Below are 72,089 nucleotides of genomic sequence, written 5' to 3' on the forward strand. Positions count from 1 at the left end.
CTGTGTAAAGTTAGGGCACCAAAAACGACGACTAACTTTGCGACGGGAAACTAGACTAGCGGCGACGTAGCGAACGCGAAAAACCGTTGTGGATCGCCGTAACTCCTAATTTGCATGCCCGACGCTGGTTTGCGACGCAAACTCCCCCCAGCGGCGGCCGCGGTATTGCATCCTAAGATCCGACAGTGTAAAACAGTTACGCCTGTCGGATCTTAGGGCTATCTATGCGTAACTCATTCTATGAATCAATCGCATAGATACTCTGAGAGATACGACGGCGTATCAGAGATACTCCGTCGTATATCTCGACTGTGAATCTGGGCAAAGATTCCTCTACCAAACAAAGTTTTGTCTTATCTTACCTGCTCACTGCATTACTATGTCCGTACCTTATTGTGCACTTATACTGCAATGGCCCCGGAACATAAAACTTGTATTACGCTTTATAAACTTTGTATTCTTAAAAAACTGCCAATAAAAATATATTAAACGCTACATTTAAATCATTATCAGTTTCTGTGAAACGTGGGATGTGGCAAAGCTGTAATTTCCTAAGTGACCATTTTGTTTCCCTCTTAATATCCCGCAGCTTGAACTTTGAAGATTACAAAAACATCTTGGTGATGATCTTAGCTATCGATAGGATTAACAAGGACCCCGATCTTCTACCCAATATTACCCTGGGCTATCATATATTTGATGCTTGTTCTGATCCAATTATTATTTTGGGATATGCCAATAAGATATTGTCTAGAGAAAAGGAAGCTCCCAACTATTACTTTAAGGGACATGGAGAAGTGGCCGGTTTTATTGGGGACAGTGAATTCTTTTCAAATTATGCGCTGGCTCAGTTACTTAGTATGTATTGGTATACACAGGTAAGTGATCACTTCACTATATTATGTACCGTATTTGCCGGTGTATAAGACGACTGGGCGTATAAGACGACCCCCTAATTTTCCAGCCAAAATGTTGGTTTTGGGATATACTCGCCGTATAAGACTACCCCCTTCCTACTAGTCATGCCTCGCCTCACGGTGCCACCATTACATGCCAGACTGTGCCCCATTACATGCCAGAATAAAAATAAAAAAGCTGGGGGTCCCCCCAAATTCCATTAACAGGCCCTTCAGGTCTGATATGGATATTAAGGGGAACCCCGCCGTCAATTTAAAAAAAAATGACATGGGGTTCCCCCCAAATATCCATACCAGACCCTTCAGGTCTGGTGTGGATTTTAACCACTTAAGCCCCGGACCATATTGCTGCCTAAAGACCCAAGGGGTTTTTACAGTTCGGGACTGCGTCGCTTTAACAGACAATTGCGCGGTCGTGCGACGTGGCTCCCAAACAAAATTGGCGTCCTTTTTTCCCCACAAATAGAGCTTTCTTTTGGTGGTATTTGATCACCTCTGCGGTTTTTATTTTTTGCGCTATAAACAAAAATAGAGCGACAATTTTGAAAAAAATGCAATATTTTTTAATTTTTGCTGTAATAAATATCCCCCAAAAACATATATAAAATTTTTTTTTTCCTCAGTTTAGGCCGATACGTATTCTTCTACCTATTTTTGGTAAAAAAAAATCGCAATAATCGTTTATCGGTTGGTTTGCGCAAAATTTATAGCGTTTACAAAATAGGGGATAGTTTTTTTGCATTTTTTTTTTTTACTACTAATGGCGGCGATCAGCGATTTTTTTCGTGACTGCGACATTATGGCGGACACTTCAGACAATTTTGACACATTTTTGGGACAATTGTCATTTTCACAGCAAAAAATGCATTTAAATTGCATTCTTTATTGTGAAAATGACAGTTGCAGTTTGGGAGTTAACCACAGGGGGGCGCTGTAGGAGTTAGGGTTTACTTTGTGTGTGTTTACTAGTGTAGGGGGGTGTGGCTGTAGGAATGACATCATCGATCGTGTCTTCCCTATAAAAGGAATGACGCGATCGATGCGCCGACACAGTGAAGCACGCGGAAGCCGCGTGTACACGCGGCTCTCCCCGTTCTTCAGCTCCGGGGAGCGATCGCGACGGCGCGGCTAAAAACAAATAGCCGCGCCGTCATCCCGGATCGCTCCCCGAGTGGACCCGACCTCCGCATGTACCGGGGGGGGTCCCGATCGGACCCCCCACCCACGTCTAGCAGAGGACGTACAGGTACGTGGATGTGCCTGTCCGTGCCATTCTGCTGACGTATATGTACATGAGGAGGTCGGGAAGTGGTTAAGGGGAACTCCACCCCAAATTTAAAAAAAAATGGCGTGGAGTTCCCTCAAAAATCCACACCAGACCCTTATCCGAGCACGTTAACCTGGCCGGCCGCAGAAAAGAGGGGGGGACAGAGTGCGCCCTCTCCTGAACCGCACCAGGCTACATGCCCTCAACATAGGGAGGATGTCCCCATGTTGATGGGGACAAGGGCCTCATCCCCACAACCCTTGCCCGGTGGTTGTGGGGGTCTGCGGGCGGGGGGCTTATCAGAATCTGGAAGACCCCTTTAACAAAGGGGACCCCCAGATCCTGGCCCACGAAGGAAGTGTAAATAGTTAAAAAAAAACACACACAGACACCGTAGAAAAAAATCCTTTATTAATAATAAAAAAAAAATCCAGCGATGTGAATCCACTCTCGGCCCGGCCCCCGCTCCAACGTTGTCTTCTGGTTGGTCACATGCTCAGCGTCATATCCCGAGGTTGTCTTTGGGAAATAGACGTATGAGTGCTGCCAGCATTGCTGCAGAGGGTGAATGGTTGGGGGAGGGGGTCAGCCTGTCAGTGCTCAGACCATACGCAGCACACTGCATCAAATTGGTCTGCATAGCTGTCGTCCCAGAAGGAAGCCTCTTCTAAAGATGATGCACAAGAAAGAGCCGCAAACAGTTTGCTGAAGACAAGCAGACTGAGGACATGGATTACTGTAACCGTCTCCTGTGGTCTGATGAGACCAAGATAAAGGTATTTGGAGTCAGATGGTGTCAGGCGTGTGCGGCGGCAACCAGGTGAGGAGGACAAAGACAAGTGTGTCTTCCCTACAGTCAGGCATGGTGGGGGGAGGGTCATGGTCTGGGGCTGCATGAGGACAAAAAAAACCTGTTGAATCCATAAAAATTTACCATTTCTAAACAAAGTGTAATTGTCATATTTCCTATCATGATGTCACATTGTATACCTCTTTCCTTTACGAAGCAAGGGGATCTTCCCAAAGGCCTTGAGTTTTATATTTAGCATAAAATGTACAATAATAGAACATTTGTGGCATTTCTTCACATGCTGGGTTTTGGGCAGCTTTGTTTTGCTTAAAATCAGAACGAAGGTAAATGGCTTTCATGTCTGGGGACTTGTTTAGGCCAATTCCTGGCTTGGCTCATAAGGATGCAGTTATCCAAGTGTTAAATGAATGGGGAAAAAAATCTGATGTCTGCCTTTTTTTAATCTGTCTGGCCTATGTGAACAGATCCAGCAATTACTCAAGTTACCCCTTATGCCCGCCAGCATGTGCAATTTGTACAGGTGAGTTTCCTCTATAGCCTTGACTGCTAAGATCAAGCAAAGGCATAACAGTAGTTTACTCATCTTTTGGAATGATCTGCACTTTCTTGCAATGGCCGGCATGTCTCCACGTCACTTTATGGCTGTAGCAATTGTCAGGAGCACTTGGAAGTAGGGTTGCCAACCGTTCCGTAAAATACGGAATAGTCCCGTATTTTAAACAGACAAGTGCTGTTCCGTATCAAACTGATACGGAACGCACTTTGTTCCATATTCCGCGGTACCTTATTGGTGTTCGTCATTTTCATCATGTGACTGTCTGTGCGTCGGCGTCCCCTCCCCTCCGCCTTCTGACCAATTCCGCAATGCCGTGCCGATGACGTTGTGACGTCACGACGTAACCCCTCCCTGCATTCCCCGCCCGGCGCCCGCGGTACCAAGAAGAAGAAGAGAAGAAGAAGAAAGAAAACGAAGAAGAAAGAAAACTAGCTGCTGCTGCAAGAAAGCGAGCAGAGCACAAGAGAAAAAAAGGTAAGCAGAAGAGAGAAAAGGGGAGAAGAGCAGAGGAAAGGGGAAGGTTGAGTAAAGAAAAGGGATATTAGGCAAAGCAGCAGATAAGAGGAAGGAGAGCATCAGGAGAGCAAATAAAATGGGAAGAAGAGACAACAAAATGGGACGGAGAGCAGAAAAAAGGGAAAGAGGGGCAGAGGGAGGAGAGCAAAGGGAAGGAGAGCAGAGAAAAGGGAAGGAGATTTAAAAAAGGGGAAGAGGAGCAGAGAAAAGTGTAAGGTACCTGTAAAAGGTAGTGTCCGAAGTGGAAGTAGTGTGCTTGAGATCCAGGCAAAGCGTCGTCAGGCAAATAGTTCACAATCAAAATCCGGAGAAGAGTCAGGCAGGCTAAGGTCATTCACGATCTGGCCGCAAGGTACAAAATCAGCAGGCTGTAGAATAGTCGGGATATCAGGCAGGAGTTCAATACAAGGAAGATCACTGAAGTCAAAACACCCAGGGAAGAAATCCAAATAAACGGGCACTGAGTGATGACCTCACTTCCTATTTAAAGGCTGTCCAGATTAAGAATTGTCCACAGCTGGCAGCAGGTGGAGCTAGAGAGTATGATGTAGTGTTGAACACAGTAAGGACATTCCCAAAGTCTAGATCTCTTCTGTAGCACAACAGGTAAGGCTATGGTTTAAGAGACCAGGAAGATCCCGGTTCGAATACAACCCGGGTCATGACAGGGCCCCCTCCCCAATGGACCCCTCCGGGGGCCTAGCGGGGCTTAGTGGGAAACGAGGTATGGAAGTCTCGTATAAGAGAAGGGGCATGCAGATCTTTGGCTGGAACCCAGGAGCGGTCTGTGACAGGATACCCCTTCCAATGAACCAGATACCGAAGGCCACGGCCCTGTCTTCTGGAATCAAGAATCTTGGAGACTTCAAACTCATTTTGTCCATCAACAAGAACAGGAGGAGGTAGCTGTTGTGATCTGGAGTAGCGGTTGAAAATAGCTTTTTTGAGGAGTGAAACGTGGAACACGGGATGTATCCGGAGAGAAGAAGGTAATCTTATGCGATAGGAAACTGGTCCAACTCGAGCAATGATTCTGTAAGGACCAATGAATCGAGGGCCCAATTTGGTAGAAGGTTGTTTCAGTCTCACATACTTGGTTGATAGCCAAACTCTGTCCCCCACCACATATGGAGGTATATGGCGTCTTCGTCTGTTAGAAAAAAGCCTGTACTTGCCTGCTGACTTCCGTAGTAATAAACGAATCTTCTTCCAATGTAGTAGAATATTTTTCACCCGCTGATCTGCTGCTGGTACACCAGAAGAAGGCTGAAGTAGGGGAAAAGTCTGAGGGTGATAGCCTAGGGCTGCGTAGAATGGTGTGGTATGAAGAGCACTGTGCCAACGGGAATTTAGGGCAAACTCAGCTAAAGGCAAATACTCAGACCAGTTGGAGTGTAAGGCATTGACATAATGTCGAAGGTAGGTTTCTAGGGTCTGGTTCATGCGTTCGGTTTGACCATCAGTTTGAGGGTGATGTGAGGTAGAGAGTGAGAGCGTTACTCCCAGTTTCTTGCAGAACGCTCTCCAGAATCGGGAAACAAACTGGGATCCGCGGTCTGAGATGACATTGGTAGGTATGCCATGATGTCTTACAATATGGGAAAGGAAAAGAGTGGACAGTGCTTTCACTGTAGGTAATCCCGGAATCGGCACAAAATGAGACATTTTGGAAAAGCGATCCACTGTGACCCATATAGCAGTCATGCCCTCGGACTTGGGTAAGTCTACAATGAAGTCCATGGTCAAATGGGTCCAAGGCTGGCGAGGTGCCGGAAGTGGATGTAACAGTCCAGCAGGTAATGTGCGGGGTACTTTATTAGCAGCACAAGTTGGGCAGGCAGCCACATAGTCAGTAACATCCTTTTTCATACGAGGCCACCAGACATGACGCTGCAAGGTCTTAAGAGTGATGGTGACACCAGGATGACCGGATAACACGCCATCATGTGCCCAGAGGAGTATAGGTTTTCTGAGACTAGGGGCTACGTACAGGCGACCTGGTGGTATCTTCAAGCCCTGGGGAACACGATTCTGGGTTTCTTGTAGCTGTTGGGAAAGGGCCGTAGAGATCTGTGCGACAATTTTGTGAGGTGGGATTATATACTGCTCGGCTGGTTGATCTTCTTCAGAGGAAGCGAAAGAGCATCGGCTTTTTTGTTTCTATGCCCTGGAACGTAAGAAAGGACAAAATTCAAATGGGAGAAAAACAGAGCCCACCGAGCCTGACGTGAGTTCAGACGTCTAGCAGTCTGAAGATACAGTAGGTTTTTATGGTCAGTGAGGATAGTAAAAGGTTTGGGAGCCCCTTCCAGAAGATGTCGCCATTCAGACAATGCCAATTTGATGGCCAGTAGTTCTCGATTTCCAACATCATAATTCATCTCTGCCGGAGAAAACTTTCTAGAGAAAAAAGCTACTGGATGGATTCTACCAGACTTTGGCTGTCTCTGGGAGAGTACGGCACCTGCTCCAACCTCAGAGGCATCAACCTCAACAATGTACTGGAGGTCAGGATTTGGATGCTGAAGAATTGGAGCTTTACTGAACATGTCCTTTAATCGCTGGAAAGCTGATTTTGCTTCTGAAGACCAGGCCTTGCAATTTGTACCCTTCTTAGTCATGGCAGTAAGGGGTGCCGCAATGGAGGCAAAACTCTTAATGAAGCGTCTGTAGTAATTTGAAAACCCTAAAAAGCTTTGGAGTCCTCTTAAAGTGGTCGGTTGGGGCCATTGCAAGACAGCGGAAAGTTTTTGAGGGTCCATTTGGAAACCGTCAGCACTTATGATGTACCCAAGGAAAGGAATACAGCTTTGATGGAAACTGCATTTCTCGATTTTTGCATAAAGATGGTTTTCTCTAAGCCGTTGTAATACCTGTTTCACATGCGAGATGTGCTCTGGAAGAGTCTTGGAAAAGATTAAAATGTCGTCCAAGTAGATGATCACAAAACGGTTGCTGAAATCATGAAAAATTTCATTCATGAAACGTTGAAAGACAGCAGGTGCGTTACACAAGCCAAATGGCCTGACCAAATATTCAAAGTGTCCATTACGAGTGTTGAATGCTGTCTTCCACTCGTCCCCCTCATTAATTCGAATCAGGTTATAAGCCCCTCGTAAGTCTAGCTTGGAGAATATAACAGCCCCCTTAAGTAGATCAAATAGTTCAAGAATGAGTGGCAAAGGGTAGGAGTCCTTTACAGTGATTTGATTTAACCCCCGATAGTCTATGCATGGTCGAAGGCCCCCATCTTTCTTTTCAACGAAGAAGAAACCTGCTCCTACTGGAGAAGAAGAGGGTCGGATAAAACCTCTTTCCAAGTTGTCTCTTACGTATTCCTCCATAGAGTTTTGTTCGGGCAGAGACAGGGGGTAGGTCTTTCCTTTGGGAAGAGGTGCTCCGGGAATCAATTTAATTGTACAGTCAAAAGGACGATGTGGAGGTAACACCTCTGCCTTTTGTTTGCAAAATACGTCTGCAAAGTCATGGTATTCACGAGGCAAGGTAGGTGGGATAGTCACAGGAGCCAACATGCAAGCAGAAAGTCTTTTGGGTTGAGACAAACAGCGAAGGCGACAGGACGATCCCCAGGAGGTTAGTTCTCCATTTTCCCAATCAAAAGAAGGGTTGTGAAGTTGTAACCATGGGTAACCAAGGATGATAGGCAGAAGCGGAGAATCAATAAGAGACAAGACAACTTCCTCTTTGTGGAGGAGGCCTACCTGCAGGGTGATTGTCGTAGTCTCGAATTTCACAATGCCATCTCCCAAGGGCTGTCCATTCAGGGTGGTAATGTTCAGGGGTCTAGACTTAGGAACAAACGGGATGTTGTTCTTTCTTGCAAAAGTGTAGTCCAAGAATATACCCGCAGCTCCGGAATCCACAAAAGCCTCACAGAAAACAAGCTTAGAAGATAAATGGATAGTAGCCGGAACAGTAATCTTGGTCTTGGAGGATCTACCTGTAAGGTCTAAGCCAGCTCCTCCAACACTGGTTAGACCCTGCCTTTTACTGGATGGGAGGGGCAGACAGATACTAAATGTCCTTTAAGTCCGCAGTACAGGCATAGGCCCAATGAACGCCTCCTTTGTTTCTCTGACTCAGTTAGGTGGAGACGGCTCACCTCCATGGGTTCCACAGGTGTCTGGGGTTCAACAGAGGTTTCAGGTTCTGGCTGAGGTGGTGCTTGGAAATTAGGGGCCAAACGGTAAACTGGCCTAGGAAACTTGCGGGTTCTAAGTCTCTCTTGGCACCTTTCATGGTACCGGACATCCAGACGAACACACAGCTCTATGAATTTCTCAAGGTCTTCTGGGAGATCCTTATAGACTAATTCGTCCTTGATGCGATCCGTAAGACCTTTTCGGAAGGCTGCACGTAATGCCCTTGAGTCCCAATTAGTTTCAGCAGCAAGGGTACGGAACTCAATAGCATACTGTGCCACAGATCTGGTGTCTTGTTGTATGTCCAAGAGGGAGTACTCAGCTGCAGAAGCTCTACCTGGCTTGTCAAATACAATCTGGAGAGAGGCCAGAAATTTTTCAGCATCTTGGAGTACAGGATCGTTGCGTTCCAAATAAGGAGAGACCCAGGCCAGGGCCTTCCCCTTTAACAAGGAAATTACAAAAGTCACTTTGGCAGACGAACTGCTAAAAATCGCAGGGTTGTTTGCGGAAATGCAAACGGCAAACATTTAAAAAGCCTCTGCAGTCCTCAGTATCACCACCAAACTTGTCAGGCAAGGGAAGTTTTGGTGGTACAGAAGAGGCGGGTTGGACCGTAGCAGGAGTAGGATCCGGAGTCTGAACCGTTGCAGAGGAACCAGGCAAACAAGATTTGAGCATGGTGCAAAGTTCATCTAACTTGGCGTCCAGGGAAGAAAGATGCTGTTCATGAGCTCCGATCAATTGTCCCTGACGTGTAATCGCCTTAACAATCTCAGCAGGGTCCACTGCCATTGTGGCCCGTTTATTATGTAAGGTACCTGTAAAAGGTAGTGTCCGAAGTGGAAGTAGTGTGCTTGAGATCCAGGCAAAGCGTCGTCAGGCAAATAGTTCACAATCAAAATCCGGAGAAGAGTCAGGCAGGCTAAGGTCATTCACGATCTGGCGGCAAGGTACAAAATCAGCAGGCTGTAGAATAGTCGGGATATCAGGCAGGAGTTCAATACAAGGAAGATCACTGAAGTCAAAACACCCAGGGAAGAAATCCAAATAAACGGGCACTGAGTGATGACCTCACTTCCTATTTAAAGGCTGTCCAGATTGAGAATTGTCCACAGCTGGCAGCAGGTGGAGCTAGAGAGTATGATGTAGTGTTGAACACAGTAAGGACATTCCCAAAGTCTAGCTCTCTTCTGTAGCACAACAGGTAAGGCTATGGTTTAAGAGACCAGGAAGATCCCGGTTCGAATACAGCCCGGGTCATGACAAAAAGGGATAAGATAGCAAAGAAAATGGAAGGACAGCAGGAAGGACAGCAGAAGGAGCAAAGAAAAGGGGAAGGAGAGCAAAGAAAAGAAAAGGGGAAGGAGAGCAAAGAAAAGGGGAATGAGAGCAAAGAAAATGGAAGGACAGCAGAAGGAGAGCACAGAAAAGGGGAAGGAGAGCAAAGAAAATGGAAGGACAGCAGAAGGAGCAAAGAAAAGGGGAAGGAGAGCAAAGAAAAGGGGAAGGAGAGCAAAAAAAGGGGAAGGAGAGCAAAGAGAAAAGGGGAAGGAGAGCAAAGAAAAGGGGAAGGAGAGCAAAAAAAAGGGAAATGAGAGCAGAGAAAAGAGAAGGAGAGCAAAAAATGGGGAAGAGGAGCAGAGAAAGGGGATAGGAGAGCAAATAAAAGGGGAATAAGAGCAGAGAAAAGGGAAAGATAGCAATAAAAAGGGGAAGGAGAGCAAAGAAAATGGATGGACAGCAGAAGGAGAGCAAAGAAAAGGGGAAGGAGAGCAAAGATAGGGGAAGGAGAGCAAAGATAGGGGAAGGAGAGCAAAGAAAACAGAAGGAGAGCAAAGAAAAGGGAAAGTGCAAAAAAAAGGGAAGGATAGCAGAGAAAAGGGGAAGGAGAGCAAAAAAAGGGGGGGGGAGAGTAGCAGATAAAATGGTAAAGAAAGCAAAGAAAAAGTTATGGAAGTATAATTATATAAAGATATTTGCACTACACTTCCTTAAAATGTTGTCTTATTTTTTTGCACAGGAAAAAACATCCCCGCCCACGCCCACGCAGAAGCGGTCAAAAGTCTTTTTACATCTGCCGCTCTTTAGAGGTGAATTGAGGATCTGATTGGGTCGGGCTGATCGTGTGAAAGGGGCCTAAGACTGCTTTCACACTGATGTGCTTCAGTTTGCCCGACACCGCCGGTGCAGCGTACTGCACCTGTGTCTATCCTGCGGGTTAGCTGAACTTTGCCATAGACTCCGCCTGTGGCAAAAGCCGGTGCTGTAGAGGAAGCATTGGCTTATGGGGCTCTGCAGACGCTTTCTTCCTCTACCACCAGCTTCATTCACAACACTAATGCTGTGTTATGGATGGTTGGCAACCTGTGATCTGGGCTTGCCAACCCCCATTCTAGAGCTGGAGGTCGCGGGCCACATCAGAGTGCTCCGCGGGCCACATGTGGCCCCCGGCCACTGGTCGGCCACCTCTGCCTTAGGGCCTACATAACCTGTGCCATGGGCTAGTTGCACGATCATCTTCCCTGTTTGAGGGGGGATACATATTCCATTTTCCTTGCACAAGAGTTCATCTTGGTCCTTCTTTGCTCCATCCCTTGCCATGATTTCATTCCAATTATCAGGTGCAGATTCTTGAATTTATTAATCAGTTCCTTAACTTTCTTTATTTGTTCTCTTCTTTTTCTTCTGCAAAATCAGTGATTAGATTCATGATTACTTCCATGTGTGTTTTAGCTGTCTTTCTGGCAGTATGATCAGCCAGCTGGTTTCCTTTTTCTTCCATGTTTTGTCCTCCAGTATGTGCCTTGACTTTCAGGATAGTTACTTCCTTTGGGAGGAAGACTGCTTTAAACATATTTCCAGTTTTGAATTGTTTCTTCTGCAGCAGTTGTGAATCCTCTGTTCTTCCATATGGGTCCATAATCAAGGACTACTCCGAGAGTATACTATCAGTGTAGATGTTGGCTGTTTGATCCTTTGCGGCCTCACAGACTCTTGTGGCTACCACTTTGGCAACCTGAGCTGAAAGTGATGAAGGGAGCAGTTGGGTCTCATTCACTACCTCCAATGTTGTCACTGTATATGCCATTCTTGGGCCTTCATCTTTGTACAGACGTGAGCCGTCTACAAACAAGATCAGATCACCGGTGAGATTTGCTGCATCTCTTCTTCCATGAGTCACTTTGATAAAGACTGGAAGTAGGAAGGGAGCGAGAATGTCTTTGAAAGTTTTAAGGTATTCGTTGGTGAGGCCGTCTAGAATCAATATTTTTCTTTAATTCTGGTTCTCAGAGGCCTCGTACAGATGGATGGACTGTTTTCAGCGGACATGTCCGCCCGGAGATTTCTGTCTGATGGTTGTACACACCATCAGACAGAAATCCGCGCGTACACGATACGCGGTGACGTGGCCGTGCCGTCGCCACGACGATGACGCGGCGACGTGCGCGGCCCTGGAAGTTCAATGCTTCCACGCATGTGTCGAATCACTTCGATGCATGCGAGGGATGGCGGCCGATCGGACATGTACGGTGAGTCTGTACAGACGACCGAACATGTCCGACGGACAGGCTTCCAACGGACATGTTTCTTAGCATGCTAAGAAACATTTGTCTGCCGGAAAACGGTCGGCTGGACAAATGTCCGCTGGAAACCTGTCCGGTCGGCCGTACACACGACCGAACATGTCTGCTGAAACTGGTCCGCGGACCAGTTTCAGCAGACATGTTCGGTCGTGTGTACGGGGCCTGATGCTGCGTACACACGATCGGAAATTCTGACAAGAAAACCGAACGGCAAGAACGCGGTGACGTACAACATGTACGACGAGCCAAGAAAAATGAAGTTTAATAGGCAGCGCGGCTCTTCTGTTTTATTCGGAGCGTCGGAATTGCATACAAACGATCGGAATTTCTGACAAGAACTTTCCTTGTCGAAACAATTGAGAGCCAGCTCTCAAATTTTTGTTATCGGAAATTCCAACAGAAAATTGTCTGATAAAGCCTACACACAGTCGAAATTTCCGACCAAAAGCTCACATCAAACTTTTCTTGTCGGAATTTCCGATCATGTGTACACGGCATTGGAGAGCCATTTATGGACTGTAGTTGAGTCATTCAGGGTCAGAAGGTTAAGACGTGCTAGAAATTGTTGGACATCTACTTCTGATGGTTGAGGTGTAAAAGATTCACGTATCGAGGTATAAAGGGATTTGTAATAGTCAGAAAAGTCATCTGCTATTGCCCAGAGGTTGAAGAGCTTTTCTTTGGAGTGTGGATGAAAGATAAATGGGATCCATGGCTTGGTTCTCTGGGCTTTCAGTCCGTTTTCTAGGAACTTACCCGCCCTATTAAGTGCATAATAGTTCAGTTGCAGATGACGCAGATATTTGTCATGGTGTTCACACAATAGCCGTCTTAGATTAAGCCTCAGTTGGGATATTGAGGTTGCCATAGTAATGGCCGGGGTGTGCGTGCTACGCAGTGTTCCTGGTTCCTGTGAGTTAGGGACCTTAGATTGTGGGTTCCTTGAGGGTTAGCGACTGATGTGAATGTACAATATACAGGTATATACTGTATTTTCCGGCGTATAAGATGACTTTCTGGATGCAAAAACATGCATCCAAAGTCGGGGGTCGTCTTATACGCCGGGTACGGTCTCCGTGCTTACTTTTTTTGCCGGCGGTGACAGTCCCCGTACTACGAGCGCGAGCATCAATGATTTAAAAGACGCTCCTTCTCCTCAGAGTGTCCTGTGATAGGAGGAACACAAATCTTCCCAGCAGCGCCTCTGTTCTGTGTTCCTCCTATCATCGATGCCTTCTCATCCTCGGACGAGATGAGAAGACGTCCGTGATAGGCGGAACACAGAACAGAGGCGCTGCTGGGAAGATTTGTGTTCCGCCTATCACAGAACACTCTGAAGAGAAGGCGCGGCTTTCAAATCGTTGACGCTCGCGCTCGCAGTATGGGGAGTGTCACCGCCGGCAAAAAAAGTGAGTGTTTGCGGTGATTGCACAGTGGGGGCAACAAGTTCAGGCACAGTGGGGGCAACAAGTTCAGGCACAGTGGGGGCAACAAGTTTAGGCACAGTGGGGGCAAGTGGTGACACAGTGAGGGGCAAGTGATGGTACAGTGAGGGACAAGTGATGGTACAGTGAGGGGCAAGTGATGGCACAGTGGGGGCAAGTGATGGTACAGTGAGGGGCAAGTAATGGTACAGTGAGGGACAACATTTTTCCTGGAAAATTAGGGGGTCGTTACGCCCAGTCGTCTTATACACCAGAAAATACGGTATACCATATTTATCGGCGTATACCGTGCACTTTTTTGCCCTGAAAATCAGGGCAAAATCGTGGGTGTGCGGTATACGCCGATACTCGCTTTCCCGCGCCGAGTTTGAATACTGCGCCGACATATACCGAGCGCAGTACACTCGTGTATTGTCGGGCAGTCTCGGCTCCTCCCGCGCTGGCGTCCTGGACGTACAGGACGTCAGCGCGAGAGTAGCCGAGCATTGCCGACAATACACGAGTGTACTGCGCTCTGTATATGTCGGCGCAGTATTCAAACTCGGCGCGGGAAACGAGCGGGGAGGACGCCGGACCCGATGAAGAGGACACCCGAAGCCGCAGACGGACGCCGGACCCGACGAAGAGGACACCCGAAGCCGCAGACGGACGCCGGACCCCGACGAGGCCGCCGATGGACGCCGCACAAGACACCAAAACTGTAAGTACAAAAAAAACTTTTTTTCCACAGGATTCGGGGCAACTTTAGGGGTGCGCAGTATACGCGGGAGCGCGTTATACCACAATAAATACGGTATATATATGAAGCACTGCATAAATGTATTATTATTATTATTATTATTATTATTATACAGGATTTATATAGCGCCAACAGTTTACGCAGCACTTTACAATATAAAGGGAGACAAAACAGTTACAATACAATAAAATACAAGAGGATTAAGAGGGCCCTGCTCAGAAGAGCTTACAATCTAATAGGATGGGGCAGGTGGTACAAAAGGTTGTAATTGTGGGGAATGAGCTGATGGAAGTGGTAAAAGATTAGTTGGAGACGTGATAGGCTTCCCTGAAGAGGTGAGTTTTCAGGGATCGCCTGAAGGTAGCAAGAGTAGGGGATAGCCGGACAGGTTGAGGTAGTGAGTTCCAGAGGATGGAAGAGGCTCTGGAGAAATCCTGGAGACGAGCATTGGAGGAAGAGACAAGAGAGCTTGACAGTAGGAGGTCTTGAGAAAAGCGGAGAGGACAGTTTGGGATATGTTTAGAGACAAGATTGGTGATGTAGCTTGGGGCAGAGTTGTGGATGGCTTTGTAGGTTGTGGTTAGTATTTTGAATTTAATTCGCTGGGTGATAGGAAGCCAGTGTAGGGATTGGAGGAGAGGTTTGGCAGATACTGAGCGGTTTGTAAGGTGGATAAGTCTGGCAGCAGCATTCATGATAGACTGAAGAGGGGATAGCCTATAGAGAGGCAGGCCAATAAGAAGGGAGTTGCAATAGTCAAGGCGAGAGATAACAAGGGAGTGAATGAGGAGTTTGGTGGTTTCATTTGTTAGAAAGGGGCGAATTTTAGAGATGTTACGAAGGTGAATTCTACAAACTTTTGACAACGATTGGACTTGAGGCTGAAATGACAAGTCAGAGTCTAGGATTACACCGAGTACCCTGGCCTGAGGGGAGGGACTGATGGTTGCATTGTGGATTTTGATGGAAAAGTCATGGAGGGGGGCACGGGCAGGGGGGAATATTAGTAACTCAGTTTTAGAAAGATTTAGTTTAAGGAAGTGGTGCGACATCCATGCTGAGATGTCAGTTAGTAAGTTAGTAATGCGAGAGGAGACTGAAGGAGTGAGGTGAGGAGTAGACAGATAGATTTGGGTGTCATCGGCGTATAGGTGGAATTGAAAGCCGTGGGCAGTTATCAAGTGACCAAGGGAGGAGGTGTAGATAGAGAAGAGAAGGGGTCCAAGAACAGAGCCTTGAGGGACCCCCACAGAAAGGTGCAATGGAGAGGAGGAGACAGAGTTGTAGGTAACACTGAAGGATCGCTGTGATAGATAGGCAGAGAACCAGGATAGAGCAGAATCTTGGAGGCCAAGGGAATGGAGTTTATTGTATGGCACTATATAAGTTCCAATAATAAAAAGAAAAACATCCCATTAAAATATTTCCCAACATATCATCCAGATCACTTATCGAGTCACTGACCCTCGTCTGAAAGATGGAGAAATGTATCCGGCTTTATTCCGTATGACGCCAGACGATCGGGTCAGTTTTTCAGCCATTATTAAATTATTACAGCATTTCGGGTGGAACTGGGTTGTAATAATGACAGAGGATAAAAGCGGAGAGGAGGAGGCCCAAGAAATAATGAAGATGATGAGAGAACATGGGATCTGCACAGAAAAAATCATTCCACTCAGTTCAATGGTCGCTAATTTTATTAACAAATCCAAATTTCCGAGGGGTTTAACCGCAAAGGTTTTCATAGCGTGCGGAACTTCCGTCAAGTACTTGCAATATTTTGTTTACACTTCACGCTCTGCTGCAGAAAATATCACCTTTATTTTCCCACCTTCATGGGTTAAGTTAGCTGATTTATATTTATTGAAGTACACGTCACTTAACTGCAGCTTCATATTTGTGTGGCCACAAGAAAAAAACATGGACGTTTATCCCGATGGCGTCAACTTCTCCAGCTGCTTACATGACCCCATCCTGGAATATATTTGGGTTTATAAGTTTCACTGCCTTTCCCCAAACCGAGACAGAAATCTCTATTTTCAAGGGTCCCGCGATGCTCCTCTAAACCAGTGTACAGATGTGAAAGACGTTTCATCCTTATTTTCTTCTTATACAGCTCAGCCCTCCTATGTATACAGGGCTGTATATATTCTGGCCCACGCCCTACATGGGATGTACATGAAGAAATCCGGACAACATGGATTCCAACACACAGTAAGTTGGATAATAAATGTCTATTTATGGCTCAAAATTTCAAGTCCTGAGCTATAAGCCAGGCCCCCGAGGTCTACTCGTTTCCAGTTGCCATGCCTGCCCTGCCCTGCCCCGCCCCTAATCCTGCCCCGAAACCCACCCTCATAAATTATCTCATGAAATGACACTTAAAAATGTTATGCAGAATTAAGTTATAAAAATATTACAGTTGTGTCCACCAATGCAGCCTGTGCCTGCCAATGCTGCCTGTGCCCATCAATGCAGCCTATTCCCATCAATGCAGCCTATGCCCAGCAACTCAACCAGTGCCCAACATGCAGCCTGTGTCCACCATGCAGCCTGTGCCAAGCAATGCAACCTGTGCCCACCATGCAGCCTGTGTCCCATGCAGCCTGTGTACCATGCAGCCTGTGTCCACCATGCAGCCTGTTCACATCAATGCAGCCTGTGCACACCAATGCAGCCTGTGTCCACCAATGCAGCCTGTGCCCATTAATGCAGCCTATGCCCATCAATGCAGTATGTGCCCAGCAATGCAACCTGTGCCCAGCAATGCAACATGTGCCCACTGTGCAGCCTGTGTCCAATGCAGCCTGTGTCCACCATGCAGCCTGTGTCCCATGCAGCCTGTTCCCACCATGCAGCCTGTACCCACCATGCAGCCTCTGTGCAATGTAGCCTGTGCACACCATGCAGCCTGTGTCCCATGCATCCTGAGTCCACCATGCAGCCTGTGTGCAATGCAGCCTGTGCCCACCATGCAGCCTGTGTCCCATGCAGCCTGTGTCCCATGCAGCCTGTGCCCACCATGCAGCCTGTGTCCGAAGCAGCCTGTGCCCACCATGCAGCTTACCTGTGGAGGGAAAGAGAGGGGAGTCGTCGCCTGGATGATCACAGCGGGGTACATTGCAGCTTTCATTTTAATAGCTGTGTGTAACCCCGCCGTGCACCGTCACATAAGCCACTCCCCTTGTCCGGAGAACATTGATACAGGTCACCCATCCTAGAATTGGATGGGTGATCTGTCTACCAAAGTTCCCAGAAAAAGAGGAGGGGCTTATGTGATGGCGCACAGTGGAGGAACACACAGCTATGTTCCCTGCTCTGATCATTCAGCCAACGGCTCCCCTTTCTTCCCCGCTGCTGCCACAATCGAGATATCCATCTTTTCTTTGAGCGGTCCTGTAAACGTTAACGGTGGTCTCCGCAGCGGATTCGCCACGAGATCACCGTTATCGGCGGCGGGAGAGGACCCCCCTCTTGCCGCTCTCCCGCGCCATCCGCCGATTACTAGAGCCATTGGCAGCAGCGGAGGCGATCGGGTCCTTTCCTCTCTTTGGCTGGGATACGAGTGAGGGGCAAGATGGCCCCCACCAGTCCCCATAGCATAGCAGGGTGGAAGTGATGTCAAAACGTCACATCCGCCCATGCTTCTTAAAGCAATATTTTCTAGTTGTCATTTTTTCAAATGACAAAATGTTTTTATTTTTTTTGCATGTTAGTCTAAATTAGGGATGAGCTTTGTGTTCGAGTCGAACCCATGTTCGACTCGAACATCGTATGTTCGATCGTTCGTCGAAATACGAACGTTACGGGCCGTTCGCGACAAATTCGAGTGGCGCGTCACGGTCCATAATTCACTGCGGCATTGCTAGCTGATGATTGGCCAAGCATGCACTATGACTCGCATGCTTGGCCAATCACAGCTCGCACAAAATTATTTAAAATGTATTGGGTAGATTCAGGTAGGGGCGCGTAAAATTAGGTCGGCGTAGCCTAGCGTGTTTACACTACGCCGCCTTAAGTAAGAGAGGAAAGTACATATTCTCAAAGCACTTACCTCCTTACTTAGGGCGGCGTAGTGTAAACACGGCGGGCGTAAGGTCGCCTAATTCAAATCGGTTGGAGGGGGGCGTGTTGTATGGAAATGAGGCTTGACCTCACGTTTTTTTACCTTTTTTGCTACTGCGCATGCACCGGGCGCCTACATTTCCCAGTGCGCATTGCGGCTAAGTACGCCGTACGGGCCTATTGATTTCGATGTGGACGTAAACGTGGACGTAAATGACGTACCTCGCGGCGGGAATGGCGGCCATACTTTAACATTGTTATTCCACCTCATAGGTGGAATAACTTTAGGCCGCCTAAGGCCTTACGGAAACGACGTAATTCGACTGCGGCGGCCGGGCGTACGTTCGTGAATCGGCGTACAAGCTCATTTACATAATCTACGCCAGCCGCAATGGAAGTGCCACCTAGCGGCCATCCAAAAAATTGCAATCTAAGATAGGATGGCGCAAGCCGTCGTATCTTAGATATGTTTAAGTGTATCTGTGTTTGAGCATACGCTTAAACATACGGCGGCGTAGATTCGGAGTTAGGTCGGCTTATCTACTGATAAGTCGGCCTAACTCTACCTGAATCTACCTACTTGTTTTTTTCCTGAAACGTCCCTCCTAAAATGAAGGTGCGTGTTATACGCCAAATAAATCCGGTAATTCCAGGACTCTTCTATCTGTATGTAGTAATGTGTGTTCTTCTGTCTTCTATGAAAAGCTGCACAAATATGTGAGAAATGTTCATTACACCGACCCTGATGAAGGCGAGATCTACTTCAATGAGAGACGAGAAGTTCCCACCGATCTTATTTTACAAAGCTGGCTTTACTTTAACCATACGTATTCTTCATACAGAACAATTATCACTATTCAAGGCCCAGATTATGTGCCGGGACCTTTTCCCGATATGAGGAATCCGTCTTACTGGAGAGAAGGCAAAGTAAGAGACGACTTTATTTTCTGTTTATATTGTTTGCTGAGGAGATTCATAATTCAGATTTATAGAGATTTTTGATTTGAGTTCTGCCAGCCAATGTGCTTCTGCATGAATGGGGTCATTTGTTGAGCCGTTGAAGATTTCTGATTGTAAAAATCGGTGTATTTATTTTCTATGTGTGTATGTATGTGTTATGGAATAATGTTGTTAGAGGAGGTAACGGGGGGCTGTAAATCTCTGACACAAATGACATGGACATATGTGTGCACCCTAAAGCTCTAACACATACAGAGGGCCAGATTCTTGTATAATCTGCGGCGGCGTAGCGTAAGCCATTTACACCACGCCGCCGCAAATTACTGGAGCAAGTGCCGTATTCTCCAAGCACTTGCTCCGTAATTTGCGGCGGCGTAGTGTAAATGGCCCGGCGTAAGGCCGCGTAATTCAAAGGGGGCGGCTTGTATTTAAATTAAGCGCGCCCCCGCGTCGATCGAACTGCGCGAATGCGCCGGGCTGAAAAATAGCCCAGTGCGCATGCTCCAGCTCACGACGGAAAACGTCAATGACGTCGACGTGAGCGTCATTGACGTAAAGTCGTATTTGCGGACGAGTTAGGAAAACGACGTAAACAACGGAAAAAGCCAACGCGGACCCGACGCCATACTTAACATGGCATACGACGGACCTTCGTAAACTTGCCCCTCATATAGCAGGGGCAAGTTTACGCTTACGTAAACATCGTAAATTCACTGCGTCGTCCGCGCGTACGTTCGGGAATCTCGCGTAAATAGCTAATTTGCATAGACGACGGGGAAAACGACGAGGCGACACCTAGCGGCGGGAAAAAACATTGCATTTAAGATCTGACAGCGTAAGAGCCTTACGCCTGTCAGATCTAAGGGATATCTATGCGTAACTGATTCTAAGAATCAATCGAATAGGTTGGCCGGGCCAGATTAGGACGTGGCGCTGCGTTAATGGCGTTGCGCCGTCGTAAGTCTTTTAAGAATCTGGCCCTTAGTGTGTGTATATATATATATATATATATATATATACTGACAGTGTCCAGTAGGGTAGAGATTGGTGTCAGTAAGGAATTGGACAGTGTCAGTAGTTTTTATTTTTATTATTTAAATTTTTATTATTTTTTGCAATTGTTTTGGACCCCTGTAAGGGGGATTTGTTGAAATAACAGGGGGGATCTGCACCACATGGGGTGATTAGAGTGTTCCCAGGCACACCTGGCACAGCCTGTGCACACGCCTATAGACATGAAATATAATTATTACCGGAAATAGCAGCACTGAAATCACCACAATAATAATAATAAAACATCAAATTGAGAAGTTCAGGATGTCCTTATGCACAACACAAAGAAAAACATTTTGCTCGCAGGACTTTTAAAGAGTCACACCGCAAACAATATCTAGAAAAATATGAAACATTGATTGACATACATTTAAAAACATATATTGCACAATGACTTGTTAACGAACATGAATAGTGTTACATAGAAATGACAGGGCTCAAAATTTCAAGTCCTGAGCTACTAGCCAGGCCTCAAGGGTTACTCGCCACCAGTTGCCCCGCCCAACCCCTACCATGTCCCGCCCCTAATCACACCCTCAAATTATCTCATGAAATGACACTTAAATATTAACTTCATCCATGCCCAAAAATGCAGCCTGCCCGTGTCTAACAATGCAGCCATGTGCCGCCAATGCAGCCTACCTGTGTTTCGGGAAGAGAGAGGAGAGCCGCCGCCTGGTTAATTAGAGTGCGGGACACATAGCAGCTTTAATTTCAATAGCTGTGTGTTCCCTGTCGCGTGCCATCATATACAGCCCCTCCCTCTTGCCCAGGCACTTTGATAGACAGATCACCCGTCCAATCCTGCCCGGGCAAGGGGAACACACAGCTATTGAAATGAAAGCCGCTTTGTCCCCCGTGCTCTGATCAACCAGGAGACAGCCCTCCTCTCCTCTCTCTTCCCCTACGATTTCTCCCATACAACCCAGGCTGTCGGCAGTGCTCCCCCCACGCTTCCAGGCAGCCCACACTTGTCAGCCCTCAAAATCCACGCGCAAAATGCGAGTAGGCGAGTGGCATTTTTGAGGGCTGGAAATGACATAAGAAAAACTTAGTATGTGGGACCATATAGATGCGACCATTGATCTGGAGCAACGGACCGTGACGTGTTTCGCAAGGTGGATCTCGTTTCTTCAGGAGAAGCATAGAAAAGTATAATTAATGCTGAATGCTTGCCAACTCACACCCAATTGGTGATCAAGCTGCAAAGTGAATGGTAGAATCCTATATATAGCAGTATACATGGTAGCATACAAAATGGACAGCCGTGTTAGTCCTTCCTCCCCTCAAGGGTGAGTGGCGTTCTTTATTTTCCTTTTTGGACTCCACACTGACCACTTATACTTTCCTGTGCTTCTCCTGAAGAATCCAGATCCACCTCACAAACCGCGCCGAGTTGCTCCAGATCAGTGGTGTGTTTCGCCGTTAGGCTTCTTCAAGACACAGTGAAGGTTTAAAAGAGATGACAAGAAAAGAGAACGATTTTCACTCTTAGGATGGACTGAACCTCGATTACTGAAATCCCTTATTATTGGCTTACCTCGGCATACTCTATCCCCCCTTCAGTCCATCATGAATGCTGGTGTCAGACTTATCCACCTTACCAACCGCTCTGTCTCTGCTGCTCCTCTCTGTCAATCCCTCCGCTGGCATCCGCTCACCCAACACATTGAATTCAAAATACTAACAACTACCTACAAAGCCATCCACAACTCTGCCCCCAGCTACATCACTGACCTAGTCTCTAAATACCAACCTAATCATTCTCTTTGTTCTTCTCAAGACCTCCTGCTCTCTAGCTCTCTCATCACCTGTTCCCATGACTTCTCCAGAGCCTCTCCAAGCCTATGGAACTCCTTACCCCAATCTGTCCATCTATCTCCTTCTCTATTAGCTTTTAGAGGATCCCTGAAAACCCTCCTTCTCAGAGAAGCCTACCCTTCCCACACCTAGCTATATTTTCATTTTGTCCATCTGATCATTCCCCACAGCTACTACCCTTTGTTCCACTTGACCCACCCTTCTAGATTGTAAGCTCTAACGAGCCGGGCCCTCTGATCATTCCTGTATTGAATTGTATTATAACTGTACTGTCTTCCCTGATGTTGCAAAGTGCTGTGCAAATTGTTGGTGCCATATAAATCCTGTATAATAATAATAATAATAATAATAATAATAATAATAATAATACAAAATCTGGTAAACGGAAAAATTTCCACAATATGGACGATTTCCAAAAGATTGAAGAAAAGGGGATTCTATTCATGAATCCAATAGAGTGGCACTAAGCAGATATCCTGTGGTATACAATTTGTCAAAGTGTGAACAAAATCTTTCAACAGTTTCGCAAGGTGGATCTCGCTTCTTCAGGAGAAGCATAGGAAAGTATAATTAATGCTGAATGCTTGCCAACTCACACCCAATTGGTGATCAAGCTGCAAAGTGAATGGTAGAATCCTATATATAGCAGTATACATGGTAGCATACAAAATGGACAGCCGTGTTGGTCCTTCCTCCCCTCAAGGTCTTTATTTTCCTTTTTGGACTCCACACTGACCACTAGGGAATCTGTTCTGTGAGCATATCATTTGGCATTAATTATACTTATACTTATACTGTGCTTCTCCTGAAAAATCAATTTTTCATGTTCGTGTCCCATAGACTTTAACAGTGTTCGCATGTTCAAACAATTTTTTGCCTTTTCGGCAAGTTCTGGTGCGAACTGAACACCGGGGGGGGGGGGGGGTGTTCGGCTCATCCTTAGTCAATAGTAGTTGTACTCTGTAGGTTTGACTCTTCCATGTTAGAGACTAGACTGTTTCTGATCCATCATTCAGAGTGATCGGAAATTGGATATTAGGGATGGGAGGTTCTGCTTTTATGGGAAACATATGTTCAGAGACATCAACTTTGTTTCCAGCCTTCCCAGGATTTTCTAGGCATTAAAGGCCCCCAAATGTGTTAATTGGTCTAAACTAGATGCTTAGTAAGTATGAGAAAGGTACACTTATGTTTATGATTTTTCCACATACACGGTGCGATGTGTTTCTGGTGTAATATAAAAAATATCTAGGAGATAGAATGGGCAGGTATGGAATATATAAAGGACTTTAGGGAATATTATCATTTTATAAGCCTCTCTTCTGCCTGATGTAGGGAGGTCATGGGAGGAAAGCTGTTTAAACTCTTTTGGTATAGAGCCAAGGATGGAATTAAGTCATAAATCCTTCATCTGATTTATATTAAATGGATATCCCTAAATATTTAATGCCGACCATTTCCCAGACATACAGGTAATGGGTTCAGAGAGACTCTTGCTGCTGTGGGGAAATGTTTAAGACTAGGGATGAGCTTCGAGTTCGAGTCGAACTCATGTTCGACTCGAACATTGCCTGTTCGCCTGTTCGGCGAACAACGAACAATTAGGGGTAAAAGGAAAGAATTTTTTCAACCACTAGTGGTAGAGAAAAAAAACACTGCGCTAACATATAAATTATTGTGAAACACGTGAATGTAAATAGCTGCCAGTACTTAATACCTAAAACCAAAGTAAAAAACACTAAAAATACAAAAAAAGTACAGCGCTAAAAATAAGTGTGATCACCAAAAGAGTATTGAAAAATTTGTGAAAAATAAGTGAATGGTGAAAAGAGAACAATAGTTCAATAAAAGTCCAAAAACACAAACTCAAATGAGTCATATAAAGAATAGTGATGTTGAAAGTAGAAATCCTCCACCATAAAGGACACCCGGTAAATAATGATGCAGTCTCCTTACCAGATGATAAAACCGGTATTGCAGCGGTCTTATAGGGCCCAGGGATATTTAAAAGTCCTCCCAAAAGACTGACTCAGATGCTGGAATGAATCTCATAGGCTAAGTGCATGCCACCAAGCATAGTCCCTTCAAGCTTTTGCAGCACAACTCAGAATAATTAACAATTAGACAATTAGACATGTGTATTTGTTTTCGTCCGGATGCATTTTCGTCCGAATTTCAGGTATTTTCGTTATGGTTTCAACAAATGAAAAGAACGTGTAGAATCCAAAACCTCCAACCTAAGGGTCTTGAGCATAAAGTAGCTGCAGACAAGCTTGCTAGACAGATGGTATCTTTGGAACTGTATCTTCTCAATGTTCCTGGTCGCAGTGCTGGTCTCCAGCAAAATGGAGGAAAGTGACTTGTGCCTGGATAAACAATATCTATTGATGAAAAATTGGGTGAATTCCACACGTGCGCCGCTCTCTGTTCCACACTCACCAGAAAGAGTGTGGAACAGAGAGCGGCGCACGTGTGGAATTCACCCAATTTTTCATCAAGAGATATTGTTTATCCAGGCACAAGTCACTTTCCTCCATTTTGCCTATGAGATTCATTCCAGCATCTGAGTCAGTCTTTTGGGAGGACTTTTAAATATCCCTGGGCCCTATAAGACCGCTGCAATACTGGTCTTATCATCTGGTAAGGAGACTACATCATTATTTACCGGGTGTCCTTTATGGTGGAGGATTTCTACTTTCAACATCACTATTCTTTATATGACTCATTTGAGTTTGAGTTTTTGGACTTTTATTGAACTATTGTTCTCTTTTCACCATTCACTTATTTTTCACAAATTTTTCAATACTTTTTTGGTGATCACACTTATTTTTAGCGCTGTACTTTTTTTGTATTTTGAACAATTAGGGGTGTTTGCGGCAAATTTGAAAAGCTGCGGAACACCCTGTTAAAGTCTATGGGAGAAATCTAAAGTGTTAATTTTAAAGGCTAATATGCAATTTATTGTCCTAAAAAGTGTTTGGGGACCCGGGTCCTGTCCCAGGAAACATGTATCAATGCAAAAAAAAGTTTTAAAAGAGCAGTGAATTTAATAATGCTAAAAGTGAAACAATAAAAGTGTAATATTACTTTAAATTTCGTACCTGGGGGGGGGGGTGTAAAGTCAGCATGTGAAAAAGCATGTGAAAAAGCGCATGTTTCCCGTACATAGAACTGTCCCTGCACAAAGTGTCATTTCTGAAAGGAAAAAAGGCATTTAAAACCGGCTTTGCGGCTCTAATGAATTGTCGGCTCTGGCAGAGATGATTCATTCAAATACAAATAAAAAAGCTGGGGGTCCCCCCAAATTCCATTAACAGGCCCTTCAGGTCTGATATGGATATTAAGGGGAACCCCGCCGTCAATTAAAAAAAAAATTACGTGGGGTTCCCCCCAAATATCCATACCAGACCCTTCAGCTCTGGTGTGGATTTTAAGGGGAACTCCGCCCCAAATAAAAAAAAAATTGCGTGGAGTTCCCCCAAAAATCCACACCAGACCCTTATCCGAGCACGTTAACCTGGCCGGCAGCAGAAAAGAGGGGGGGACAGAGTGCGGCCCCCCTCTCCTGAACCGCACCAGGCCACATGCCCTAAACATGGGGAGGATGTCCCCATGTTGATGGGGACAAGGGCCTCATCCCCACAACCCTTGCCCGGTGGTTGTGGGGGTCTGCGGGCGGGGGGCTTATCAGAATCTGGAAGACCCCTTTAACAAAGGGAACCCCCAGATCCTGCCCCCCTATGTGAATTGGTAATGGGGTACACTGTACCTCTACCATTTCACGAAGGAAGTGTAAATAGTTAAAAAAAAACACACACAGACACCGTAGAAAAAAATCCTTTATTAATAAAAAAAAATCCAGCGATGTGAATCCACTCTCGGCCCAGGCCCCGCTCCAACGTTGTCTTCTATCCTGCGACGGATGATCTCTCCAGCGACGGACGGGTGATCAGCGGTCCGGTCCAGCGATGAGAAGATCCATCCGTCCAGAGTGCAGCAGGCGAGCTCCACTCTCCGCTGGACACAGCCCAGCGGAATGACGCGCTGGAGCTGTGACATTTCTTATATAGGGGAAGCGGCCACCCGTCACGTGACCCCGCCCCCTCTGACGCACCCTCGTACGTCACTGGGAAAGCCCGGTCTTTCCCGGTCTTTCCCAGTGACGTACGAGGGTGTGTCAGAGGGGGCGGGGTCACGTGACGGGTGGCCTCTCCTCTTTCTACTCTCCCTCCTTCCCCTTTTTTTTTTCCGTCACATAATATGAAGTGATTTGGAGGACAGACGGTCCACCATTTAATTTCCTTAAAAAATAAGGACACATATATGGACACGGGGATAGGTATGGGTTACACTATAAAAGGTGTAATTTCCTTGTGGTTTAAAGAAGAGAGGAGGAGAGGGGGAGGAAGGGACAGGGAAACTTCCCCCCCCTTTTTTTTTTCTTCTTTCTTTTTTCTTTTTCTCTTGGTCTGATGACAAGAGACACGTGGGTATATATATATATAAAGGGATGGGTTGGGCGCAGGGGGGGGGGCAGGTACGGACTATATGGCAGTACTTGGATAAAACCCCCTCGCTCCTGCTCCCTCTTTTTCACTAAAGGAGAAGGAAAGAGCGGAAGGATCTTAAATTTAGAGGGGACGTCTTATTCCCCCCCTTTTTTTTCTTATTAATGGAAGGGGGAGAGAGATGGGAGAGAGGGGAATGCGCCATAGTATAAAGAATATCATCATAGATGTAGTATTATAAGGATGGATCTAACTCTGTACCCACACAAATTTAATTGTATTTTTGTAGTATGTAATATGTATATGTTAATGTTATATGTAAGAAGAACTTATGGATTTTATAACGGTTGTTGATTTTTTTTTTTTAAGAAAGCCTGTAAAGTTCTTTTTTCTATGTGAAAACAATAAAAATAATTTAAACAAAAGATGTGCAATTTTATGTAATGAGGTATTAACTTGTTTAAACTCTAACAAAAGTCCCATGGGCATTGTGTCCTTCAGTTAAACAATGCAGCCGTGTCCTGAGAAAAGAAGCCCCCCGAGAAACAGATCAGGCCAAAAATAGATCAGGTTAGAAATAAGTGAACTTGTGCTTTGAGCGCCCTAAACCTAAAACCATCTAATTTTAAGAGAAGTGCCCAAAAAGTAGTTTAAACTAAAATAGTGGCCCTATCAGCATGCAATAGAAATCAATAAATACCCCAAATGAATGAAAACCCTGAATACTGTCCCCTGAATGGATCTTAAACCTGAATAATTCACTGTGATCTCATGGTAGAGGCAAACATGAACCTTATTTGTATTTGTAGAATGTAGTGTGTATAGCTTCATAATGCCTAGTACACACGACCGGGATTCCCGACGGGAAATGTTCGTCGGTAATCCAGAGGGGAAAACTGAGAACCCGCTCTCGACTTTTCCTCCGTACAGACGTTCGGTTTTCCCCACGGGTAAACTCTGATGAGAGCTTTTCCTCGGGAATCCCGACCGTGTGTATGCTTCATCTGAGTTTTGAAACGGCCAAATCCTGGCTGGAGGTTCTCTTTTTTTGTCCGGTGGTTTTTGGGTAGTTTTCCTATCGGAAAAACTGTGAGGAGCATACACACGGCCGGGATTCCCGGCCAAAAGCTCTCCTCGCAGTTTCCCTATCAGGAAACCTGGTCGTGTGTACGGGGCATAAGATACGGTGGACCTTTAAAAACAAATCCTAATAATAATATGTGATTTCAGATTCCGGTATCTCGATGCTCAGGTCCCTGTTTACCCGGCAACAGAAAAAAGTTTGGATATTCAATACATAAATGCTGCTATGAGTGCGTCTCGTGTCCAGAAGGAGAGATCGCCAACATCTCCGGTAGAGTTTGTATTTGTTAGTAAATTATTGTTGGACTGGACAGAAGGTACCACTGTGGGTAACGTGTGTGTCAGGGAATAAGATATATGAAGTTCATCTCTGCAATGTGTACACATTTCTCCATGTTTTATCCTTTTAAAAGATCCTGCAAGTTCCAAACTATACCTGTTGATCCTACCAGAAATGTACTCATTTCATAATTCCTGTTGTGAGCTGACACACACATGAGTTTTTTGTATTAAAGAAATGGTGACAGCTCTGCCCAGCTCTATTTTGCTATTACTATATACACATTATATTTAAAGTTGACCTCGTATAGCCCTACATGTCTGCATGAATCAGTTCCTAAAATGTACAGCAACGGAATCATTTTGTTTCCCCTAAAGTTCAATGTTTATCATAAACAAGCCATCCTTAAGCTCCAGTCAGTGACTTTGCTTAGGTTAAGATGTGGTCATTGGTCTGGCTGAGTCTCCACTCCCCAAATGATCAAACTGCAACATTGTAACTTTGAAACTTTGTAACTTGAGTTCCTAATTCCATCCATTATAACATTTATAAAGTTAATGAAACTTTCAATTTAAAGTGATGTGGAAATTCTGCTACAAGCTACGCGTAATCCATGTCTCCTGCACTAATAAAGCGCCCTTTTCAGCCTGTTACGTACCTGGGTGTGAGCCTGACGCGTGGAGGGAGACCTCCCGTACAACCCCGGCTCGGAGACCACTGGAATGGGGACAGTGGTGGTAGGATCGCAGTGGGGTACAGGTGCCTGTTCTGGTTGTTGCTGCTGGTGAGATGGGAACCGAGAGACAGGAAGCAGATGATGCAGGTTTGCAGACTTAGTAGATGCAGGGTTAGCAGAGGCGTGGATGCATATTAGCAGCGCAACAGGTGCAGGTGAGCGGAGTCAGGCAGGCCGGGTCATACACTTGGAGTCATAGCAGAAGCAATAGGCAGAAGAGTAGTCAGTCCAGGCCGGGTCTTGGCAACGGGTATTCAAGCAGGGAACAGAGCAAGGTCAACAAGCCGGAGTCAGGATTAGAGCAGGAAGCAGAGTCAGGAAGCCGGGTCATACACTTGGAACAGAATGCTTTCAAACAGCAACAGGAGCTCATGGAACAGATGCAGATCAAGCCGCGAGGTGCAGCATCACCACAGTGTCTTTTATAGGCTTGCTGGGCGCCAAAAGATGCGTCTAATGGGTGCGCATGCGCGCACGCACGAGCGACGGCTGGTTAGGTACGTTTTGGCGCGGGCGCGGAGGAGCGCACAACGGCTGCATAGCTGTGTGCAAGGTCTGTGGTTGGCGCATGCGCATAGGCGCGTGCCGAGGGGAGCGAACAGTACGTCCCTGACACAGACTCTTGGTATAATGCATCTTGGTAAACCCCTGTTTCCTGTATCTTCCCATGTAAACAGACATGACCATCATCCTTGCATCCTTAGCTACACAGGCAGACTTGTTTCTGGAGAGCCTGTGTTCTGTTTATTCATAGTACTTAACAATAGAGGTTGTTAGCTTCACAATCGGCCAATCAAGCACAGGCATTGCTTCAAACAGGAGGCGTTACACAAATATAAACCAATGACTAATGACTAGGGGAGTCTATGGGCGAATCTGGGCAGGGGCAGTGTGTATGATTCCCCACCCCCTGTCTCTGTAAGCCATGCTCTCCAGTAAGACAGAGGAAGCCCCATGGCTGGCCTTGAAATCACGAATGCTGTCCCCGACCATAACGTACTCAAAGACTGCCGTTTTCACCGTTGGCATGAATCCTTACTCTGCAAGTATCTTTATCAGAAAGCAATCGTTTGGCCTCTAACATATAGTCAATCTTGTCTTGTAGCACTATCCCTCCTCCCTGATTTCAAAGCTTGATGTTCCAAGGGGTTGAGATTATTACGAAATCGAGTAGTTTTGGGGTAGTCCGACTTACATAAGTCAGTGAGCTCCTTGAAAACTACCTGATAAAAAGTGGAAAGATACGGGCCTTTGGACTGGGTAGGGTAAAAAATAGACTTGGGTCTAAACAAAGTATGGACTGTAGGAAGAGGAGATTGAGAGTATTGGGACCATACTATCAAATCATCCTCTTCCTCATCAACATTCCAAAGGTCACAACGATCTTGGATAGCCTGAAGATTTGCAGAAGTATCTAAAATGGGCATGACATCACATGACAAAATGGGAGCAGCTGAGGTTTTCATGTTGAAATGTCTTTTCAACGTAAGATTACGGATGAATTTGTTGAGGTCCTTAAACATGGTGAATGAATTGGGATAAGTGGTGGGTGAAAAATTAAGGCCTTTAGCTAATAATGAAGATTCCTGCGTATTTAAGATGAGAGAGGATAAATTATATATTTTCACAGTTTCCGCAATTTGTCTGGACGCGGAGAGTGAAGATCTATGTTTCCCCCTTCCTCCTCTCATACCTCTTCTATGTGTTTTCTTTTTATTTTGGAAGGTAGAGACTTTGGTAGGGGGGCCTGCACTAAAAAAGAAGCAGGAATGGTATCAGAGGGACCTCCAAAGGTGACTGTTGTGGTATCAGTAGGGTGAGATTTTAGATGAAAAATATTGTTGGAGAAAGAAGCAATCCCACCATTGTTGATTGGCTGAAATGGTAAGATCTTCTATGCGTCTCATTCTAGTACATGTGTCTTTATATTTGGTGTCAGACCATGTCCGGGAATGTACGCGGGGGCTGAAAAAGTTATTAGGAAATAGTGTATAAAGTTCATCCAAAAGGTCAAATTTATGTTTCTCTATCAACTCTATAATATCCATAGTAGAGAAAGGGGAAACAAAATTCATTGATTAATTTAAGAAGGGGGAAAAAAGAGGAGGGGGGCAAGGTTGTTAGGCTGGAAATGAGAGAGAGAGAGTAGTGTGCACTATATCTTAGGCCCCGTACACAGCCGAGAAACTCGACGAGCAAAACACATCGTTTTGCTCGTAGAGTTCCTTGCAAAGCCGCCGAGGATCTCGGCTAGCCAAGTTTCCCCGTTGACTAACGAGGAAATAGAGAACATGTTCTATTTGGCCCGACGAGATCCTCGTCGGTTTCCTCGGCCGAAAGTGTACACACGGCCGGGTTTCTCGGCAGAATACAGCTCCGATCGAGTTTCTGGCTGAATTCTGCCGAGAAACTCGGTCGTGTGTATGGGGCCTTATATGCGATGTGGAGACCAAATCACTGCACATCTAGCATAAGAACATGGGGAAAAAATATAAATCTGCAGCACATCAGCAGCTTCAAAAGAATGAATGTAAAAAATAGGGGTAGATGGCGCACGATTAATAGAGCATACAGAAATGGTCAGAAATAAAATATGTCATCATATGGTCCATGCACTGAGAGTATAATCAAATGTCCGATAATAGTCCAATAAATAGTCCTGGTGTATATTGTATATATGACAAGCACTAGCGGCAGCAAACCTGAAGCAGAAGCAAGCTCTGGAAAATATTGTAAAAGAGAAAGAGATGCGCCAATCTAAGTGCAGTAAGCAAAGGATTTATTAGATGATATGTCACAGACAGTAAATTGGCTACTCACAAACATGAGTGGTAACACAGGAAAATGGATAATGATGCAGACCCGGTGTCACTGTAGGTCATCAGCGATTCCTGGGTTCCGATCCGCAATCCTCAGCACCAAAGCGCTGGATGAAATGAGACTCCAGTGTCTCAGGAGCCACGGGGAGCAGGGAGCCGGAGAAGCCACTTCAGAACGGCGTGCGTTTCAGCGTGGAGCGCAGCGTACCGTCGTCGCACTGATGTGGGGAGCCGGGCCAGCCAATGGGATGACGCGTTTCACAGCCTCCTCTGTTTTATCAGATCCATGACGTCCATAGAGAACGGACGTACTATATGCGGAGAGAAGTGCTGTGATTGGTCAGCATATATATATATATACAGTACATGTGTGTATTTTTTTATGTTACATATGTATATATATATATATATATATTTATTTATTTGTATATATATTTTTTATATATATTTGTTACAACAATTTCACTCCTCCCCTTATACACATACGCCCATGGGAATATATACTCATACTACTATTATCATTTTTGGTAATTACACTATTTTCATCATTATTATTTTTGATTATTTTCCCAATCTCTTTATTATTTAATATTATTACTAATATTAATATTATTATTTTCTACCTATAGATTGCTATAGGTGTGTGGTTAGTGTGTTTGTTTGTATGTACGTATACATGTATGTGTGTGTTTGTATGTATATGCACACTTACAGTATTTAAAAGTCCATAGCATTCATTCCTTTCTATTTCTATTTTTGAAAATTATGATCACCACCATTCCCTATTTAATTTAATTATATTATTATCTATTACTATATCCAATCCTGTTATATACACATCCGTTTTTATTAGTATTATTATTTTTCTTCCCCCTTTTTTCTCTCTTTTTTTTCATTCTTTGCTTGTTCATTATCAATTTTTTTTATTAGTGTCAGTTCATTGGCTCTGTCCGCATTATTAGTTCTTAAACTTTTTTAGTATTTTTAGTATTATTATCCATGTATTTTATCGTGTATTTTAAAACTGCTTTCTTCCTATTGGCCCATGTTTATTCAACCATAGAGTCCCCAGCTCTTCGATAGTATGCTCCAACTGTTTACTTTGTGTGTTTTCTGTCTTCATGCGCCGCTGACCAATCACAGCACTTCTCTCCGCATATAGTACGTCCGTTCTCTATGGACGTCATGGATCTGATGAAACAACGGAGGCTGTGAAACGCGTCATCCCATTGGCTGGCCCGGCTCCCCACGTCATTTCCGGTGCGATGACGGTACGCTGCGTTCCACGCTGGAACGCACGCCATTCTGAAGCGGCTTTTCCCGGCTCCCTGCTCCCCCGTGGCTCCTGAGACACTGGAGTCTCATTTCATCCAGCGCTTTGGTGCTGAGGATTGCGGATCGGAATCCAGGAATCGCTGATGACCTACAGTGACACCGGGCCTGCATCATTATCCATTTGCCTGTGTCACCACTCATGTTTGTGAGCAGCCAATTTACTGTCTGTGACATATCATCTAATAAATCCTTTGCTTACTGCACTTAGATTGGCGCATCTCTTTCACAATATTTTCCAGAGCTTGCTTCTGCTTCAGGGTTGCTGCCGCTAGTGCTTGTCATATATACAATATACACCAGGACTATTCATTGGACTATTATTGGACATTTTATTATACTCTCAGTGCATGGACCATATGATGATATGATATTTTATTTCTGACCATTTCTGTATGCTCTATTAATCGTGCGCCTTCTACCTCCATTTTTGACAACACCCAGCACTAAATGGTGTCGGCTCTGTCCAGTTCTCTTTTGCTAAACTACTTAAACCATCCCCATATCCTATTCTCCAAATCATAGGGCCAGATTCACAAAAGAGTTACGACGGCATATCTCCTGATACGCCATCGTATCTCTGTTTTAGGGTCTTCCTAACTATGCGACTGATTCATAGAATCAGTTACGCGTAGTTAGCCCTAAGATCTGACAGGTGTAATTGAATTACACTGTCGGATCTTAGGATGCAGTACCTCGGCCGCCGCTGGGGGGAGTTTGCGTCATAAACCAGCGTTGGGTATGCAAATTAGGAGTTACGGCGATCCCCGACGGTTTTTCGCGTTCGCTACGTCGCCGCTAGTCTAGTTTCCCGTCGCAAAGTTAGTCGTCGTTTTAGCTGCCCTAACTTTATACAGCCCACGTATGTGCTGTATAAAGTATGGCCGTCATTCCCGCATCGAAATTTAAAAATGTTTTGTTCTTGCGTAAGACGTCCGGGAATATGCCGTTCAAAAAAAATGACGTCACTTCGCGCAAAGCACGGCGGGAATTTCAAAACGGAGCATGTGCAGTAGGTCCGGCGCGGGAGCGCGCCTAATTTAAATGGCACACGCCCCTTTGAATTATGCGGGCTTACGCCGGAGCCCGCCGGCGTAAGTTTTCATGCAAGGGCTTGGTGAATCATGCACTTGCGATGAAAACTTGCGGCAGTGTAACATATCTACGATACGTTACGCCACCGCAGTTCTATGTGAATCTGGGCCTAAGAGACTAATCAGTCTGTAGACTCAAGATAAGAACTAGAAGGGCTAATTAGACTGTGGTGAGATAACACAGGATCATGATCAACAGGTGTTTTTTTGTTGCACTTATTGAACAGATATAATAAAATGTTTCCAGTGGAATATTTAACAGACCAAAAAGGTAGCAAAGCGTTATCAGAATTTCCAGGCAGAACTGAAACTCCCCATTATCACATTTCTGCCTAGAACCCATTTCTTGTGCTTTCCTTTTCTTTTTACTCTTTATTGTGTCCTCATGGCACCGACATTTATTACGTTTTTGCATAATAGGAGTTCAACTGTGCAATAGATTAATATAATGTATTATATTTTCCTTTAAGCCTAGTGCACTCAGACTGAATGTCAGGTGACATCGGCCGGTCGAATAAAGATTGGCCCACATTCGGCACTTGTATAAGGTAGCCAGTCCAACAGAAGCTGGCTGCCAATCGGCCCCCAATTAGTGATCTCGCCCAATAGCTGAGAGCGCTGACCGGAGTGTTCTGGCGGAGGCCGTCCTCCTATCAGAACACAAAAGCTATGTAGGGGGAGATCACTGTACTAACATTTGGAGCTCTCCGGCAGGTTGATTGAAAAGAAAAAAAAAATTGTTAATGTGTACTAGGCTTAAGTCTCCCACAATGCACTAATGGGAATCTTTATACTAGATGTGAGACAACACAAGACAATTCATTATCTCAGAAGTTCTGACCCCGATGCTCATTATGTTTGTATTGTTCTTCCTGCAGACAGTGAAAACTGCATGAAATGTCCTGATGATGAATGGCCAAATGAGAAGAAGGATCGGTGTGTTCCAAGAGTGGTGGAATTTCTCTCCTACGCGGATGATCCCATTGTTGGAGTATTTTCAGCGGTCTCCATCCTCTGTTGTCTTCTGACTGGTTTAATATTGGGGATATTTATACATTACCAGGACACCCCCATTGTTAAAGCCAATAACCGGGACCTGAGCTATCTTCTGCTGGTCTCCATCATGCTGAGCTTCCTCTGTGTCTTCTTGTTCCTCGGCCATCCAGTAGATGTGACCTGCATGCTCCGTGTCACCTCTTTTGGTGTCATCTTCTCAGTTGCCGTCTCTTCTCTACTTGCCAAAAGTATCATGGTGTGTATTGCTTTTAAAGCCACCAAACCTGGGAGCCCCTGGAGGAAATGGATGGGAGCGAAACTGGCCAATTCTATCATATGTGTCTTCTCACTGGTCCAACTCATAATCTGTGTCACTTGGTTGTCTATTTCTCCCCCCTTCCAGGATTGGGACACACACTCTTATCAGGGGAAGATCATCATTCAGTGTAATGAGGGTTCAGTTATCGGTTTCTACTCTGTCCTGGGATATATGGGACTTCTGGCAGCTGTGAGCTTCATTATCGCTTTTTTAGCCCGGACATTACCGGACAGTTTTAATGAGGCCAAGTACATCACCTTCAGCATGCTGGTGTTCTGCAGTGTCTGGATTGCCATGATCCCGGCCTATCTGAGCACCAGAGGGAAATACATGGTGGCTGTGGAGGTTTTTGCTATAATGGCCTCAAGTTCTGGACTTCTTGGTTGTATATTTTTCCCAAAATGTTACCTAATTCTGTTCAGACCCGACCTGAATACAAAAGCAGCTATTCACTAATATGGATGGAGTGCCACCTCATTAGTGCCCGTCAGTACAGAAGAAAACAACATTTTATGACAGAAACAAAGAAAAACATTTTTTTTTTTTATAAATGTTGGTATTTTTTAGGTTGTTTATATATATATAAATATGTATATATATATATATATATATATATATATATACGGTTATGTCACCAGGGGTCTCCCGACGTCAGAAGGGGCAGGGTCACTCAGGACGGCACTGATAGATGGCAGTTATGGGGAGGCACTGATAGGTTGCACTGATGAGTACTTATAGGCAGCATTGATAAACACTGATAGAGGAGGCACTGGTGGGCACTGACAGACATAACTGATGGGAACTAAAAAGCAACACTGCTGGACACTGATTTGCATCACTAATGGGCACTGATTGGCATCATTGGTGGGCAATGGTGGCACATCACTGGTGGACATCATTGGTGGGCACTGACAGGCATTAGTGATGGGGCAGGTCGTCCCTGTGAGAAAAGCATGCTGTCAGTGTGAGGCGAGGAATGGCAATAACCAGCATTTCCTATTTACACTGGGGTAGATTCAGAAAGCAATTACGCCTGTGTATCCATAGATACGCAGCGTAATTGCTAAGTAGCGCCGGTGTATCTACTTTCTGTATTCAGAAAGCTAGATACGCCGACTGTAGCCTAAGATACAACTGGCATAAGTCTCTTACGCCGTCGTATCTTAGGGTGCATTCTGACGCTGGCCGCTAGGTGGCGCACCCTTAGTCAGCGTAGAGTATGCAAATTGCATACTTACGCCGATTCACAAACGTACGCGGGGCCGGCGCTCGTTTTTTACATTGTTTGCGTACGTAGTTTTCGCCGTAAGGCTGCTCCTGCTATTAGGAGGCGCAGCCAATGGTAAGTATGGACGTTGTTCCCGCATCGCGATTTTCAAATTTTGCGTAGTTTGCGTAACTCGTTTGTGAATGGCGCTGGACGCCATTTACGTTCACGTTGAAGCCAATGACGTCCTTGGGACGTCATTTACCGCAATGCACGTCGGGAAATTTTCCCGACGGAGCATGTGCAGTACGTTCAGCGCGGGAACGCGCCTAATTTAAATAATCCACGCCTCCTATGGGATCATTTAAATTACGCGCGCTTATGCCGGCCCCTTTTACGAAACGCCGCCGCAAATTACGGAGCAAATGCTTTGTGAATGCAGCGTAGCTCCAGTAATTTACGGAGGCGTAGCGTAAAAACGATACGCTGCGCCGCCATATCAGTGCGCGCCCCTACCTGAATCTGGGCCACTGAGTTGAGCTTTTATTGGACACAGCTGATCACATGATAAAGAGCCTACATCATAGGCTCTTTACTGAGTGATACAAGAAAAAATTCCCACTACTAGCGCTACACCATAAGGACAATGAAACACAGTGTTCTGTGTAGTAAAAAAGATGCAAAAACCTTCCCGTGCAGCTGTCAATCACCTGAGAACATGGGCAAAGAACTGAAACAAAAAATACAGCGCTCAAGGATGGAGTACAAATCACTTTATAGTCTTGAAGTAGTGCAAAATATACATGAACTGAAAAATTAAAAACTGCACACTAGGCAGAAAGTTAAACAAGCGAATCTATTGCAAAATCCCCAGACACTTGGACAGTAGCCGTATGGTGATGGTGGGATAGTAACCTGAAATCACTGCTGTGAGAATGTAGTAAGAAGCTTCCAACCAAAGTACACTCTCTAGTATGTGAAGGTGGTACAGCCGTTAGTATGCCTCTAAGCAGGGAGATGAAAAGCACACCGCGGGGAGACAGCATCCACGCTGGGAGTGAACATAAATGTTATTCACCTGCCGAGGGAGAAATGGCTGTAGTTCTGATCCAACAGGGAGGCCGATGGGGGCGGGATCACTCCTCGCAACGAAGGATGTAGGGCAGTAGGGAAGATCCTGGATGGGAACCTCCGTGCCAGTACGAGGACGCCGCCGCGTCAATCAGAGGCGAGGAGGGAGGGGTGGAATCACCGCTGCGTCAAATGAAGGGGAAGGGAATGAAGTCCGGACTCTGTCCCTCAAGGGTCATGTGACTCCAGGGGCCAATCAGTGGAAGAGATAGACGAGCAGTATAATCAACATGCTAAACGTCACTGAAGGATTTCCCAGACTGTCAGTATCTCAGCATTGGCTTCTTGTAGACAAGTGGGGGCATAAAACGAGATGGGGGTGAGCCGTGACTGACATGTTTCGCGTGCCAGACGCTTTATCAAAGTCTTTACTGAGATTTAGAGATCAGACTTGTTTGGTCCCCAACCAAAGTTCCGAAAGGTAGGGGCTACTGGACTATCTCAGTACAAGTTAAGAGGGTAAAGTCGGGGAAAGAGACATATGTAGAAAAATAGAAAGAATTGTATTAATATACAATCAATAAAACATAAATCAAAATCACATACACATTAAAAAGATAGTGACAATCCATACAGATCACCAAAATAGCAATCCCAGGAGGGGGGAAATCACAATGGGATTGTGGGTTGCAAAAAGCATCTCGACTAGTTTTGCGGACTGTTGCTGCTTTGTCAGGAGAATATCTGTGATGTTAATTGGTGGACAGATTAATGAGGCAACTATACATTTGCATAGTGCAATCTTATACATAAAAGACACACAATAGTGTGTCTCCCTGATACTAGATATGTGCACTGCTGAAAAATGTGCCAGTTTTCATCTTTGTTTCATAAGTTTTGATTTTTTTGGAAAATTAGAAAATTCATAAATTCGAAAATTCAAAAATCCTGAATTCGTAAAATTTGTAAATTTGAAGATAATCGAAAAAAAAATTGTTAAATTTAAAAAATTCGTAATTTAGAAAATTGTAAAATTCATAATTTCGAAAATTTGGAATTCAGAAATTCGAAAATTTGGAATTCAGAAATTCGGAGATTAGAAAATTTGGAATTCGAAATACGTAATAAATGCACTAAGATTTTCTTCAAAGATTCGTAAATTTGAAAGCTCGTAAATTAAAAAAATTTAAAATCTGAAAATTTTACAATTCGGAAAATCAAAAATCCCAAAATTTGAAACTAAGGGCCAGATTCACAGAAGAAATACACCGGAGTATCTACTGATACTCCGGCGTATTTTCAAATTTGCAGCGTCGTATCTTAATTTGTGATTCACAAACAAGTTACGACGGCTTTTGGCTAAGATCCGACAGGCTTACGGCTTCGTACGCCTTCGGATCTTAGGCTGCAATACTTCGGCCGCCGCTGGGTGGGGTTTGAGTCGTTTTCCAGCGTCGGGTATGCAAATGAGCTTTTACGGTGATCCACAAAGGTTTTCGCGTTCGTTACGTCGTCGCTAGTCGTTTTTTCCCGTCGCAAAGTTACGGCTGCTTTAACATGGCTTAAATTTAGACGAGCCATGTTAAAGTATGGCCGTCGTTCCCGCGTCGAATTTCAATTTTTTTTTTGCGTAAGACGTCCGGGAATACGAAAGTACGTTACGCACGTCGCCGTTCAAAAAAATAACGTCACTTCGCGCAAAGCACAGCGGGAATTTCAAAACGGAGCATGCGCAGTACGTGCGGCACGGGAGCGCGCCTAATTTAAATGGTACACGCCCCATTTGAATTAGGCGGGCTTGCGCCGGATGCCTTTACGTTACACCGCCGTAAGTTTACACGCAAGTGCTTGGTGAATCAGGCACTTGCACTGAAAACTTGTGGCGATGTAACGTATAGACGATACGTTACGCCGCCGCAGTTATATGTGAATCTGGCCCTATCTAACTAACTAACTAACTAACTATAACTATTAGATTATAGGTATTGGAATTTCCTTTCAAATTTGGCTGTTAGGGAATGTAACCACTACAAATTCATCTGAAGTTACAAATTATCCGAAATAAAGTATGCCACATCTAAACAAATGGAATGGAATGAAAAAATAAATAATCTTAATAATAATATTTTTTTGTATTATTATTATTATTATTATTATTATTATTATTATTATTATTATTATTATTATTATTATTATTATTGTTAATTTTTTAATTTCTATTTGTTTAGATACTGCATTCACTATTTTGGATAATTCGTCATTTGAGATAAATTTGTATTTGTTATGTTCACCAACAGCCAAATTTGAAAGGAAATTTCAATAACTTAATAGTAATAGTTAAGGGCCAGATTCAGGTACAATTACGTTGCTCCCCCGCGGCGTAACGTATCTGATTTACATTACACCGCCGCAGGTTTACAGCGTAAGTGCCTGATTCACAAAGCTCTTACCTGTAAACTTGCGGCGGTGTAACGTAAATCCGCTCGGCGCAAGCCCGCCTAATTCAAATGGGGCGGGCACCATTTAAATTAGGCACGTTCCCGCGCCGAACGTTCTGCGCATGCTCTGTGTAAAAATTTCTCGACGTGCTTTGCGCGAAATTATGGTGCCCCAACGTTTTTTTGAACGGCGACGTGCGTTACGGCGTTTCGTATTCCCGGATGTCTTACGCAAAAAAAAAAAATTGAAGTTCGACACGGGAACGACGGCCATACTTTAACATGGCTGTTCTAAAGATAAGCCATGTTAAAGCAGGTGTAACTTTGCGATGGGAAAAACCGACTAGCGACGACGTACGAGATTGCCACGAACGCGCGGATCTTCGTGGATCGCCGTAACTAGTCATTTGCATATTCTACGCCGACCGCAATGAAATCGCCACCTAGCGGCCGGCCTAGAATTGCATCCTAAGATCCGACGGTGTAAGTCACTTACACCTGTCGGATCTTAGGGCTATCTATGCGTAACTGATTCTATGAATCAGGCACATAGTTAGGACGGGCGGATCACAGAGATACGACGGCGTATCAGGAGATAGGCCGTCGTATCTCTTCTGTGAATCTGGCCCTAAGTTTTTATTGGTTAGTTATTATTTAATATTTAAAAATTTGAAATTTTGGATTTTCATCCTTATTTTTGGATTTCTGAATTTCTGGATTTTCTTATTTACGAATTTTGAATTACCGAATTTCCAAATTTCGAATTTTCAAATTTTGAATTTCAGAATTTTCAAATTTTGAATTTCAGAATTTTCACATTTTTATATTTCATAAGAAAATTTTACATTAAACTAAACTTGAATATGAACTGTAAACATATTTGTGAAATAAAGGCTGTTTTTGTTAAGCCAAAGTTGATGTAAAGAGTCATTGTCATCTAAAATCACCTTTTAAAATGTAAACATTTTGGCTGCCGCATTAGAATAAAAAAAAAACATACATTTTTGATTTGACCAATTTGAAATTTAGTGATTCAAATGTTTTAAAACAAAAAAAAATGTAAAATCGAAGATTTGATAAAACACATAAAACAAATTCCGAATACAAATCAACCAAATCTAACAAACAATAACTAGAATAACAAATCTAAACAGACAAGCACAAGATTTATTCCTCATTGTCCATCATTTACACTTTACAAGTCTTTATTTCTCATCAGTTTAGTTACTTTTTTCTCTTTATTATTTGTTACTTTTTATTTTTTTTATCACATGTATCTCTTGAATTCCACAGAAGAAAGATAATGGAGTGTAAATTGTTGTGTATGATCGGCTTCCCTGGACCCTTCTGGTGTGGGCGGGTTACTATCAGACATGTGCGCTTCATTTCATTCCCAATCAAAATTTTTGAGATTCGGATTTGTCTGAATTTTTGAATTACAGTAATAACAAATTTCAACCAATCCAAAAAAAGTAAATACATTTTTTCTGAAATAACACATTTTTTGACTAGAATACAATTTGAATTGAATTGGACTTGAATGTGAAAACAATCTCAATATGTGAAGTCATTGCTTGCTGACTATTAGTCCGGGTCACACATATGTGGGTTTCTCCGCATCCGATTCCCATGTCAGGAGAGTGTGACCGGCTCTCAATGGAGCTCCGGGCGGCCGTGCTCCACATATAAAAAGGGTCCTGTGTGTCTTCGGTTCCCATTTAGGTGTAAATTCAGACAAAGATTTGGGATCGGATTCACACCTGAATTGGTGGGCGGGGCGCACCGGACCCCATGCTGGGTGCCGCGGCTGCAGCGTATGTGACCCGGATTACTGATTCCCTTCATAGACTGGGGGTGTATTAGGGGACCGAAAAGATGGGATGTGGAAGATTGAAATATTGATTGGATTTGGATTCTTCTTCTCCTCCTCCCTCACTCTGCATTTTATAAATGGATAAAAATAAAGAAGTAAATCTGTAGATATGAAATCATTTGTACTTTACATTATTTCTTCACACCTGCCTAAAACTTTTGCACAGTCCTGTCCATAGAGACACAACATGTTGAAGTCGGATGTCTCTTTTATAACTTAGAAGACGTCACATATTGGGAATAAATCTTCTTATAATACAAATAAGATGAACGTGTCTTAGATGATGAAAGGGACAATTTTTCTGGTGAATGGATGATTTTCTCCTCATACAGATGATTGATAAATCCCCCTTCACTCCTCTCAGGGTTGTTATGTTGCCCCTCCCCCCTCCCCCGGATGATACTACAGATGTTCCATTCATTGTTTTCTCATTCATCTACGCTCAGCATCCCATAATGACAAAGTGACATCACAATATTAGAAATGTTACTAATGGATGGAAAAGGAAAAAGTGAAATGTCACATTGGCAGAAGTCTTCACACCCTTTACATCAACACTTGGGATTTATCTCAGGAGCTTCCTCCCATCTCTGGATGGTTGGTGAGATGTTTCTACACCTTGATTGGAGTCCACCTGTGGGGGGGAGGGGAATGATTTGGAAAGGCGCACACCTCTCTATAAAAGGGATCACAGCTGACAATGTATTCTGTATCAGAGCAAAGGTCATGAGGTCACAGGAAGTGCCTGCAGAGCTCAGAGACAGGATTATTGCAAGGCACAGATCATCGGGGGAAGGGTGCCGAGAGCCCAGCGACCTCCATAATTCTCACATGGAAGAAGAATGACACACCCAGGGCTCCTCCCCAGAGCTGGTCACCTGACCAAACTCACCAATCGCTGGGGGGAGAAGGGCCTTAGTAAGAGAGGCGACCTCGATGGTCACTCTGACTGAGCTCCAGAGATCCTGTGTGGTGATTGGATGAAGTTCCATCACTGCAGCCCCTCCCCCAATCTGGGCTTTATGGGGGAGGGGCTAGTAGAGATCTACACAACCCAAACATTTGTTTTGTTTCTTTTCAGATTCCTTCATTAGATTCCTCATTTCATTTCTTCATATTTCTTATCTTACAATCATTTGTTTTTAGAATTTGTTTTGTATATTCAATATTTTCATCTGATTTGAAATTCAAATTTCGGAAGTCGACTAAATATTGTTTCTATTTTATTCTATTCTATTTAATTTGATTTGAAGTTTGACTTTTGAAAGATGATTATATTCATTCTATTCTATTCAAAATTCAAATGTTTAACTCTGAAAGATGTCTATTGTTTCTATTCTATTCGATTCAAGATTCAAATTTCAACATTTGAATTTCAGACAACAGCCATATTCTTTCTATTTTATTCTAAAGTTGAAATTAAAATTTCAAAATTAAATTTTTAAAAGTAAGCTATATATTTTTTCTATTCTATTCTATGTGACATTTGAATATTGGATAACAGCTGTATTCTTTCTCTTTTTATTATATTCTATTCAAATTAAAAGTTCTAATTTTAAAATTACATTTTGAAAGTCATCTCTATCTCTCTGTTTTCTAGGTTATTCTATTTGAAATGTGATTTCCATATTATCTATATTATTTATATTCTATTATGTTTTGAATTTAAAATGAAAATTAAAAAAAAATGAATTTTGAAGGACAGATATATGCTTTCTTTTTTGATCTATTTTATTCGAAAGGAAAAAACTGTTATATTCTTTCTATTTTTTTTTCTATTTTATTATATTCTATGCTAAATTTGAAATTAATATTTTGACATTTAAATGTTTGAATTGTTAGAAGACAACTATATAGTTTATATTCTATTGTATTCAAATTTGAAACTCAAATTTCAAAATGTAAGAAGGTTGACATGTTTTTCTTTTTTTTATTCTATTCTGCTCTATTTTTTTCTATTAAAAATTAGAATTTTGAAAGATGGCTGGATTCTTTCAAAATTCTAATTTCAAAATTGTCATTTCTGAAGACAGCTATTTTATTTCTATTTTATTATATTCAAAATGGGAAGATTACATTTCAAAAGGTGATTATTATATTTCATTCTTTGCTATTCTAATTCTGAAATGTAAAATTTGAATGTTGAAAGACAGTTATATTTTTTTATTTTATGTGAAATACTAATTTTGGAAACCGGCTACATTCTTTCTACTTTATTCTTTTCTATTCAAAATTTGAACCACCCACGTTTTGACATGATAAAACGTCTAGGTTGGAGTAGAATAATACACTTCGAAGGGGATAATCAAAGGACAGGGATAGAGGGAAGGGAGGAGGCAGTGAGAAAAGAACTTGACCCACTGAGACAAATTCAACTAAAAACTGCTATTAGAGCATTGAACCCAAAAGGAGGTCCTCTTAAAGCTCTCTCAGGATTTGAGGAACAATGCTTGAAGGGAGAAGAGATGAGACACTCCCTCTCTCAGATGTATAGTATATGGGTAGACCTAGAAGCCCCAAAGGAATTACCATTTGTACAAGCATGGGAAAGAGAGTTAGAAGTGAAATTCTCGGAAACACAGAAAACAAAAATCTTTAATTTTACACACAAAGCTTCCCTAGCCACAAGATACCAGGAAGGAGGGTATAAGATCTTAATCAGGTGGTACAAAACCCCAGTTGCACTAAAGCGGATATTCCCCGAAATATCAGACAGATGCTGGAGGTGTGGGGAAGAGAGGGGCACAATGTTACATGTTTTATGGACATGTCCAAAGTTAAAAGATTATTGGAAAATGGTCATGGATACAATAAAAGAAATATTGGATGTAGAGTTAGGAGAAAACCGAGCCACTTATTTACTACTCGATATACCAATTTCCATGACTAGGTTCAAAAAATCTTTGATAAGACATTTCTTGACAGCTGCAAGGGCATGTATACCAATTTTATGGAAAAGTACAAGTAGCCCTACTAGACAACAATGGCTAGGCAGAATATCAGAAATCCAACAGATGGAAAAGCTAACTGCGGGAGTAAGATAACAAGAGGATAATTATAGATCGACGTGGACCCCCTATATGAGATATAGAGAGGGAGCTCTGTGAGGGGGAGGTAGGAGGAGGGAGACGGAGGCGGAGAGGGGAGGGGAAGGGGAGGCTTTTTTTGGGGGGGATTTTGTAGGTATGGTATGGGGAAAGGGAAGAAGAGGGACATTCTAGGTCTTGCTCTTGTTTTATTTTTTTATTTTATTTTTATTTATTTTCTTAAATAGTTATACAGAGAAGTCATAAGATAGATAGGAGCAATCTGTTAACTTGTGTATTAGCATATCTAAGCCATATGTAATTGTAAAAATGGAAAATAAGTTTGTTTAAAACTGAAAAATGTATAAAATAAAGAATTAATAAAAAAAAAAATTGAACTTCAAAATTGAAATCTTGAAAGTTAGTTATTTATTTTCTCAATTTTATTTTATTCTATATGAAATTTGAATTGAAGAATTTGGCTATTTTCCTTCTTTTTACCCAAATCCATTTGTTTCTTTTTTTATTACAAATCATTTTTTATTGTAAGAACATGTCAAGCAGAAGGTGATTAAACATCATGAACGTATACAGAATTGGTGTAACATTACTCATGAGAGCATAGTGAAAAAATAACCATAAATCCCCACATTCACCAGGGCTCTGTGATTGGATATAAACAGGGCCGCCCCCCTAATCTCATCCTATGAGGTGCAGAGCTTGTTGTAGAGGGATCGGTAATATTGCAATCTAAAAATCGGTGGGTTTTCGTGTATAATCTATTTGTTTCTATTTAAAATTCATATTTCAAAATTTGAATTTCCAAACACAGATATATATTTTTATATTTTATTATATTTGAAATACACATTTTGGAAAATGGCTACATTCTTTGTACTTTATTCAACTCCATTCTATTTTAATCTATTCAACGTTTGATTTTTGGAAGACAGCTATATTTTTTCTTTTTAGTCTATTTTTTAAAATTCGAATTTTGGTATTTGAAATTGGATTTTGCACGGCAGTTATATTCTATTTTATTCTACTCTATTCAAAGTTTGAAATGAAAATTTTGGAATTTGGCTATAGATTTTATTCTATTCTATTGTATTTGAAATTATGGATTTTATGATGGCTACCCGTATATACTTTCTATTCCATTGTGTTCAAAATTTGACATTCAAATTTCAAACTTAGAATTTCAGATGAATGCTATAATCTTTTTATTTTATTAAATTATATTATTTTTCTTTCTATTTTATTCTCTTATATTTAAATTTAAAATTTGAATTTCTAAATTTAAATTGTGAAAGTCTCCTATATATATTTTTTTGTCCAATAAATTTTTATTGAGAAATCACAAGGTGATAACAAAGTATACAACAGCAGTTTTACTGTTTCACATACAATACACCAAACATATGTCATGTTATAAATTGCTACTGAACAAAAGAGTGTCATCCGTTTGGGTGTCCATCCGATGTATCAACAGAAACCAATACACAAGAGAACAAGTCTTGTTAGAAATTGAGAACACAGATAATAATGTCACGTCAATATTTGAAGATCATTATTCAAAATAGCATTATATATGGGGGATAGAAAAGACCAAAGACAAGATAAGAGAGAGAAAGAGAGAGAGAGAGAGAGAGAGAGAGAGAGATGGGGAAAGAAGGAAGGGGGGGGGTGAGTGGGGGGTAAGGGACATGAGGGTGTGGAAGGCATCGATTCTTGGCTAGCAATTATTTCTCACATTGATTATGCAGGAAATTTGTCGCTAGGTCAGGGGGGATGGACAGCATTCAAGACTCACATAAATACCTATTAAAAGGTAGACATCAAATATTTGTAATTCCATGTGAGAAAGATCAACCAGAAGGAACCACTTACTTATTTAATATCCAAAGTCAGGGTTCAAAGGTCATGCAATCAGACATTTTGCACCTTAGCAAAAGAATCAGAGTACTTAAAAAGGAACCATGCTCTCCATAGTTTGTGGAATTGTTCTGTGTTATCAGAGGTCATGGCCGCTGTCTCCACCATTTTGTAAATGGTGTCTACGGCACGTAACCATCCTGCCACTGTGGGCACATAAGTCGTTTTCCAGTGTTTGGGGATAATAGCTTTTGCTGCGTTCAGCATATGTCGCACTAAGCATTTTTTTTGTAGTTGCTTAACGAGTAATAGGAGATAAAAGTGTAATAACCCTTTCATGACTAAGCCTATTTCTGACAATTTGGTGTTTACAAGTTAAAATCTGTATTTTTTGCTAGAAAATTACTTAGAACCCCCAAACATTATATATTAACAGTATTTGTGCAGTGGTGATTTAAACGCAACTTTCATTAATTAAAAAAAAAATGAAAAAGTAAAGTTAGCCCAATTTCTTTGTATAATGTGAAAAATTATTTTACGCCGAGTAAATAGATAGGAAACATGTTATTCTTTATAATTGCACGCACTCGTGGAATGACGACAAACTACGGTACCTAAAAATCTCCATAGGCGACGCTTTAAACTTTTTCTTGCGGTTACCAGGTTAGAGTTACAGAGGAGGTCTAGGGCTAGAATTATTGCTCTCGCTCAGACAATCGCGGCGATACCTCACATGTGTGATTTAAACACAATTTTCATATGTGAGCGCGACTTCCGTATGCGTTTTCTTTGTTGCGTGAGCTCGTGGGTAGGGGGGCGCTTTAAAAATAGTTTTTTTCTTATTTATTTTATTTATTTTTATAATATTAAATTGTGTTTTTGTTTAAATGTATCACTTTTATTGATGTCACAAGGAATGTAAACATCCCTTGTGACAGTAATAGGTGGTGACAGGTACTCTTTATGGAGGGATTGGGTGTCTAAAAGACCCCCAATCCCTCCTTTGCACTTCAAAGTATTCAGATCGCCGAAAACAGCGATTCTGAATACTGTGTACTTTTTAAATCCGGCACCATTGGCAGTCGAGTAACCCGGAGGTGACGTCATGACGCCGCTTCTGTGTTTACATTGCGGAAACTGAATCATTCCAGTCTGCGGCTAGGCACTGGAGGCGGCGTATTGCGAATCAGGTCTCCAGGTGGGACGGGAGGCCCAGTCAGAGCGACGAGAGGCGGCAGGAGGGGGGATGTCCCCTCCCGCTCCTCTACATAACACCCGAGCGGCTTTTAGCTGCATCGGTTGTTATGCCTGGATAGCCAATCGCCGGCTCTAAACAACAATACCGGGATGTTGTCTGCAGCTGCGGGCATCACCCCGGTATAACCCCCGAAAGCCGAGGACGCATATATGCATGCGCTCGGCGGTAAAGGGATAAGCAGCATTCCGATGTGAGTTCCATTCTAATCTCTGTTATGGAATAGATCTGTGTGCATACTTCACTCCAAAAATTGCGTACAAATTGCGTACAAGTGGACAATCCCACCAAATATGCAGCATGGTACCCTTAAGCCCTGTACACACGATCGGTTTGTCCGATGACAACAGATGGATGGACTGTTTTTATCGGACAAACTGATCGTGTGTGGGCCCCATCAATTTGTTTTCCATTGGTGAAAAAAAATAGAACATGTTTTACATTTTTCCTATGGATAAAAAAAACGATATAAAAAAATCATCGTCTGTGTGGAAGTCCATCGGTCAAAAATCCGCGCATGCTCAGAATCAAGTCGACGCATGCTCGGAAACATTGAACTTAATTTTTCTCAGCACGTTTACACACACAGCATCCCGGTTCTCGCTCTGTAACGAGCGATCGCGGGTGCCGGGCGGTGATCGCGCCCGTCGGGCACGCGCTTCGGCACCATGGGCGAGCAGGGTGAAATGCGAAATTACGTATACCTACGTGATTTTGCACAGCCGAACCGACCTGCTGGTCGGCTAGTGGTTAAAGGCCACTTCCCAATCCCTCCTATGCTTGCAAGGTGACCTGTTTATGCCAGATTGCAACCACTTGTACATCACAGAAGTTGCCTTTCCTACTGGGGCACCTGCAAGAAAAAGCTGTTCAAAACATTTTGCTTGACGCAAGGATTTTTTTCAGTTGGATGAGCAGTTGATATAGTTATGGAGCTGTACATATTGCCAGTATGTAAAATGTTTAGCTTGCAGTTCAGTCTGTAGTTGTTCAAAGGTTTTGAGTTTTCCATTCTCCAAACAGTGGGACACAACCAAGGGGGTTGAGTCAGCCCTGTGGGGAAAGGATGTAGTAGAGGGACCCTGTGCAAACTCCATGTTTTGTGTCAGAGGCGTCAATGGGCCAGGGGTGGAAGCTATATTATGGTTTTGGAAGACTCTCAATGTTGGTGTCATGATCGCTACTGTGCCAAACAGACAGCGAGGCGTGGTCGCGCCCCAGTTGGCTCTGGGTGGAATTGAACCCAGGGCCTCTCCGTTGCTGGTCCAGGTCTTTGCCTCAGAGCCACTGCTCAGTGATATTCTTCTTGCTGTCCGTCGGAGCCTGGTTCTGAACTCGTGCTACTTTGGACCAATCAGTGGCCTGAGCGGCCTATTTAAGCCAGCCCCTTCCTCCTTGCAAATTGCTGGTTCGTTGTCAGTGTTTGGAGTATTTGCTACTGGAAACCTTATCTGTGGATATCCTGTTTTACCTGACCTTTGGCTTGCTCTCTGGATTGCTGCTCTCCTCAACCCTGTGACCCCGGCTTGAACTTTGGACTATCTGACTTCTCAACCCCTTGACCTCGGCTTGTTCTCTGGATTATTCTTCAGCCTTGTCCCTGTTTGAGCACCTTCTGTTTGGACTATTTCCTGTGTGCTTCTGAACAGCCTCCAGTGAGCTTCGGCTATCCAGTTCCCGGTCCACCTTAGGATTCCCTCCTGCCACTGGACCCAGTGCCTCTTGGTGCGTCCTTCCCTCTGTCTCAAACTCCAGCGGGTGGATCGCATCGAGTCGCAAAGGTGAGCCGCCCTTGGCATCTCGGCCTCGGTAAGTAACGTTCCTGACAATACGAACCAGCCAAATGTCTGAGGCCGACAGGGCACGCTCACCCTTTGAAGCCCTGTGTCAACAGGTGTCTGTATTGACTGATGCCGTTCAAAAACTGCAAGAAGGTAAGCCCTTACATAATGGACTGACCAATAACATGGAGTCCGCGGACTTATACAAAATGCTCACCTCCATGGCTCTGCAAGTCTCCAGCCTGAACCATACCATTCTGGAACTACAACAAGAAGTTCAAATATTTAAAGGGACAGCACGCCCAGCCCCGGAACCAGCATATTCTGAGCCATTTGTTGTCATGCCAGAGAAATTTGATGGTAACCGCGCATCCTTCTTGTGTTTTAAAACTGATTGTGAGCTGCTGTTTACCCTTAAACCTAGGACCTATGCCACGGACTATGTTAAGGTTCGTGCTTCCATCAACTTACTAACAGGGCAAATCAAATCTTGGGCTCATCTGCTGTTGCAGGAAAAGAGTCCAGTCTTGGACAGCTGGGAGACGTTCATGTCTGCTCTGGACTCATACATTCCTGTCTCCAAGAGGACCAGCGCTCCCAGGTCTGCTCTCAGTTCACGTGGCCTACGTGTATCTAGGGACAGGAAGCCCCAGTACGGATATGACATCAAGCCAGTCCAGCGTGTGCCAAGTTATGAAGCTCTGTATGTGCCCAGCCATGAAGCTCCCCCACCACAAAGTCTTGACATTCCTGTGGGCGCACACACGCCTACCTTGGAGGATGAGGAACCCATGCAAATCGGGGCCATCCGGTCCAGCCTATCTAAGACAGAAAGAGAGCGGAGGAGAGGCTTTGGACTCTGTTTTTATTGTGGTGCTAGCGGGCACTTAATATCTCTCTGCCCAACTCGCCCACCTCGGCCAAAGGTTCTTCAGGTGGGTACTATTGGGAGTTTTTTCTCTACCTCAGAATCTGTACCTACCTTCCCAGTTGAAGATCCGGCTCCAGTGTCTCCAGTTCCGGTTCCTGTGTCCCCAGTTCCTGTGTCTCCAGTTCCAGTTCCTGTGTCTCCAGTTCCTGTGTCTCCAGCGTCTTCTGTTCCAGTTCCTGTGTCTTCAGTTCCTGTGTCCCCAGTTCCAGTTCCTGTGTCTTCAGTTCCTGTGTCCCCAGTTCCTGTGTCCCCAGTTCCAGTTCCTGTGTCTTCAGTTCCGGTGTCCCCAGTTGTAGTTCCAGATCATGTGTCCCCATGTGAAGTTCTTCCACCTGACTGTACATATGCCTCAAATCGTACTATGATCCGTAAGCAGGATCTAGTAGTGTTTGAACGAGCTTTGCAAGCAGTGAGTGCACCCCCTACCAGAACTTCAAAAGCAACGAAGTCCAAAAAGAAAAAGAAAAAGTCTTTGGACTCTGTCGTTGGTGCTTTGTTTCCCCAAGGGTTGGATGAGAACTGTGTGTATGGCATGGATGCCTATGGCAACATATCTCTCCTGTTGGACGATGTGTTTGGCTACTCTAGTGAAGAGGGTGGTTTGGACCTTAAAGACAGTGCCTATGAGGAAGCTCCTTTAAACGCCCGGAGGGCGTTTCTAAGGGGGGGGAACTGTCATGATCGCTACTGTGCCAAACAGACAGCGAGGCGTGGTCGCGCCCCAGTTGGCTCTGGGTGGAATTGAACCCAGGGCCTCTCCGTTGCTGGTCCAGGTCTTTGCCTCAGAGCCACTGCTCAGTGATATTCTTCTTGCTGTCCGTCGGAGCCTGGTTCTGAACTCGTGCTACTTTGGACCAATCAGTGGCCTGAGCGGCCTATTTAAGCCAGCCCCTTCCTCCTTGCAAATTGCTGGTTCGTTGTCAGTGTTTGGAGTATTTGCTACTGGAAACCTTATCTGTGGATATCCTGTTTTACCTGACCTTTGGCTTGCTCTCTGGATTGCTGCTCTCCTCAACCCTGTGACCCCGGCTTGAACTTTGGACTATCTGACTTCTCAACCCCTTGACCTCGGCTTGTTCTCTGGATTATTCTTCAGCCTTGTCCCTGTTTGAGCACCTTCTGTTTGGACTATTTCCTGTGTGCTTCTGAACAGCCTCCAGTGAGCTTCGGCTATCCAGTTCCCGGTCCACCTTAGGATTCCCTCCTGCCACTGGACCCAGTGCCTCTTGGTGCGTCCTTCCCTCTGTCTCAAACTCCAGCGGGTGGATCGCATCGAGTCGCAAAGGTGAGCCGCCCTTGGCATCTCGGCCTCGGTAAGTAACGTTCCTGACAGTTGGTCCAATTGTGGGATGTAGCTTAAGATTAAGAGGGTGTGCATCTCTAGAGACCCATGGCAAAAATCTTCGAGGTGTCTTGGTCTGCAGGCCTTTGATTCCCACCCAGTCTTTGTATTTTGTATGACAGCTCCAATCAAGGATTTGTGTTAAATGAGTCACATAGTAGTAGAGTTTTAAATTTGGTAGGTTAATGCCTCATCTGTCTTTGGTTTAGTCAGAATTTGCAAGCTAATGTGGGATTTCTTCCCCACCCAAAGAAATCCCCTTATTATCCAGTTTAGTTGGGAGAAAAATCTTTTGGGCAAGAGGATGGGTAAATTGTGGAACAAATATAATATCCTGGGCAACACCATCATCTTCACCACAGCCGTCCTTCCAAACCTAGAAAAGGGTTTTATGTTCCAATGCTTCATGTCCTGTTGTAATTTGCTGCCCCTGTGTACTGTGCTTGTTGACATCCCATGCTCTGCCCTGCTGCCTCCTGTGCACTGTTTATCTCAGGTTCGACCCAGTATTGAGGCATCCACGCATTGCAAGCTGGTGGTGGGGCTTTGTGTGGGTTGAGTGTGGGCAGGGACACAGGGGGTCCCATGATCTCCTGTTGCCCAAGGGCCCCATGAGTTGTCAGTCTGCCCCTGGCTTGGACATAACCAAATCAGTAGAAATCCTGGTTAGGCCAACACCAGAGATAACATTTGTAGATAATAATCCTGGAGGTAAGTCCTCTATATTAAAAACGCTTCGGCTTGCACTAATGTCTATTAACCAGGTTAATTCCTTTTCTCCTCCAGGTAGGGGAGTTATTGTAAATAGTTTTTCCAGAATTTTTGTACAAAATACTTTTACTCTGGCCTCTGGACCATTGTCTCCCCTATTTAACATGATTGATACTGGTATGCCATTTTCCTATGCCTGATCCACTGCTTTTGGCAGAGAACTGGGATCAGCATGAGGTGCCTCTAAGCTCCTTTCCAGTCTACGGTCAGGAAGATGGAAGAATATGGCTATGTGTCCTTCCCCATTAGAATTGTAGCATATGATTGGTCCCCGGTTGCCATGAATTCTGAAATTGCATTTGCCTCTTCCTCTCTGCTTCCCCATGTACATAACCTTGGGTTTGTTGTCTTTTTGGTTAATCCTGTTTTCTATGGATAACAGGATAGGCAGGAGGTCTCAAATAGACATATTGCCTGCCTCAGGCCTTGCCGTGAACAACTTTTCTTCCAACTGGGGTATTAAACCATCAAGAAACCTTTCGTTCACCAGTTGTGTAGATGGACTTGCAGTTTCCCCCATCTTCTTTTCCTCTATTTTAAGACCTCCTCAGCCATATTGCTTAACCACCTCCAATAAGCACCTGCGGCTTCCTCTTTCCCTTGCTTAGCATTCATAAATTCAGCATGTCTGTTTTTTTATATTTGGAGCAATTTGTCCTTCAATTTTTCACAAACCTCCCATCCACTAGCCATCTTATTTAGATTTTTTTTTTCAATATGTTTATTGAATATTTGCAGGGTAAAACATGAAAACAAAGATAACAAAGGTAACGAAGGTATTGTGACATATGAAACTTCCAAAATGTGCTTATACAATGCAGACAGAGCAAAACGAAAATTATTACCATGAATCTGGGGTATTGGGCCACGTAGCCCAGCAATCGTCAAAGTGTTTACATCTTATTGAGTTAATAGCTATCAGTCTCTCAAAAGTATAGTTCCTATGGGTAGCTGTTATGATATCTGACAAGTTTATGGCCTGACTGGATTTCCAATTTTGTAGGATCTTGGAGCGTGTTTCTAAGAGTATGTGCGTAACCATCGGTCTCAAGACGCACTGAAATTTGTCAATATTCAAATGTAAAAGCACTTGGGCCGGGTCTGGAGGGGTGAGTACACCCGTCAGGGAAGAGATAAGTTGGAAAACCTGGTTCCATAAACTTTTTATATTTGGACAGTGCTAAAGCATGTGAAGTAGGTTCCCCGTTTGTCCACAGTTCCTCCAGCAGCTAGGAGACGCGCCTGGGAAGAACAGGGCAATTCTAAGCGGGGTGTAGTGCCACTTGTTTGCTATCTTGATCGTTAATTCCCAGTGTTTGACACAATGCAAGGCCGTATGTATGGTCTTGAATGCTTGTGTCCATTGGGAGTCAGGAAAAGTGGTACCAAGGTCTGACTCCCATTTTTCATTGCTACGGTTTTTGAAAACATCAACCTATCTCTGAGCGCATTATAAAAGAAGGATATGCCTTTCGTGTCAGGTGTGGCTGTAGAGAAGAAGTGCCATGTCCTGCTCGGGAGGTTTATTATTGGTGGAGTTACTGTTCGTAGAAAGTGAGTGATTCTTAAACACTTGAACAGTGTGTCATTAGTGAGGCGGTATTGTGCCATAATGTGACGTGTCGATTTGAGTCTAGGGCCTTCATAAAGGTCTGAGATATGTGTAATGCCGTGGTCCAGCAAGTCCCTTACCTTCAACGTTGGGAGTTTGACCTCCAACAATTGCAATGGGAGTTTGTATTTCGTGTCTTGCATGTCTTGTTGATGATTTTCCAGTAGGAACCTCCAGGCCCTCATAGAGGCCTGCACGGTAGGGGGAAGTGTAGTCAGGTCCCATTGCACCCAACTATCGCTCAAGAGTAGTAGTTTCAGGTGTTTAGTCAGTGAAATGTCCCTTTCTAAGTCGACCCAGAGAGGCGTACCACCATCCAGAAACCAGTATTTGATTTGGTCCAACCTCACCGCCCAGATATAATCATAAATATCTGCCAGTCCCGCCCCACCTACCCGTCTATGGGAAGTTAAGTTGTTTTGTGAGCATCTTGCTTTTTTACCGTTCCATATGTATTTCCAACCTATAGTCGTGAGTTTCTTAAGGTAGTGGTGAGGTATATGGATCGGCAGTGTGCGGAACACGTACAATATTTGCGGTAGTATTAGCATTTTGTATGCAGAGATTCTACCCATTCAAGATATTTCTTTTTGTGCTAGATCCCTGAATTGGGTCTCCAGTCTAGCTATGAGCGGGGATAAGTTGGCTCTGGCAAGCGTTGAAATTTTGTTTGTAAGCGTAATGCCGAGGTAGGTGATTTTCCCTGAACTCCAGGTGTAAGGCAAACTTGTTTGTAATAGGGATTTAGTACGGGGCTGTACGCCCAAGTCTAGGATCAGAGATTTGGCAAAATTGACTTTATAATATGATACCCCCCCAAAGGTCGTGAGAATGTTGTGTGCTTCCTTCAAGGATGTAAGTGGATTGGTCAGGAGCTGTATTACATCATCAGCAAACAAATTAATGACATGCCCATCAGAACCAAACTTGAAGCCCGTAATCAAGGTATTCGACCTGATAGCTTCCGCTAGGGGCTCTATCATCAAGTTGAAAATGGATGGGGACAGGGGGCAACCCTGTCTCCTTCCATTGGAAATTGTAAATGTTGATGACAGAAACCCCCCAGAAAACACCCGTGCCGAAGGACAAGAATATAAAGCCATAATAGCATTCAATATTGGTCCCCTGAAACCAAACTTATCTAGTACTTTTTCCATATAGGTCCAGTGGACTCTGTCGAACGCCTCTGTCGAAGGCGTTCGAGTTCGCTCAGCATGATGTATTATGTTAATAAGTCTCCTCGTAGCGTCGGAGGTTTGTCTCCCCCGCACAAAACCCATCTGGTCGCGCTGAATAATATGAGGGATAATATCTGTTAGTCTCTTGGCCAAGAGTTTTGCATAAATTTTAGTGTCCGTGTTGAGGAGAGATATAGGCCTGAAGCTCGCTGGTGATGTGGGGTCTTTGCACGGTTTAGGTAGGGTCACTATGTGGGCTATTAGCATTTCTTATGGCAGGGAAGCCGAGACTGTGGCTTCATTAAAGACAGTTGACATGTGGGGAGACAGAGTGGATTTGAATATCTTAAAATATTCGTTAGAGAACCCATCGGGTCCGGGTGATTTCCCAGGAGGGAGTGATTGGATGATTCTTTCCACTTCCTGGTCCCTAATTGGGGCATTAAGTACATCAAGCTGTTGCTCAGACAGGGACGGAAGGTGTATCTTCCGCAGGAAATCATTAATGTTTTCCGCAGTTGGTTGGGGGGTGCTAGGGTTGTCGTGTAGGTTATATAGTGATCTATAATATTCTGCAAACTGGTTAGCTATTGCCTGGGGGTTGGTTATTTTGTGTGTGGATGTTGGGCTTTTTAGATATGCTATTCTCATTTTCGTGCGAGCTGCTTTAAGCCTATTTGCTAGGTATTTTCCTGCCCTGTTGGCATTGGAATAGTAGTTCAGTCTGAGTCTTCTCAAATGTCTATCATATTGTTGAGACAGGAGTTCTCAAATTTTTTCTCTAAGGGCATGTAATTTTTTTGCTAAGGTGGCTGAGGGTAATTGTTTGTTCTGGTCTTCTACAACTTGCAAGCCTGTGAGTACTGTGTTGAGATGACTGGCCTGCTTTTTTTTTCAGTAGCCCCTAGTTGAATCAGTATGCCTCTTATAAAGGCCTTGTGCGCGTTCCATATAGTAAATGGATTCGCTACCGAACCTGCGTTTTCTAGAAAATAGTTGTGTAGGTGGGTCAAAATGGCTTTTTGGTAGTGTGGATCTTGGAGAATTCTGGGATTACAGCTCCAGATGGGGGGTGAGGAGGAGACTCCCCTTTCCTTTATAGACAGTGCGATAGCAGCATGGTCTAACCATGTAATGTCATGAATTGTTGTGGCTTCCACAGTTTGCAAAAGCCACTTATCCAACAAAAACATATCTATGCGGGAATAAGAGCAGTGTCTGTTCGAAAAAAAGGTGTAGTCCCTTTCATTTGCGTGAAGGCATCTCCATGCGTCAAAGAGTTCCTCTCTGGGGATCAGGGATTGGAGTGCCAGAGTGCCCTTGGCTTTGCCTGAGGAAGTGTCTATGGAGGGATCACTTGTAACGTTGAAGTCCCCGCATACCAGCAGGTTACCATAGTTCAGGGCTTTTGCTTTCTTGAGGACTTTTGCTATAAAACGTAGTTGGTGCGTATACCGTACGGTGTAAGGTTTTGAGTTGATATCACCTGCCATAATAATATATCAGCCTCCTTCATCCAGAACCACGTCTTTAGGTTGGAAGGAAAGAGAGTTCCTAATAGCAAGTAAGACCCCTCCGCTTTTGCCGGTAGGTGTGTAAGCTGTATATATGTTCGGGAAGTCTTTATGAGAGCAGACCGGGGCGTTGTCTAACTGGAAGTGGGTTTCCTGCACGCATAGAATGTCAGCTCCTCGCTTACGAGTTTCCTTCCACATGGAGAACCTTTTGGCAGGGTGGTTTAGACCCCGAGCATTCAGTGACAGTATTTTAATCGTCATCGTGACAGATACGGTGTGTTCTGAGTGACAATGTTGCGCAGGTACTCACAGTTCTCTATTCGTTTGCACCTGAATGCCGGCATGGTGAACGAGGAGGAAAGCCCGGGTGCTTGGTCTTCGACGATGCTGGACTTGTTGCGACGGAAGTGACTGTGTATATCACAAAAACAAAGAGAGATGAAGAAAAAAAAATGCAAAAAAAAAGAACCAAACATGAACAGTTAACAAGGTTGAATTAAGAAACGGATCCATAAATCGATCCCTGTGCAGTCGTAGCTGCTACTGAAAGATTGGGGGTGAATAGGAGAGTTAGAAAACAGTAACTCATCCCGGTAGGAGAATGTGGTTCGGTGATTAGGCTTGAGCAAATCCACCAGAGTTCTTTTTAGAGGATCTCTTGCGTGATACCACCTGCCAATCATTGTGCAGCGGTCGTGGGGCAGAGGTGGGAGGTGGTAGTGCGGACTGGTCAGGGAGTATACCCCATTGTCGTAGGGCAGCTAGCCCTTCCTCCAATTTGGACACTGTGACAGTGCTGCCATTGTGGGTGATTGAAAGTGTAGCTGGATATTTCCACTTATGGAGGATATTATGATTTCTCAATGCTTTGGTAATAGACAACAGGTTCCGACGGCGTTGCAGAGTGTGTCTGGACAGGTCAGGCAATAGCCTGATGGTGGCATACTGTTGAGGCAAACCTCCAGGTTTACGGGACATTAATAAGATTTGGTCTTTGATATGGAAGAAATGCACCCTCATCAGGACATCTCTTGGAGTGTCATCAGGGAGAAAGGACGGTTTGGGGATTCTGTGAATTCTGTCCACAAGGAGATCCTGAGCCGTTGCCTCCGGCAACAGTGTGGAAAATAGGATCTGCGCGAATTGTAAAAGCTGATTGGGAGTAACAGATTCAGGAACACCACGGAGCTTGAGGTTATTCCTCCTGGATCTGTCTTCGAGATCCGCTATTTTGTCCTTAATACAGTCTATTTCCTCCCTCTGATCTGTGTGGGCCTCAACCAGCACATTGTATGAGGATTTGCTCTCCTCCATTTTGGCTTCCACCTGAGTTACTCTGTTCCCCAGGGCGTGGACCTGACATTCCTTAAGCCCATTGTACAAATCAGCCTGCAGGGATGATCTCAAGGAAAACAGCATGTCCTTTAACATTGTGTCAGATACTGGTCTGTTTTCAGTGGGGCTGGGTCGGGAAATCCCTTCTCGGCTTTGACTTGGCAGGGCTCCGCGTAGTTGGACTGTCCGTCCCAGACGATGAGCTGCTGATCGGAAATGTTGGGCGGCTGTTATCAGCCGGGGGATCGCGTCCTCCGTGTTGCGCTCCATGCCTGTTCTCCTGAGAGCTTCTGGCGCTGCCGCCATTTTGTTGAAACCCACGCGCGGCTGAGGAGAAGAAACTTTCCAGTCTCTGCGGCTGAAGTTTTTTTTTTCTGTTCTTCCCCATTCGCAAATCGTCCGGCTAAGGTTCTCTGGTCAGACAGTGGCGTTTGTGACTGTGGATGCTGCCTGTGAGCGCTGATGGTAGCGGAATAACTCCTAGGGATCACAGAGCTCCTAAGTTACACGTCCATCTTAGGGTCCGGTCGCCACGCCCCCCCCCCTCTTATTTAGATTTTTGATGTCTACACCACATTATTTAAGTATATAGCCAGACATGTTGCTTCCCACTGCTTTAATAAGAAGCTGATAAATGTCAGTAGCAGAAGCCTTGTATTCTTCCTGTGCAGCACTACATTTGTTTGCAAACCTAATTGGATTCTTTCTCCCAATCCCTCTAATATGGCTCTCATTTCTTGGGTAATAAAAGGTGTATGCCATTTAATTTGAGACTTACTGTCAACAGCATTACCTTCTAAAACGAATTGGGTTCTGACAGGAAAAACTGCAACAGATTGTTCTGTGACAGGGGCAGAAGGGGCAGCGTCTCCCTTCCTACTCTCTTCATCATGCTGTCACAATTTGGAAATTATGGTTTGCTCCAGAAGTTCAGAGTCTCTCTTTCTATTTATCTATTTATTTCTATCAGTGGAGTGGGGTTCACTTCTTCTTTGAATGTATAGAAGTGGGGTTTTACTATAACGTCTCTAGTGAGACCAGCAGAGTAGCACTGTGGTTGAAGAGCTCTGTGTGTCCTATCCAGTTCCATACTGTGAGCTGGTATGTCAAGGATCTGACTTTTAATAAATTCTTGGACTATTGGACTGCCAGGTAAACTCCTTTAACAGATTCTGGAAGACCCCTGATTCTGAAATTATAGCGTCTCGATCTATTTTCAAGGTCATCAATTTTGGAAAATTTTGATTCTAGTTGGTCCTGGAGATCCTGTAATCATGGCAGAGTTCTGGTTAATTTTGGAGACCGCTTGGTCTGCTTTCTTCTCAATCACTTCTATCCTGGTCCATATTTGCTGTAAGACAGTGTGGATAGAGGCTGTGATCTAGGCCACAATTTTGGGACAGTCCCCTAGTTAGCATTTTTGAAAATTCAGCCATCATAAAGAGAAGGTATGAGGGGATGAGTGGGGTCATGGGCCTCCTGGGATACTGGATTGTCAGCAGTTTCTGCAATGTTGTCAGGACAGGGCCTCCTAAGTAGTGTTGCTCATGAATATTCGCATTTCAAATATTCGTTAAGAATATGGCATATTCGAATATTCGCGAATAACTCGAATTTCGCGGCCAAAATTCGCTATTCCGAATATTCGTATTTTTTCAAATTTATTTTTAAAACAGATCACATCCTATCGACGTCTAAAAGCATTGCTGGTATGATTAGAGACCCTGGGCCGAGTAGCTAAGCTGAGGCGATCCTTTTATGTTGCCGAATATTCGCAATCGCGAATATTCGATATCCGATAATTCGCGAATACTTTCTCCGCCCTTCTTTTGCATCAGAGCCAATCAGAGTTGTCAAAATCTCGCAATCAATTTCGCATTCGCATTAGCGAAATTTCAATAAAATATCACCAATATTCGATTTCCGAATATTCGCGAATACTTTCTCCGCCCTTCTTTTGCATCAGAGCCAATCAGAGTTCTCCTACCACAGTTGTCAAAATATTTCACAACATTTTTTTTTTTGATAAAATATTCCGAATATTCGATTTCCGAATATTCGCGAATACTTTCTCCGCCCTTCTTTTGCATCAGAGCCAATCAGAGTTCTCCTACCACAGTTATCAAAAATTCGCAATCAATTTCGCATTAGCGAAATTTCGCAAATTATTTATTTTTTATATAAAATATCATGAATATTCGATTTTAGCGAATATTTCACGAATATTCGGCTATATATTCGTGATATATCGCGAAATCGAATATGGCGTATTCCGCTCAACACTACTCCTAAGAGCCTGTGAACATTGGGCGATAGCCGGCTGCTCCATGGTTGGCTGGTGGTGTTGCCACGCTGGAACGAGGGCTCAGACTGCTGCGGTGCAGGCTAGAATGCTGGAGCGATGCTCCCGGGCTAAGCATCCATCATGGATGCTGCCGTGCATTCGCCTCTTCTGCACTTAGTCTTTCAAATGATCCAGTTGCAGTCTTTCGCAGAAAAGGCAGTTTAAAGAACAGATTGGCAGTATCACATTTATGTTCTGATTTATGCACTGCCACATGCACAGAGGAAAACATAAAGAAAAATAATAATCTCTCACTACACAAAAGTGTCAGCTTCCCCTAAAAACACAGATAATATACTGTAGCTGCAGTGACCCCACCCGTCCATCGATAGGTCATCCATTCCTTCATCCATTCCTTGTGTACTGCATTAGAGGATGTTCTCTATTTTGGTGGAAAACCTGCAAACTTTTCATCCAAAAGTCTGTGATTCACAAACTTTAAGAATCCCAGAGATTCCGCACAAATCTATGGTAACTGCCAAACCTCATCCCTACACCTGTATTTATAGAACAATAATAATAATAATAATAATAATAATAATAATAATAATAATAATAAACATGACATTCTTGGCCATCAAACTTCTAATTTTTACTGTTTCATGTACAATATGTCATAATGATATTTTTATAACCTTCACTTTCTACAGTGCTGACAAAGATGGATTCTGTGTATTTTATGTTTGGCCTTTTTTTTTCCTACTCTATAAGCAGATTCATATTCCAGTCTATCAGTAATAAATAACAGAATTATTCTTTATAAACCTGACACTCTCACAGCCTTCAGCTGATCCATGAAGTCAGTGTCAGGATCCTGGGCTGCTGTCAGTGATGATGAGGTCGGGAGAAGAGGAAGAACTCATTGGAGTCTATCAGAGACTCGACCATGTTGTCTTCAGATATCTACTTAGAATATTGTGGTTGTTGTCTTTGTGTGTGACCCCCTGCACATCTGACACCCAGAACTCTGCTCACCGCTGTGATATGACTATGAGGAATTATACATTTGAGTACAAGTATTCTCAGGATGGAGACATCATTATAGGAGGGATATTCTCTGTACATTCTGTAGTGACAGAGTGGAAGCAGAAAGAAAGTCTTATGAAAAATCTTGTGTGTGCCGCGTAAGTGAAATATGAAGTGTAAATCTTCCAATCTGATCTACAGAGCTGTGTCTTTAGGAGAGATGTGTGATAATATTACGAATAGCTGCCAATGTACCAGAATGGATGAAAAACCCACATGACCCTTTTTTTAAAGGAACGCAGTGCTTGGTATGTGCATTATGGTGCTTTGAGGTGCGTTGTGTGTTGGGATCTACTTACTGTACTGGTAGAACTTTTATCTGCAGGACAGGAAGGCACCACAATAACATTATATAGTATTTCTGTTTCTGATGGCCGGAATTGCATTCATCTTTTCACCGGAATGCACAATTTTAAGGCTTTACATGTTGGGTCTCTATTTGCTTGGAACAATCTCATTTATATGTTACCAAAAGTTGTGTAATGCATCTCATTTGTGTGCAGTAACATTACTTTTAGTGTATTTTCTACTGAAAATATTTATTTAATAAACTGCGCCTCTAATATCATAAAAAATCAAACTACCACCATAGTATTCTGCAGAGTCTTTGCTTTCAGAAAATATATTGTTTGGGGGGTACGCAGTCACAGGACAATTCCCATCAATCTGTTCTTGTTGTGGACTGACAATATAATTCTATTTGTGAAATGAAATAACAAGGAATGGTGTCAGCTCTGCCAAGTTTCTTTTGCTAAACTAAAGAATGTCTCCCCTTCTCCTCAACTCTACAACATGGGGGGTTGTTTTGCTGTCAGAGATGAAAACTGAAAAACTGTGTGTGTGTGTGTGTGTGGGGGGGGGGGGGGGGGGGTGATTAGACCCCTTGAGTACATAGGCAAAGTGAACAGGAATGGAAAAAAAATAACAAACATCCTTTGGGGGTTTCCCTGACCCCGCTGGTGAAGTGGCGCATCTGGATGATGTATACAACCTACAACAGCAACATTAACATTTCCAAATAAAAAAAATGCTGTTTAAGTTGCTGGAAAATCACAGCTTCAACCACCTACCAAACAGCTGAGGGGTCACCTAATCTATAGCAGACTCTTATCCCAGGTGAGGGTCTGATATAGATGTTAATGGTGGACCCCACACAAAACTAAAATGTGTATAATTCCCCCTAAGGATGCACAAATGACCCTTATCCCTGATGAGGGTCTGATAAAGATGTCAAGGGGCACTCAAAAAATGGCATATGGCCTTCCCATAAATATTCATACCAGACCAGTAGGGTCTAGTATACATTTTAAGATGAAATTTCAGGCAAAAAAAAGCATGTGGTTCCACCCAAAATCCACATGTGACACTTACTGTATATGATCATGGCCCCTGTCAGACCAGGAAAAGTGAAGTAAGATTTCTGCCTCCCCACCTGAACCATACCAGGCCACATTTCCTCAGCATGGGGGGTACCTTGCCAGGAGGGCCCCATTGGCAAGCACCATAATGATGAGGACAAGCTTATTGGAAACTGGAAACCCCAGATACAAGCCCTCCCCCTATGTGAATGAGTTAGAGGTACACAGTAGCCCTACTCATTCATACAGTAGAATAAGTGAAAAAATAAGCACACCACCATTTTTGACAAAACCTTTTTAAAAAAAAATCCATAATATAAATCCATTATCAATCAGTTTGTCCAACATTTCTGATCCAACACGCCAAAACAAATGAGCGACGGTTTCCTAAGAACCAGTCAGAAGGGAAGAGGTCACATTTAGTAATACTGATAACATGGGCCAGATCCACAAAGAACTTACGGCGGTGTATCTATTGATATGCCGCGTAAGTTCTACGATGCGCCTTCATATCTTTGTTTTGTATCCACAAAGCAAGATACGCCTGAATGTGGGCTAGATCCTACCGACGTACGTCTTAGTACGCCGTCCGATCTTAGGTGCATATTTATGCTGGCCGCTAGGTGGCGCTTCCGTTGATTTCCGCGTAGAGTATGCAAATTAGCTAGATACGCCGATTCTCAAACGTACGTCCGCCCGGCGCAATTTTTTTTATGTCGTTTACGTAAGGCTTTTTTCAGCGTAACGTTACCCCAGCCTCTATGAGGCGTACGCAATGTTAAGTATGGACGTCGGGAGTAAAATTTTCCGTCATTTACGTCGTTTGCGTAAAACGTTCGCGAATAGGGCTTTGCGTAAATTATGTTCACGTCGAAAGCATTGACTATTTGTGACGTGATTTCGAGCATGCGCTCTGGGAAACCACCACGGACAGCGCATACACTACACCGCCGTAACTTACGGCGCAAATTCTTTCTGGATAAGGAACCTGCCGCTCTAAGGCCCCGTACACACGGACCAGTTTCAGCAGACATGTTCGGTCGTGTGTAGGCCCGAGCGGACAGGATTCCAGCATACATTTGCCCGCCGGGCCTTTTTCCAGCGGGCAAATATTTCCAAACATGTTTTAAAACATGCCCGCTGGAATCCTGTCCGTCGGACATGTTCGGTCGTCAGTACAGACCTACCGTACATGTCCGAGCGCCCGCCATCCCCCGCATGCGACGAATGACTTTGACGCATGCATGGAAGCATTGAACTGCCAGGGCCGCGCACGTTGCCATGTCATCGTCGTGGCGATGGCGCGGCCTCGTCGCCGTGTATCGAGTACGCGCGGATTTCTGTATGATGGTGTGTACAGCCATCATACAGAAATCCCCGGGCAGACATGTACGCTGAAAACGGTCCGGCGGATCGTTTTCATCGTACATGTTTGCTCGTCTGTACAAGGCCTTAGCTGTAGTGTGGTGTAGTGTATCTGAGATACGCTACGTCTGCCTAAAGATAGGCAGATCTTTGTGGATCTGGCCCCAAATGCCTCCCTTCCAGCTGGTGCCGGAGGTTTGACCGGGCCACATTCAAAATTAGTTCAGCCATTTGCCTAACCTCCAAACAAGCAACATTTGGTTTAAACCTGGGTTCATACCATCCCTAATCATTACCCCGGTCACAAGACCCAATAATATACGGAAATAAATAACCCAACCCACTTTCTGAAAAAGAGGTGAGCTTACATCAACCATATTATTAATGTGTGGGATCTGTTATGGAGAGCTGAAAATACTGTGTAGGGAGAGACAAATTTGTATTATTATGGTATTAGTATGTAGTTTTTGCCCCTTTTTTGTTCTGTTTTTATCCCACCAGCGCATCGAATCACATGTGTAAGACTGCGCTGTTGTTTTATAAGCATTTTAACAAATAAATAAATAAAATTGGTGCATGTCCCCCCTCCCCCCATCATGGCAGTGGCCAGTTCCCATGCCTTTTTGTTTGACAATAGTTTGTCTATTAGCTCTAGAAATGGAGAGAACTAAAAAAAACAAGATTCTCCCCCATGGACTTCAATGGGGTTTGCTGACAGTTCACAAACTTTAGAATTTAAGCAAGATTTGATAAACCTTTCACAAACTAAACCCAGGAAGATTGTCCTATCTCTGGTCCTGAATGTCTCCTATGGCATGTCTGTAGGCTCCAACCAGCCTTGTAGCAAGTTTGTAGTCTCTGACCCTTTCCTCTAGTAATGCTGCATACACACGATAGCTTAGTCTGATGAAAACGGTCTGATGGACCGTTTTCATCAGACCAAACCGATCGTGTTTGGGCCCCATCGGTTATTTATCCATCGGTTAAAAAAATAGGAACTTGTTTAAAAATTATCTGATAGATAAAAAACCTATAGAAAAAAACGATCGTCTGTGGGCATGTCCATCGGTTAAAAATCCACGCATGCTCAGAATCAAGTCGACGCATGCTTGAAGCATTGAACTTAATTTTTTCATCACGTCGTTGTGTTTTACGTCACCGCGTTCTGACACGATCGTTTTTTTAACTGATGGTGTGTAGTCACGACTAATCATCAGTCAACTTCATCGGATAACTGATGGAAAAATCCATTAGACCGTTTTCATCAGACTAACATATCGTGTGTACAGGGCATAAGTCTCCATTCTCTGACCTCCTTCTGTAGAATTACATATACTGAATATTATGTGCGGCTACTTGGTGATATCAGGGGCTACAGCTGATAGGAAGATTACAGCTAGACCTCCTAAATTGCCAACCACGGCTATAACTTATATAAGTGCAGGAATGATTGAATATCAATCCCACCATAGATCTGTGGTTGAAATGTATTATCTATTTTTGCATAAATAATTTCGGCTTGAATCCTTGTCCTGTAGACCAATGAAAAACTCTCCATTTTCTGCAGGGTTTCCAGAAGAGAATTCAGACATCTCCTGGCTTTTAATTTTGCTATTGATCAGATAAACCACAGTCCAGATATTCTGCCCAACATAACTCTGGGATATCATGTGTATGATTCTTGTGGACATGTGAATAAAGCTATAAAAGACGTTCTACAGATATTGTCTGGACATACAAAGGAAGCTCCAAATTATTCCTGTATGGAGCGGGGTGCCCTGGCTGGTTTCATTGGAGATCTCAATTCTGACACCACTCTCCAAATGGCCCAGCTGCTGAATCTATATGGTTACACCCAGGTAAGAGAAGAAGAATTTCCTATATTATGTAACGTCAGGACAGTTAGTCGTTTTATGATGAGGTGGGTCAAAAGGGTACAAATAATCCTTGTGGCAAAGCATCGCAAAGTATAATGCCCCGTACACACAATCGGAATTTCCAAGGGAAAAAGTCTGATGGAAAAAGTCTGATGGACTTTTTCCATCTGATTTTCTGATCGTGTGTAGCCCCATCTGAGTTTTTTCATTGGAAATTCTGATGAATTTCATTGGACTTTAGAATAGAACATTGTAAGAGAACTGTCAGAGCTGTCCCCACGAATTTGCGGCAACGTGCGCGTGCGCGAATTCGCGGAAACGTGCGTGCACGTTCACGTGCACGGGAGCGCGCCCGCGCGTCCTTGGCGCCAAATGGCCTATTTAAAGGGTGCACTGACCCCAGCCTAGTGCTGACGGATCTCGGCAGTTCCGGTCCCTGTTTCCTGTGCCTGTTCCTGTGCTCCTGACTTCCGGTTACTGAACCTCGGCTTCCTTGACCTCGCTTTGGACTCGCTTCATCTCTGACTCCTGGTTTCTGATCTCGGCTTCCCACGTGACCCTGCTTCCTGCCTGATGACTTTGTGCCTTGATGCCCGCTCACGGCTTCCCATGTGACCACGCTCCTGTCTCCTGTTTTGCTCCGCTCCACTTCCCGGGTACCTGCGACTTGGTCCCTGCAACCTGCTGCGACTTCCTGCTACTCAAGATTCGCATCACCTGCTGCAGGCTTCTGGAGTTACATCTGCAGGCACTCGTGTCTCCCCTGGCCCTTGGTTTCCCCTGTCTCCACTCTCAGTGGGACCAGGGCCGGAGATTCAAGAGAGGCTGACCTCGTCACTTCAGACTTCACCCAGGTACGTGACAGTATCCGTCAGCCATCAATGGAGTCTGAAAGGGAGGCCTCTTCTTTCAAAGACATTTGCCAATCCCTCTCGGCACTTGCCCACACAGTACAGAATCTTCAGACATATCTGAATCGGATGGAAGGTCAGCTTTGGGATCAGCCTGTTTCCTCTCCTGCTGTTGTGAACTATTCAGTTCAAACGGACTTCAGTCTGTGCTGTGTCACCGCCACGCCTCCTGAACCCAGAGTGCCATTGCCTGCGCGTTTTTCTGGAAATCGCAAACAGTTTCGTACCTTCCGAAATGCCTGTGAACTGTAGTTTTCCTTGCTACCCCAAACCTTCTCTTCCGAAGACACCAAAGTGGGGTTCATCATAACCTTGCTACTTGGAGAGCCTCTTTCCTGGGCCCATCACCTTCGGGAGCAACAAGACCCGGCCCTGGCAACCACGGACTCTTTATTCTCCGCCATGTCCCAGTTGTATGCCGACCCTTTCCTCCAACAATCGGCGGAATCCACACTTGGTAGACTCCAGCAAGGCCCAAGGGCTGTAGAAGATTATGTGTCAGACTTTCATGTTCTGAGTATGGATACTCAGTGGAATAGAGCTGCTCTCCATCAATTTTGTTGTGGACTTTCTGATCCATTAAAAGATGAATTAGCACGCGTGGGAATACCCACCTCCCTGGAAGATTTAATTAATCTTGTCATTTAGATTGACCGTCGGTTACGAGAAAGGCAATCAGAGAGGACCAATACCAAGCCACCTGCATTTTCCAGCCCCGATTCTTCAATTTCCACCAGTTCTGTTGGATCATTGAAAATGTCCATTAAGAATAAGGAGCTCCACGAACCCTCACGTGAAAGCTACCCGAGACCAGTTCTGTCTTCTTCAGAATGCCTCCGGCGACTACGAAACAGACTATGCTTGTACTGTGGGGAAACTGGTCACCTTATTCAGACTTGTCCTGTGAAACCTCCCAAGTCTGCCTCCCTGTTGCCCCACATGATGCATCTCCCTGGAAGGGGCCCAAGCCACCTCTCCTTACCACTTCAGCTACAGTTACCAGAAAAGACTGTTCTTGTATCTGCTATTATAGACTCAGGGGCTTGCAGTTGTTTGTGGATGTTGCATTCGCTACCTTACACCAACTACCCCTATGCTCCAAGAGGCAGGGGTTTATCGTTCATTTAGAGGATGGTTCTGGTCTCAAGTCTGGGCCAGTAACTCAAGAGACTATACCTATTCCCTGCCGTACTGCCTCTGGACATCTGGAACTCCTTTGTTTAGATGTGATTGCTTCTCCAATGTTCCCTATAATCCTGGGGCTACCCTGGCTAAAAGCCCACAACCCCCATATAGACTGGGCCACTGGACAAGTTTCCTTCACATCCGATTATTGTCAGGTACAATGTTTTCCAGAAAAGATCTGTAACTCTACTCCCCTTCTCAGTATTTGTCCGGACCCTGAAACTGTAAAATTAGTGCCCGTTGCCTACCATGAATTCTTGGATGTGTTCAATAAGAAAAGTGCAGATACCTTGCCCCCACACAGGACTTATGACTGTCCTATTGAACTTTTACCCGGATCCGAGATTCCTTTCGGTCGAATCTACCCGCTTTCAGAACCTGAACTAGAAGCCCTGCGCAAATATATAGACGAAAGTCTGGAAAAGGGGTTTATTCTGCATTCTTCCTCACCTGCAGGAGCTGGTATTTTCTTTGTTGAAAAGAAAGACCACTCTCTAAGACCCTGTATTGACTATCGGGACCTTAATAAAATCACTGTCAAGAACCGATACCCACTTCCGCTGATTCCTGAATTGTTCCAGAGGTTGCGGGGAGCACAGATATTTTCCAAACTCGATCTTAGGGGTGCTTACAACTTAGTCCGGATCAAAGAAGGGCATGAATGCAAAACAGCTTTCAGAACACGCTTTGGGCATTTTGAGTATCTAGTTATGCCCTTCGGTCTCTGCAATGCCCCGGCCACCTTCCAACACTTGGTAAATGATGTATTTCGGGACTTTCTTGATCTGTTTATCATAGTCTACCTCGATGACATTCTCATATTCTCTGAAACGATTGAACTACACCGCACCCATGTGAAGAAGGTCTTGAGTAGACTCCGTGAACATCACCTCTATGCCAAGGCTGAGAAGTGCGACTTCGAAAAACGGACCATACAGTTTCTTGGACTCGTCATCTCTGCTGATGGCATTTCCATGGATCCCCAGAAGTTCGCTGCAGTTCTGGAATGGCTGGCCCCTACTGACAGGAAGGCAGTACAGAGGTTTGTGGGTTTTGCTAATTTTTAAAGAAAATGTATTAAGAATTTTTCTGGTATAATCTCGCCTATTATCCAACTAACTAAACAGCATGTTCCTTTCCGATGGACTCCTGAAGCACAAGTATCATTTGAACAATTTAAGACCCTGTTCACTTCGGCTCCCATCCTGAAGCACCCTGATCCGTCCGTGGCCTATGTTTTGGAGGTGGACGCTTCCGAAAGTGCCGTTGGGGCTATTCTGTCGCAGCGACAAGGTCCTAAATCCTTATTGCATCCCGTAGCCTTTTTCTCCAAAAAATTGAATCCTTCTGAGAGGAACTACGATGTTGGGGATCGGGAACTATTAGCCATTAAAGCTGCACTTGAGGAATGGCGTCATTTGTTGGAAGGAGCCGCCCACCCTATTCTCATCTTCACTGACCATAAGAACTTGGAATATTTGAGGACAGCCAAGAGACTAAGACCCCGGCAAGCAAGATGGGTATTATTTTTCTCCCGTTTCATATTCCACATTACCTTCCGTCCTGGTTCTAAAAATGGCAAACCAGATGCGCTTTCGCGCATGTTCCATGATTCAATTCAACTTTCAGAGCCAGACACCTCTCTGCCAGCCAAGAACTTTCTTCTTCTTCAGTCAGACCTGATGTCCCAAATAAAGACAGATGTGGCAGAGCATCCCCCATCTCCAGATTTATCTCTCCAGTTTAAAGATGGGCTCTACTATCACAGGGAACAGATCTTTGTCCCGGAACAGCTCAGAGTCTCTGTTCTCAAACGGTGTCACGATCATCTCCTGGCAGGCCATTTTGGTATCCACAAGACTATAGACTTAATTTCCCGTTCTTTTTGGTGGCCCGACCTGATACAGGACTGTAACAAATATGTAAGATCCTGTGCGATATGTCTGCGCTGCAAGACCAGCCGTGCCAAAACTTGGGGTCTACTGGAAAGCCTTCCAGTGCCTGAGAAACCCTGGAACATGATCTCTATGGATCTTATTGTGGAACTTCCCCCGTCTGAGAACTTCACTTCTATTTTTGTTGTGGTGGACCGTCTGACCAAGATGGCGCTCTTTGTTCCTTTACAGGGCACCCCTTCTGCCACCGAGACGGCTTCCACATTTATCAAAGAAATAGTGAGATTGCATGGGATCCCTGACAACATTGTCTCTGACCGTGGGGTGCAGTTCACCTCCAGATTTTGGAGGTCCCTGTGTGAAGCATTAAACATTGAGCTCTTTCTGTCCACTGCTTACCACCCCCAGACTAATGGACAAACGGAGAGAACTAATCAAACCTTGGAGCAGTACCTGCGGTGATTTTCCTCCTTCTCTCAGAATGACTGGTCTTCCCTTCTCCCACTGGCGGAGTTCGCGTATAACAACTCTATCCACTCTGCTACCAAGCAATCACCCTTTTTCGCCAATTATGACTACCATCCCTCCTCTTTGCCTGAACTGCCTGTTGAGTCCTCCGTACCTGCTATACAAGACAGACTAGACTTTTTCAACACTAACAATAAATTACTCCAGGATACCATCTCTAAAGCCCAAGCGAGTAACAAGAAGTTCTTTGACAAAAAGAAGAGAGGTAACTTAAATCTGGAACCAGGAGACAAGGTCTGGTTGTCTACTGCAAATTTAAAGCTGAGTTGTCCCTCCAGGAAACTTGGCCCAAAGTTTTTAGGGCCTTTCCCAGTTAAAAGGAGAATTAACCCTGTGGCTTTTGAGCTAATTCTACCTAGGAACCTGAAAATTCATCCGGTATTCCACATCTCCCTACTAAAACCAACAGTGCCTAACCCATTTTCCAATCGGGAAGATTGTTCTAAAAAAAGAAGGCAGTGCTGTGTAGGGATGGGCCAATGGTTCAGTCTAATCTGTGGCTGTTATTGTATTTGGACAAATGCCTGAACTTTTGTCCGTTCAGTCCCCTGATGATCATACCCTATATTATCAAAAGTATTGGGACGCCTGCCTTTACACTCACATGAACTCCTAAACCTTGTGGACAGCCTTCCCAGAGTTAAAGCTGTTATAGCTGCAAAGGGCGGGGCCAACTAAATATTGAACCCTACTGGCTAAGACTGGGATGCCATTAAAGTTCATGTGCATGTAAAGGCAGGTGTCCCAATACATTTGGTAAAATAGTGTATATGCAAGTAATATTTCAGGAAACTTGGAGCCACCAAAGTTACCAATGTCATTGGCTTACATGGCCATTAATCCCCGGCCATGGCCATATTTGATCAAAGACATCATTGCTATACCCATCCCTTCCCTGTCATGTGCACTGGGTCTGTTGGGTTTTTAGTGTTGACAGGTTGGCAGGCAGTAGACATAAAAATAATGATGGATTTACAATGAGGAGCTTTTATTTGGTGTTTTTTTTTAAATAAAGGACTTGTAAAATGTGTGTGTCTTTATCTATAAAGACACATAGAGGGGTCCGTATCTGGAGGCCTCCTTATTTTTAAAAGTCCGTATCTGGAGGCCTCCTTATTTTTAAAAGCCTCCCGCCTTCAAACTCCCACAAACACCGGGCCAGGGTTGTGGAGAGGACTATCTATAGATAGATCTTGAATCTCAGTCTCCATGCTTTTCAGATCGTTTTCTGGTGTTCAGTTGGTGCTTGTGGGTTCGTATCTGTCTTTCTGTAGTCAGGTCGAATCTATTTTTCAGTGCTTTCTTGTCCACTCGTTTCTGT

General features: G+C 44.1%; 1 protein-coding gene across 1 annotated transcript; it reads left to right on the forward strand.

Moving 5' to 3' along the window:
• Nucleotides 1-18,676: 18,676 nt before the first annotated feature.
• LOC120925108 (vomeronasal type-2 receptor 26-like) lies at nt 18,677-35,546 on the forward strand. The gene is made up of 4 exons (XM_040335981.1): nt 18,677-18,682; nt 18,772-18,993; nt 27,661-27,781; nt 34,631-35,546. The coding sequence occupies exons 1-4, from the start codon at nt 18,677-18,679 to the stop codon at nt 35,521-35,523; spliced, it is 1,242 nt and encodes a 413-aa protein (XP_040191915.1). The 3' UTR covers nt 35,524-35,546.
• Nucleotides 35,547-72,089: the final 36,543 nt, after the last annotated feature.

Source organism: Rana temporaria, chromosome 1, assembly GCF_905171775.1.
Source record: "Rana temporaria chromosome 1, aRanTem1.1, whole genome shotgun sequence".
NCBI lineage: Eukaryota > Metazoa > Chordata > Amphibia > Anura > Ranidae > Rana > Rana temporaria.

What these genes read in the sequence shown, in the direction of transcription:
- LOC120925108 (XM_040335981.1), top strand. An exon ending in CTTACTGGAGAGAAGGCAAA is followed by an intron (nt 18,994 to 27,660) that starts GTAAGAGACGAC and finishes CTCGATGCTCAG; the next exon opens with GTCCCTGTTTACCCGGCAAC. An exon ending in GGTAGAGTTTGTATTTGTTA is followed by an intron (nt 27,782 to 34,630) that starts GTAAATTATTGT and finishes TTCTTCCTGCAG; the next exon opens with ACAGTGAAAACTGCATGAAA.